General features: G+C 40.1%; 1 protein-coding gene and 1 pseudogene across 2 annotated transcripts; both read left to right on the top strand.

Annotated features, from left to right (window-relative positions):
* Positions 1-33910: 33910 nt before the first annotated feature.
* Positions 33911-34684, top strand: LOC147897582 (uncharacterized; annotated as a pseudogene).
* Positions 34685-51029: 16345 nt separating this feature from the next.
* Positions 51030-56033, top strand: LOC147897581 (adenine phosphoribosyltransferase 1-like). Of its 2 annotated transcripts, XM_087379986.1 has the most exons (6): positions 51048-52089; positions 52313-52423; positions 54427-54519; positions 54610-54759; positions 55319-55377; positions 55485-56033. In XM_087379986.1, the coding sequence occupies exons 1-6, from the start codon at positions 52008-52010 to the stop codon at positions 55536-55538; spliced, it is 549 nt and encodes a 182-aa protein (XP_087236112.1). In that variant the 5' UTR covers positions 51048-52007; the 3' UTR covers positions 55539-56033. The 2 variants fall into 2 exon arrangements, with proteins under 2 accessions (XP_087236111.1, XP_087236112.1); XM_087379985.1 differs by having other exon boundaries at positions 51030-52089; positions 54427-54759.
* Positions 56034-72089: the final 16056 nt, after the last annotated feature.

The raw sequence follows: 72089 nt of genomic DNA, 5'->3' as shown, positions 1-72089 counted from the left end.
TTCTTGTTCATGATTCAGAATGGATATCTCCTGTAGTTGTCACACCAAAGAAAGGAAATAAGTGGCGAATTTGTGTGGACTTTCGTCCTTTGAATGCATGCACTAAGAGAGATCATTTTCCTTTTCCATTCCAAGGTGAAATACTAGACCAAGTGGCAGGGCATGAGATGTATTCTATATGTAATGGGTATTCTGGGTACTTTCAAATTCATATTCAGGAGGAAGATCAAAAGAAAACATCATCTGTCATACCTTGGGGAGTTTTTGCTTACAGAGTGATGCCTTTTGGGTTGACCAATGCACCAGCTACATTTCAAAGGTTCATGATTCAAGTGCTCGAGCCTTACTTGGGAAAGTTCATAAGGGTGTTTTTGGATGATTTTTGCATTTATTCTCGGTGCATGGTAGAATGCAACCCATCTATTATGCCAGCCGACAACTTACAGAGGTGGAAACAAGGTATGAAGAAATGGAGTAGCAAGCCCTCTCTTTGGTGTTTTCAGTCAGAAAGTTTCGCTCCTATTTATTACCTCGGCCATTTTTTTTCCTTACCTCTGAGTCTGTGTATTAGCATATCTAGTTTGCAAGCCCAATCCTAGGGGAGATTTGCAAAATGGTTGTCAAAGCTTCAAGAGTTCTTTTTCTCTTTTGTCACTGAAAATACCACTAGGTCCACTATGGCAGATTTGCTCACAGAACAGCAGGATCCAAGAGAAGAAAAGAAATATAAGGAGGACATTAATGATTAAAGGGAGACACCACCAACAGCTTTTGTCTTGTATTTTGATGGTGCTTTTAGTCCTTCATGCCAACAAGGAGCCGGGGGGATAGTCTTGATGAATTCTGAAGGTCAAGAGGTGTGGGCAAGAGGACAAGAGCTTCCAGGTATCAAACTAACAATGCAGCTAGGTATAATGCTTTGATTCTTGGTTTAAGGGTTGTCTTCAAAGTCAAGTTAAAGAATTGGAAGTAAGGGGAGATTCTCAGCTTCTTATAAAGCAAATGTAAGGGCATTACAAGACAAGAAGTCCTCATTTGAAGGAGCTTAATCAAAAGGCTATGGCACTATGTAGTCAATTCGATTTTTGCAAGTTTGTTCATATAAACAGGAAGAGAAAATCAAAGGGCAGATGAGTTGGCTACTCAAGCCATTGTAGTACAAGACTGGGGGGTGGTTTCTTTGGTAGAAACTGGATGGCCAAAATTGCAAGATGTTCAACAATATGTGAAAGAAGGCATGTTTCCTTGAGGGTTAACTCCACCATAGAAGCAGAGATTGGTTACTTTTGACCACGCCTCCATAAGGATGTATATGAATGTCACCTATGGAACCTATCAACTTGAGGATGTTGGTGGCATGGTGATAGCCAAACGAACTGATGAGTATCGCCTTAAATTCTTCTATGCTCGACCACCTTGAGGGCCAACAGACCCTCTCTATCACTAGAGAGGATCTGCTGGGGGGGAAAGATGTGACGCCAAAAATTGATATTTTTTTATTTGGCATTGGTATTATTTTTCTCTATGTTTGATAAGAGTTTAAGTAACAGGTGATAGCCTAGCGGCTCTCACTTATTTCTATTTTCTAAGATATTGTATGGGATTGAGAGGATGAGTGGAATGGATCATTGTAAATACCATGTGTATGAATGATAAATACCTTGGTATGGGGTGAGAGTTATTTGTATATGGGATATTATGGGGTTTTTAGAAAATAGGAAGAGTGATTCATATAAAGAGGTGGGCTCATGTCCATGTGTTCCAATAATATAAGAAAGGTCACATGCCAAGCGTGTGGAAGGCATGTGGAGGAGTGTGGAGTCAAGAGGAATCCTTCTAGAATTCCTATGTGGAATAAGGAGGATGTGGACATATGGAAAAGAGAGGATCCCTATGGGCTCCATGTGGGGAGACTCTTGACTTTCTCAATATTTTAAAAGTCTTGAGCATCTTTTGATGGGACACATGGCAAGAGTAGCCAGAAAGGACATGGATGGTGACATATGGGCTTATGTGATTGATGGGGAAAGGAATCTACAGGCAGCAATTATAAATGGGTGAAGGAGGGTGACAAAATCTCTATAAAAGGAGCTCTCCTCTCCCTTGTTCATCACCTCTTCCACCATTATGTACAAGAGTGAGCGGAAGCTCCAATACTACTAATAGAGAGAGAATGAACTAGAGAGAGATGGACTCAAGAGTCTACATAAGAGAATATCTACAAGAGGGAGAGAAGGCTCATGGAAGAGGCTTGAGGATACTTGGGCTATAGCAACATGAGGCCTATGTAACCTCTTCTCTTCCCTTGTGTTTGTAGTATTTTGAGTTGCATTGGAGTGGAGTCTCACCCTATTGGTAATGAAGGTCACTTCAAGTCCTCTCTCTTGAGTGTCTCTTCCCTTTTTCCATTGTTTTCTCTTCCAAAGTGCTCAAATTGTTCTCTATTTGTAGTCTTTCGTTATATTAATTAATGTGTGTTTTGTTTTGTTTTGTTTTGAACTGGCACTCATCTCTCTTATGAGAGTTGTGTGCTGCAATCTTGTTTAAATTATTTAATGTTTGTTTTGTATTGTATTTTAGTATCTAGTCTGGCACTCATCTCTCTTGCGAGAGTTGTGTGTTGCAGTCTATTTTTGTTAATTAATGTTTTTTTGTAATGTAGTCTTTTAAATGTTTGTTTTGATTTATGTTTGAGACTGGCACTCATCTCTCCTACAAGAGTTGTGTGTTGCAATTTCAATTTTAGTATAAATAATTATTTTTTACCTGAGGCTGGCACTCATCTCTCTTAAGAGAGTTGGGTGTTGCAGTCTCAAATTGTATAGACATGTTTGTTTGTAGGAACTCTTGGGCTGGCACTCATCTCTCTTAAGAGATTTGTGTGTTGCAGTCTAAGCTTAGTGATGTTTTCGTAGATGCTTATTCTGGAGCTCATCTCTCCCTTGAGAGTTATGTGTTGCAGTCTAAGTTTAGAGATGTTTTCAAGCACACTTATTCTAGCACTCATCTCTCTCTTGAGAGTTGTGTGATGCAGTCTAAGTTAGATATCATGGGATTTGCTCTTAGACACTTAGTTTGGAACTCAACTGTCCCTTAATAGTTGTGTGTTGTAGTTGAAGCCTAGTGTTAGATGGTGAAGTCCACGGTAACTAGTCAAGGTTACATGCTTGTTTTTTGTGTTTTGATTTTCTGTAGTTTGTTACATGAGTTGAGCTTGAGTTGAGAGGTTATACCTAGGTCATTTTTGAAACTGCTTGCATTGTTCATTGTTATGGCTTAATTTGTTTCTTATCGCATTGGGCACTGAATTCTTTTTTGAATTCTATGTTGTAGCTTATTGCATATTAGATGGCTCGCACAGGTGAGAAGAGGAAGTTTCAACAACCTGGTCTTCGTAAGACTCAGAGAAAGGTGTTGAAAAATGAGAATGTACACTTCTTAATGAATGTCGATCAAGACATCATTGAGATAGCTTTCAACAATGGTGAAAGCGGTGTACAAAATTTGGTTAGGACAATGGGGAGTGAGGACCTTGCATGAACAATATCTAGATGTATTTCCAGTAGAATCTATAGACCAGTTCATGCACCACTTCATGTTCAGGAGTCGACGATGCCTTGGTCAAATAGATCGAGACATCACCTCCTGTGACACGAAGCGGGAGGGTCCCACTATAGAAGCCAAGGTCATGTACATCAAGAATGTGTGGCGAGGTTTCAAAGGCAAAGGAGGTGCCTCGTCCTCCCTTCTATCAATGCACCCACACCCCCAAGCACAACCAGCCACAAGCATCAATGCACCCATGCCCCTAGTCACAAGCCGCATTGCACCCACTGCAACCACAAGCACCACTACAGCCACACTATGCATATGCACCAATGCATCCACCATAGCCTGTCTTCCCCCATATCCCTTTTTCCCAAGTTCTTCCATACCCAAAAGCAGTTCCTTTACCTGGTCCACATCTCCCATCACATGCATTCCCACATCTCGCAACTTATTTTGCATCTCTGTTTGTGCCTCCTACCACACACACAAACCAATTTCCATCTCCTTCATGCTCGCCTACACCAAAAATGCACAAGTAGATAGATTTCCATCTCCTCCATTCTCGCGTTCACAAGCATCACATGGCTTGCATGAATGTGCACAAGTGGCAAGACCCATGTGACCCATATTGCTTCAATGATGAGACGTTTGATTCACACCTACTGTAGCTATGGGCACAGGCACATGGAAAAGTGTCAAGATGGCAATCTTATCATGGCTCCATTTGAACCGCACACAATTTATGCCTGTAAGGTACTGAAGCTTTCTGTGCCCACCAATCCATGATGATAATCTAATGATAATATTTCCGTTCTGGAATGGAAATCATTTGGAAAGATGGCTAACCTACCTCGGATATGATGGAAAGCGACCATCTCCGGTGGGACACAGAGATGATAAGGAAATGCCTACTAGAGCTCCGTGGGTCCGTTAGCATGTATTTGATATTTTAAGTGCACTTGTTTGCACTATTCATTACATACACCAACACAATGTCCTACTGCATATAATGATTTGCATGCGCAAAACATTATGCTACATTTCTCTGAGTCATCCGAGGAAGTGTATCTGGGTATTTGTAATTGGGGAATGATGGCACCGACAAGCACTGGCAAGCACTATTCAGCATTACCCAGTGATAGCCCCAACACTGTGTGTGAAGTTCCATTGCAAGATTCACCATGTCGCTTCAAAGTGCCTGTGCACCAATCCCCCACCTTTCAATGTTGCACAAGATGTGTTCGCTATGTCTCATCACATCTTGAAGATATAGACATTTGTGCACCATCAACTAGTACTGGACCCACAAAAGCTCTAATTGGGTGTCTACAACGATTTGCAATTCAAGGAAAGTCTGCACAACCCAACAGACATCCAAGCACTACTGATTTTTATGGGGTTTTAGATATTGCTCCTAGACATGGCATACAACTAAGTCCAAACCCAAGACTTAGACCAAAAAATGACTGAGTCTTTCTCAAACAATTTCTAATATGAATTTATGAACATAAATACTTGTAATATTGCTATTTTTGTATATCATCCAAGTCTCCACTCCATGATTCAAGTTTGTATATTTAAAATGAGATGATAAATGATGCAATAATTAATGTTTAAATATTTTTTGTATAAGTGAATGATGCGATAAAAAATGTTGGTACAATTTCATCAGATGATAAATGATGCGATAATAAATGTTTAAATATTGTTTGTATAAGTGAATGATGAGATAAGTTTCCATGTTGAATTTAATTGTTTAATATGGTTTAGGGTTATTTCTATCTTGTTGTCATTTTTTAGGTTGAGTATGAGCATGGAGGGAGAGAACGTAGAGAATGTTCTCCCACAAGATCCTCCCCAACCAAAGGAACCTCCACTTCATGAGGGTCCAGAAGCCACTTTTGTGCCTCAAGAGGCTGATTCAGTGGACCAGCTAAATCACGCCGAGGCTCAAGCTATCTTGTAGGCACAAAGAGAGATGCTGGGAAGGGAGGGGCTGGGTATTTTTACCACTGGTCCAGTGGATGACAACACCATGCAAGGTTACCCGCTCTCTCTTCGGCAAGTACAAAGGCTTTTTCCATTAGAGTTCATAAGAAGCACCTTGTTTCTTCGATCTAAAAATGCTAGAAACAAATATGCATAACCCAAGCTGTCAGACTTGTGGCACAAAACCCTTGCCCACATCCTTCTCCAGCGATTCATAGAGGTGGAAGGGAGCATCCCCAACAACCAACAGATACCCATGTTCTTCATTCGATAGATCTATGTCTGCGACGTCTTGCATCGACGTGTGGATTGGAACGACAAGCATCACTTGTCAAGAACAAGAAAGGGACCTCCTGCAAAGTGCAAGTGAGCAAGAATAGAGAATAGAGAGCCCATGTCTATGAGGCCTCGCATGCTAACTCCCTAGGCAGATAGTGACCTTGTTGACTTGGCAACATCTACCATACCTCTCTATCAATAGGCTCTTATTGTTGCTGAGGAGTTACAAGCTCATCTTGCAACTCAAGCCAAAGAGAGTGAGGACTTGCAAGCACACGTACACACGTTGGATGAGCTTGCATGCGTAGACATACTTTTGGAGACTTAGATGATGCTATGGATATTGACACATTTGATTTTGAGGACCTCACAGATTTGCAGGCTACAGGACCAAGCACTCAAGGAATGGCAGACATGGGACCTAGTGCAAAATTATGTAAACTTCATACATAACTTTGTAATATTCTTCTTCTAATATAATGATCCGGGTTAAGTGCATAATGTGGATTGATGTGGATTAAGTGGTTGGAATTGATTAAGTGGTTTAAGTGGACTAAGTGGGCTAAGTGATTTAATGTAAATTAAGTGGAGCTAATGTAAAGTTTAATGTGGATTAAGTGCATAATGTGGATTACTATAGTTTAAGTGGTTATAATTGATTAAGTGATTTAATAAGAATGAAGTGGTTTAAGTGGACTAAGTGGTTTAAGTGGTATAAGTGGGTTACCTAAATTAAGTGGAGCTAATGTAAAGTTTAATGTGGATTAAGTGCATAATGTGGATGACTATAGTTTAAGTGGTTATAATTGATTAAGTGATTTAATAAGAATTAAGTGGTTTAAGTGATATAAGTGAATGAATTGGTTTAAGTGGACTAAGTGGTTTAAGTGGTATAAGTGGGTTAACTAGACAGGGTGGTTTAAGTGGTATAAGTGAATGAAGTGGTTTAAGTGGTCTAAGTGAGCTACATGGTTTAAGTGGTTCAAGTGGACTATGTGGTTTAAGTGGTTTAAGTGGACTAAGTGGTTAAGTGATTTAAGTGGTGTCAATGGATTAGGTGGACTTGTAAAGTTAATGCAGAAATGTTGAAATATACCGACGTGAATTAGTGCACATGATAGCTAGATCAACCCTTGCGACTTGAAAATATAAACTTCGATTGCATGTATTTGATTGTTATTCCCTTTTTCTCGATCTTGCCTTGAAAGTATTTGCAAGTCACAAGGTTGGCTCTAGCTATTATGTATACCAAATCATCCACAATCTACATAATTACAACACAACAACATAACTCATAGCCCATAAGGTTCTATCTCTCAAGTAAAAAATAAGACGAGATGGATATGAGCATATGCGCTCTTCCATTTCTTGACATATTCTCCCATCCATCGCCTCACATACAACATACCATCCTACATAATATTTAGAGCTTCATCCACCGCTTCCAAGTACAAAATGAGATGAGATGAATATGGGCATATGGCTCTTCCATCACCTATCATATTCTCCTATCCATCCCCTCAAGTGTAACATACAACACTCTATATTGCATTTAACACAGGTACAATATCGTCTATCTCTTCGACTTCCCTGTTGTCACTGAGTAGCTCAAGCTCGTCTTCTTCTTCGCTAAATGCACCCTCGACAACTAATTCTATAGTCAATCGTTGCCCAGCAATTCTCATTACAGTGGCTTCACTTTTTTCCCTAGCCGCAACATTAAACCCTTTCAATAATCGTAGATTCCCAAAGCAAAATACTAAATCTATAGCTCTTGAAGGCTTTAAATTATTGTGTCTCTTAGAATGAATAAAATCGTATGCGCTCCAATTTCACTCACATGCACCTGATGATGCAACAACAGAGAGCACACGAGTTACAACATGTTGCAAGTCGAATGTCTCTCCACCATATTCCTTCCACCAAGTAGGTGCAATCATCATCTTAATAGCATCAAGATTCCAGGGATCTCCAAAAGAGCCTTCACGGTTCATATACCTGACTCATTGTTAGTAGGCCAATTTGCCTTGATCTCCCGAAAGCAAGTTATTACAAACCTCTCGAAAGTTACTTATGACTTCTGGATTCTCTGATTGAACATGCATTTGATATTGTGGATGTATTGCAAATGCAACTCCATGCAAGGAGTGAGCATTTACTTCCATCTCTTGTGGGCCAAATATACCACTTGTTGCTTTTCCCTAGGTGCAAAGTGCACAAATTCTTTAACCTGTTGTATTGCGTTGGACATCTTCCAATACAATTTACCCATAACAAAGGCATTAGCGTCGACCATCCTCAACACTATCACAAATGGCTTCATACCTTCTTTTATTCTTTCTACATTTTTCCAGAATACTGATGATTGTACAAGATGGACACATTTACTGCCTGGTATTGCGTACTGTGCCTTTTTCTCGAGCCAATTTGCCCATCGTCTATCAGCAACAATCTTGACTAAAGCTTGATGCACTTCCAACAATTTAGCAAGAACTAGAAAAGAAGTGGCAAATTTAGTTTGACAAAATTGCCTTAGTTGCTTCACGGAGTGCTCTCTAAATACTGCATGCAAGTATTCATGGCTCTTTATAAAACTCACTACAACATTAGCATCTTCTAGCACTAGTTGCACAAATGGCAATTGTCCAATATCTTTTAAGAATAAGTTGAGAGTATGAGGACCACATGCTATCACATGGCACCCATGTCAACGTGGGATACTTTGCCATGATCATCTTACCTGCGGACTTATAATTTGATGCATTATCTGTTACTAATGCAATAACATTTTCACTGCCACCAACTTTATGAATTGCTTTTTCGTATATTTTTACAATATATGCTGAAGTTTTTTCTTTTAGAGACGTATCAATACTCTCCAAAAACATTGTTCCCATGGGAGTAATGCACATTACATTTATCAAGGGTGTGGCTTGCTTTCTAGTCCATCCATCAACAGCAAGAGTGCACCCATATGTAGGAATAAAATCCAATATCTTTTTTTTAAAGCAGTCCACCACAATTTGTTTAACTCTATCAAGATGATCCATATGCATTTTATTATAATCCAGCAAAAAAAATCATGGTCTAGCACATGACTTCAAGGCATTAACAAACGTCCCATCTCTCATAACAATGAATGGTATACCATTTTTTACAAATTCTTCTGTCCATCTTAAGTGCTCTTCATGCATTTGTTGTCGAGGGTCAACGTTTGCATGGGTATAGCCAATCGTGGAACTATTTTTACGGCCATTTTGGGGCCGTGATGCGATGCGCTTCTGAGTGAATATTTGAATTTTGCATGGACCCGCGTTCTCGTCGAAAATTTTTTCGAGGTCATGAACATGCATTGGCGTAATAATGAGATGCAATCTTATCATGGTCAATAGGGAAGAGCTCAACACATGGCACTATATGCTCATGAGCATAGAGACTGTTGCTCTATCTCTAGCCTAACTACATAGCCTAACTACATCACACAGCCTTTGCCTTGCCATGTTTGCTTGTGCAGCTTCGCCATCTGTCATTAAGCAACACAATCTTTTGCTGCATTGACCACCGTGCTGGTTTGAGCACAATCCCATTGTCCTAACAACATTACAAAACTTTTGCCTTGCCACTTGTCATTACACAGCTTCGCCATCTATCACTACACAACACAATCTTTTGTTGCACTGACCATCATGCTGGTTCAAGCAATCATGTTGGCATGGAGAGACCACAATGTTGGCATGAAGACCACCATGGCAGACCACCATGGCATGTCAATCTCTAATGGGACCCCTCAAGGTCCATATCCGCAACCACTGTGCTAGATGTTGGAGCTATTTTAGTTCTAAACCAAGGAAAATAGTGTTATTTTAGAGATATTTTAGTCGTATTACTCCTTGTGCAATAATTTCTGAACCATGGCACACGTTCTTGGAGCTATTTTAGTTCCAAGCTAAGAAAAATGTAGACATTTACAATTTAGTATAGTTTCCTTGCAACCACCACGCTGGTTATTGGAGTTATCATAGTTCTAAAGCACCACGCTGGTTATTGGAACCATTTTCACTACAGTAAGAACAGTTTTTTCAACAATTTATTGTGCAATGATCCCTATGGTTGCAGTAAAATGTAAACGAGGATAGAAATATGCCATGTGTTCTTCATTAGAGCCACTTTCACTACCGAAGTAACAGCCAACAATAGCTTTGGCGATAATGGTACTACATTGAAATTGAAGCAAAAGAAATTACATCTATCAATAGTTTTTGCGATAATAGTATTACATCGAAATTGAAACAAAATAAATTACATCCAAGCATTTAACAAAACAGATTACATACAAAGATGCAAGCACTTTGTTTGTGTGACACTTCTTTAAGCACTTGTCAACACCACCACTGTGGCAAGACTAAGTGTCACTTTTTGCCCTTGTTAGCACTTTCTTACACTTTTGACCTGGTGCCTTGTATGTAGGGGACAATACAAGCACCTCGTAGTGCTATCGTAAGTAGGACTTTATTACAATTTTGACCTGGAACTCCTCATATGCAAGGGACATGGTTGGTCATGAGGTTTTTCTTTCAAGTCTTTCAAGGAATTACCTTCGTCATAGCAACTTCTTTCGAGGCACTGGCGAGGTTATCAAAGAATTGTTTCTTTCAAGGCACTACTGACAGAGATAACTCAATTTCGTGGTGGTGAGCTCGATTGAGTAGAACATTTGACAGTGCTCAGGGAACTCAATCTAGTGGTGAGCTCTAGCACACTGTGACGGATGTTCTCAGTGTGTTACAACTTATCTCACCGAGTTTATTTCTCCCTCCCTAGTGCCGAATGTTGTGCTCAATTATGAGAGTCCCATCACCAAGGTGAGTTCTTTGCCAGTGCCTGATGGAACAACGATGACCCGTTTCCCTTGGCTCCCCATCCTGTAACTCCCTTGGTCATGGCTATGGCTGGTGGAGTGTTGCAGGATGGAGAGCCAAGGTGAACAATGGATCCCATGACTTGGGCAGCATTATGAAGGGGCATCGAGTTTGCAACTTAAGATTCATAATAAGGGTAGAAGGGGGCTTGGAGAGAGCGTGGAAGGGGGTAGGAGAGAAATTTTCCTAGGTGCAGTGAATTGTTTCTCTGCCCTTAAGGCCTTTATATAGCTAGACTTGCCACCCTCCCACTCTTTCCCCCTTTGTTTCTTGTGTCATTTGTGTGACTCTAGGTGCCTATCGCTACTAAGAGAACACAAACCACTAGATGGATTTTGCTGGTAGCCCAGACTAGCATAGGCAGTCGTCTACATCATCCTCTAGCCATGACATGTGATTAGATGGTTGCCATGCTAGAATTTCTTAGTCATCGAAGCCAAGAGACTCTAGGTGCCTATCGCTACTAAGAGCACAGAATCCACTAGCTGGATTTTGCTAGTAGCCTAGCCTAGTGTAGGCAGTCATCTACATCATCATCTAGCCATGACATGCAATTGGATGGCTGCCATGCTAGAATTTCTTGGTCATCAAAACCAAGATCATGATAATTCAATAGGATGAGGGGGGAGGAGCGGTGGCACACGAACTCAGCTTTGCTAGTAGCCCAACCTAGCATAGGTGGTCATATACATCATCGTCTAGCCATAACGTGCGATTAGATGGTTGTCATGGGAGAATTTCTCGGCCATCGGAGCCAAGATCATGATAATTCAATGGAATGAGGGGGAAGGAGCAGTGGCACTTACACCCAGCTTTGCTGGTAGCCCAACCTAGCATAGGCGGTCATATACATCATCGTCTAGCCATGATGTGCGATTAGATGGTTGCCATGGGAGAATTTCTCGATCATCGTAGCCAAGATCATAATAATTCAATGGGATGAGGGGGGAGGAGCGGTGGCACATACACCCAACTTTGCTGGTAGCCCAGCCTAGCGTAGGTGGTCATATACATCATCATCTAGCCATGATGTACGATTATGGTTGCCATGGGAGAATTTCTCAGTCATCAAAAAATGCTAATCTAGGCAGCCTGTGAGCTAGATGGCCCCTCATGCAAAGTCATTGTTATTACAGTCAACTGAAGAAAGGAAAGATCAAAACAGGACATCACATTAGCATTGAGTCGGTTCATCAGGTTGTAATAACAATAGTTCTCCTTCTAAACTATTGTTATTACAACCTGATATACCGACTGAATGCTAATCTAAGCTTGTGAACTTGATGGTCCCCCATGCAAAGTCATTGTTATTACAGTCTGATTCCAGCTCAATGCTAATCTAAGCCTATGAATTAGATGGTCCCTCATGCACAATCATTGTTATTACAATCTAATTCGAACTGAATGCTAATCTGAACCTTTGAATTAGTCGGTCCCTCATGCATGATCATTGTCACTAAAACAAGCTCGGTGGCTATTTGGGATTAGTATATTGTTTGGGATTTATATTTTTCCTTTTTTGGGATTTACTGAAACAAGTGCAGTAGTTTTTTGGGATTTACTAAAGATTATATTTTGTGGGGTTTGCAATTAATCCTAAACCAACAAAAATGCATTTCGTTGCCAGTGCCTACCTCCTCTAGCTAGTTCCTACCTCCTCTAACAATGTAACATCTATTTCAGGTACGTAACATTGGTACCCGTTTTAAGATTCCCTCAAAATTTCATTAAAATTATAACTTAAAAAAAAAAACTATATTTTGCGTAGTCAAAACCTAAAAAATTATAGAATTCATACATTTTTCAAACATCATGCCTATAAATTAAGAAGAACCTCCACTATATCACAAAATATCTTTCGATTTTCTATAAATTTCTCAAAGTCTTAAAGATTTTTCCTTAACGTGTCCTTTGTATTTTTATCAAAAAATAACTTTTATTATCTTAACTTGTTGCATCTAATAGCATGTTCTATTCATTATTGTCCAAACAAGACTTTTCACCCACTTTTTAAATCACATAAAGAAAGAATGGAAAACTTTTATTCGAGTGATCCAAAACCTTTAAATTATTTAAGAAAAAAAGTAAATTTTTTTACATTCATATTTTGGTACTTTTAACATCATAAATGATCTCCAAAGGCCCCAAAACGCTAAAAACAATTGCAAACATGGATATCTTTCGATAATTTTTTGAAAATCCCAAATGGGAAAGCATACACCCAGCTCTCGATCGATGTTATCATTGACCTGGAGCGTGTTTGGTCGATGATATCATTGACCAAGAACGTTCTTGGTCGATGATATCATCGACCAAACATGCGCCAAGTCGATAATATCATCGACGTAACATGTGGGCGCATGGTTTTCCCTCTGAGCTTTTTTTAAAAATCATAAGAAAATATCCATGTTTGCAGTCATTTTTAGGGTTTTGGGGTCTTCCAAGCTCATTTCTTATGTCAAAAGTACCAAAATATGTATCTACAAAGAAATTAAAGTTCTTTTGAATAATTTACTGCTTTCAAAGGTTTTGGCTCACTCGGTCAATGATATCATTGACCAACCATATAGCTTGGTTGCATAACGCAAGCAACATAGAGCTTGGTAGATGATATCATTAACTGAGCAATTGGGTTAGATATTTTGGTATATGCATTTCAATTGAGACAAGTAGGGAAATTGCCAAAGGCGACACAATACATAACATTATCCCGAAAGATTCCAAAGACATTGATTGGATGCAGTGCACAAGTTAACATGCCATGCAACAAAGAGGGTGACATCTCAACTTGGCTAGGTTGACTCAGAGAATGTTCTAGTGGATAGTTTGGAGGAGGAAGGATCTTACAACTTTTACCCCATAAAGCTTTAACTCTAGTACATTTGAAGGTATAGGATCCAAGGATGAGTACTATTCTTTGTAGAATCAATGGCATGTATATTTGTGAAGCAATGTAATTTCTAGCATGATAGACTTTTGAAATATGCCATGCCATGACCCTTTTATTTGCATTGGATGCATAGGTCCATATTGTAATGGTTTTGAGACATTATTGCATTTTATGTGGATTTTGTATTCTAAGTAAAGATTTTCATGCCTGTTTTCTGAAATACCATTGTCAAGAATTTTTAAAAAAAAGATAGTTTTTATGTCTTTTGTCAAAAGACATTGTGCAAAATGGCCATCTTTATAAAAAATATATAAATTTCACATGAAAAGAAGAGAATCTTTGAAAGATTCCCCTAGAGTTCTCATTTTGAGGTTACAGTTCTCGAATTAGATGTTACACTGTTCTCTAGCCTTAACTATCATATTCATCAATGTAATGTGTGGGGAATCTATCGGTACATAGGTCTTCAAAGATGGCAAAGATCTCACTAGATTACATCATTAAGCATGTCAAGACGGCTTGATTTGATAGATTAGAATATGTGAACAGAGAGCAAACTAGTTTTAAAACCCGACAAGTCTCAAGTGAACAAACAGCAGAGGAATAAAGATGGAAAGCCACAGAGGCAATGCCATTTTTCCTGCCGCTTGTCCTAAGCTTAATGAAGCCATTTTGCAAGGGGTCCCTCGACAACCGTAGATGAGATTGATTGCTTGGAGGAGGAACATAGAGTTCTCAAGAGTGTTATTCACAAGATGGTCATATTGCATGAGGAATTGTGGGAAGGCCTTCAATACTATAAGAACCCACAGTTTGCGAAGTATGTTGCTGAAGACTCCCACTGTGTGAAGTGTTGAGCATGTGTCCTAAAATCTTGATACAATTGCTTCACTTAGATGGACCTTATAATTTGAAAATGTTGCATTTAGTTGGATTCAAAGGTTCTATTTTCTTATGACTGCTTCACTCATGACGTGCAATTACATGGTAATTCTAACCGTGTGATATGTTCTTACTATCTATCTTAGCTTAATGCTAGTTCTCATTCTAAACTATTGTTATTATAGCCTGATAAACTGGCTAAATGCTAATCTAAGCTTGTGAACTAGATGCAAAGTCATTATTATTACAGTGTGATTCCGGCTCAATGCTAATTTGAGCCTGTGAATTAGATGGTCCCTCATGCACAGTCATTGTAGTTACAATCTGATTTCAACTAAATGCTAATCTGAACCTATGAATTAGATGGTCCCTCACGCACAGTCATTGTCACTAAAACAAGCTCGGTGATTGTTTGGGATTTACATTTTCCCTTGTTTGGAATTTATAGATTGGGATTTACTGAAACAAGCGTGGTGGTTGTTTGGGATTTACCAAAGGTTATATTTTGTGGGGGTTGTAGGTAATCCTAAACCAACACAAATGCATTTTATTGCCAATGCCTACCTCCTCTAGCCTTAACTAGTGTTTGAGCTGACCCAATCACAAGTGCATGATGTTCCAACCACCGAGCTAGTTTAGGATAATCACATTAAGTCCAAGCTAGCTTGGGTCTGGTGTTTGAGCTGAACCAGCCACAAGGTTGCATGATATTCCAAACACCGGGCTGGTTTAGGACAATCACATAAGTGGTGTTTGAGCAGACCCGAGGCAGACCCAACCATGATTGCATGATGTTCCAACCACTGAGCTAGCTTAGGACAATCACATTAAGTCCAAGCCAGCTTGGTTCTAGTTTTTGAGCTGAACCACCCACACGGTTGCATGATATTCCAACCACCAATCAAATTAAGTCGAAGCTAGCCTAGTAAACTATCACAAAGCTTAATCACAAACAACCACCGGGCTGGTTTAGGCAACCACTGACCTGTGTTGTATCAAGAAATGAAACAAGTAAACTATCCTAAAGCTCAATCACAAGCAACCATCGGGATGGTTTAGGCAACCACTGACTTGCATTGTATCAAGCATGTATATGATGTGCTCGTCAAACATCTTGTATCCCGTCTGCTTTCTACAGATGTCCTTGTTATTTGCAAAAACTCTCGAGAGATGCACGAAGAGTGGAAGCAATTCCTGATCATCCCGATCCGAGTAGTCTATGGGCTTCAACAGAACACAAGAAAAAGAGAGACGACCTAAGTGTAAAAGTCATTGTAATAGTGATGACATTTTGGCACAAAAATACAAGGTGTTGGTAGGGTTGTCACTCTATGAACTTTAGAGTGCAAGCTAACACGTGTGAAGACTCAAGAATGGTATTTACCTGAATAGCCTGATATTGCTTCCTCGAATGCTACCACCAATCATGACATCATAGCTCGTTTTCTTCGCTCTGATGGCAATGGTCGAATGCATGCATCTGCAATAACTACTTCCTACTGCTGCTCTGCAAGGAGTCTTCTATTCCTTGTGCCCTGACCAAGCTTTTCAGCTTTTCTATCTCACAGCCTCTATTTGCTTCTCTTCTAAGCCATGGGAAGTTGCATGTTGCCATGGCAACGATCAATGAAAGATGAAAATGCCAAACCAAAATAGAGAGAAGCTAGCTGGTGAGGCAAGCAAAGAATAGAAGACAACTTACCCAAAAGAAGAAAATGGCAAACCAAAGTTTGCGCAAGGTCACGTCAAGGTGTGTGCAGGTTGCAAGTCATTTGCACGGTGGGGGTAGGTTGTAGGTACTTAATCTTCCAAGATTTGATGGGCTGGAGGTGTGAAAATTTGAAATTCACAGGAGTAGAGAAATTTTAGCCGTCGGTTTTCCCCCCTCTGGCAATACATGTCAGCAGAATTGAATATCCCAAACAATTTCAATGTGGCCTAAAATGCTTGAAAACACAAATAGGCCAAAGGGCACGCTATCGAGTTTGGTGCTGTGTATTATTAAATGCAATGATCTTTGGCGTGCTTATGAGCCATATAGAAACCAAGTGCATGGAAAAAGAAACAATTCAAAATTGTAGATAGTGTTGGATTTATTAAAATATCTTTTCACATGCACAAATTGCACTTTTTCAACTCCTTCCATTTTAGGGTGAATCTAGATACCAATACCAACAACTATCAATGTTTTAAGACCACCATGCACTAGTCCCAATAGTTTGGATTCCAAATTTTCAATCCGTTTTGGTTTTCAACAAATCAAAAAAATGTTATGGAGCATGCCCTCAAATGGGTATGCATCACTTTAGCACAATATTGGAGGCCCATTAACCCATGCATAATGATCTCATTTAGGTGTGGCCTTGGTTTGTGGAGAAGCTCACATAGTGTACTTTAGAATGATCACTTGGTTGCATGTATGTATAGATTTTGATGTTTTTGAATAAATTGCTATATCCTATAGTCTTCATAATGCATGCTTCACATGCAACATAGCACTTGTAATGCTTTAAATGTCTTGTTCTAGATCGTTATTCCATAGTTTTTTGCTCTCATATTCAAGTTTGAAATGTGTACTACAACTTGAAGACAAATTTGCCGAATTCCGTTGAGCAATGCATAAGTTATGGGTCATGCAAGATACCCATATACAAAAAAGTCCCTGAACCTCACCAAATATGGCTACACCCAAGCAAACAATGCTCAAAGAAAACCATCCTCTATAGATGATTGTTCTCCCCTTTTTCTCTTCTTTACTTGACAGACATTAGTCGCATCAAAACTCACCTCCTACGACCCGCTTGCTAGAAAATCTACATCACCTTCATATATTGATACACCCCTCACATTTATTGGTGCTTCTCCTTCAACAATCTCATCAATCTCAACGCTCACATTAGGACTTAGACAATTCCTTATCAGGATTGGATTAACCACTTTTTTCACTTTCTCTAAATATGATTTGCATAACAGAAGACCATCAAATAGAGTGCATGAGCAAGCTTCAACGTCACTGCCAATTCTGAGAAAATGTTGCTTGATGCGAGTAGAACTGCCCGTGAACTTGTGTCCATAATATTTACACTACACAAAAGAGACCGAGGCATGCACTTTTTGTATCTCCATCACATATGTCCAAATCTTGCCGTGCACCATGCTTTTAAAGTTGCCCAAAAAAATAAAATCCAAAAATATTAATTTGCGTATGCAATAGAAACATACTGCAATACACATTTTGTCGAAAGCAACACATATACTTTAAAAAACACTTTCAAGAATGCTATATTCATTCAAATATCATTCTCAAAAAACAAGATTACTTTCATTCATTAAGTTGTTATATTTCATTCACATTAGATTATATCCTCACTAGAATATGATAATTCATTTTTTAATATTTTTTTAAAAGAATATAAAATATTTTTCAAAAGAAAATGTAAATGCAAATTGTATTTCATTCATTCACAAACATGAATTCATTTCTATTGAAAGAATATACTCAAACTATAAATCATTCATTCACATTCTATTGAAAGAATATGGGAAGAATATTAAATATTTTTTCAAAAGAAATTGTAGAATGAGTAATGAAAATTGAGAGGCTTGGATTCATTTCTATTGGAAGAATATACTCAAACTGTAAATCATTCATTCACATTCTATTGAAAGAATATTAAATATTCATTCAAAAGAAAGTGTAAGAATGAGTAATGAAAATTGAGAGACATGGATTCATTTCTATTGGAAGAATATTCTCAAACTGAAAATCATTCATTCACATTCTATTGAAAGAATATTAAATATTCATTCAAAAGAAAGTGTAAGAATGAGTAATAAAAATTGAGAGACATGGATTCATTTTTATTCAAAGAATATACTCAAATTGGAAATTACTATTGAAAGAATATTAAATATTCATTCAAAAGAAAGTGTAAAAATGAGACAAGTGTTCTAATAACCTTTAAAACTTTAAATTCATAGATGCCTTTGAAACTCTTTGTATTCTTTCACATTCTATTGAAAGAATATTAAATATTCATTCAAAGAAAGTGTGAGAATGAGACTCTAGGTGTTCTATTAAATGAAGACACAAAGAAACAAATTCACTTTAACATCATAGACAAACACAAAACATAACGTATTTCTCACAAGAGATCTAAGGAACTCAACAAGGAGATCCTAGAACTCCCACAAACAAATTTCATAGACACAAAAACACCAAAAGCACATTTTTCACAAGAGATCGAAGGCACTCAACAAAGAGAACCTAGAACTCCCACAAACGAAGACACAAAGACCAAAACCATAATTCTCAGAAGAGATCTCCGGAACTCAAATAAGAGATCCTAAAGCTCTTGCAAACAAAATCCATCTTATTTCAGACCTTCTAGATTGCTGTCATAACCTTGAAGGACCTTTCTTCTTTATTTTCCTTATTTGATCTCTTATGCTCGACCGATAGCTAGGGAACCAACCATGAGATAAGAGAAACTGGCAAACTTTGAGCTTAAATACAGGAACAGAGCCACATAATCATCCTAATATAGGTTTATTCATATGAATAAGTTAGTCATACGAATACCTATTCATATATGAATAAAATCTATTCGTACGAATATGAATGGACAACGTGTCAATTTATGGAAAAAACATGATGTGTCACCACTTTTTTGCCCAATTTTTTCCTCCCTTCAAATCATTCATGCGAATTTCCTGCATTTTTTGAATCACGAATTCGAATTTTTCTACTTAGGTTGTAGGCATTCTCCATGGCCTCATTTGGAGAATGTCACTTGTGTCATTCACTCTATGGGGTTATGGATAATGGTTGTATTTTTATGGTCCTTTCTTAGTGCCATTCCCCAAGATAAGAATGGCACTAGTGCCATTATCTCTATGAGTAGAGAGAGAAAGGTTGCACTATTTTCATTCTCTATGGCATTTTAGGGAGGCAGTAGTGTCATTTTCCAAGAGGAAAATGGCATCAGTGACATTCTCTCTAGAGGTGATAGATAGTGGTTGTACTTTATGGCCCTTTCTTGGTTTCATATGCTTTGATGCTTTGACTATGTTGAATACATTCTAAAGAATGGAACTATTTCTATTATTGAGCTATTATCTTCAACGTCCATAGGGATCAATGATGCATGGAACAAGATGGAGACATCAAATGTAGAAGAGAACATATGACCCAAAACGGGAATAATCAATGATGCTATGGATACAAGAGGTGTAGAAGAAGACATAGCACCCAAAATGGGGACAATTGCAAGGAATATCATTAATCCTATACTTTTAGAAGAGAACATGAATGAGCATAATGAAATACAATGTCTTTAATTAAAACTCATAGTCTGCAAATAGCTCCTCTCCTACATGTATATCATCTACGGATTCAACACAAGTGTGCCCATATTCTACAATATCTATTTTTATCATGGAGTTATACCAAGGTGGAATGTCAGGGGAAAATACATAACAAACATTTGGCTTTGCATTGGTATTTCTATTGCTATTGATAAATCCTACCACATTGCCATATCAAACATCACCAACAATGTGTGTTGTATCCTTCATAGGGTCAGTAGGGTCCTCTTGGATGGCATACTTCATTAGCCTTAGATGAACTCCTCATAATTCTTTCCAATCTTTACAAGAGTACTTGTCACCTCCATAATGGAGAATAGTAGTCCCTCTCTTGAGAGATTCATGCATAAATAGTCCTAGGATAGCTCGTGTAATGGTTGACTCATGTACCTCTAAAGCCACATCTTTTATCTATAACACTTCACTGATAGCGATAGGAAACTTTGGTGTTCCAAGTGGATCACTTTTTGGTATGTACCCTACTCAAGCGTCATTTGAATGTATATCTCTCTACATCACAAAAGAAAAGTCTAATGAGCTCCAAAAATAGATATAATCACTTGAGATATAAACAAACAACAATTTGACTTTTGTACCTTCATGGAAAATACATATTTTGTAGTCGGTTTATGTAAGCCTTAGCAATGTGGTACCCTAGGTCTATAGCCAATTGAGAGGCTTGCATAGCATTCATTCTAGAGAGTTGTGGAGCATTCCTTAAAAGTCTTATTTGTGATGCGTTGAGTTCAGGCATCTAGCCATCACCACCATGGATTGGCCTAGGATATACACCCTTCGATTTTGTATTATCACCTATAGCCCTCTCTCTTAGTTGGTCTACAAGAGGAAGCCTTCTTGTTTTGTATTCCATTCTTGACCATTCATGATGTTCCTCTCTCCATTCATGAACTTTTTGGATGAGTTTGAAATCTTTATGCCCCTCTATCACAGGAAATTGTCCATACCAATTTGTCTTGATCATGATGTACACATCATTAGCTTCGTTGAGTTGTAGTAAGAAGGCATCAACTGTCCTAGTACAATGTTATCCTCCTTGCCTTGTACATCAAATGTCGAAGGAAATATGCAATTCAATGGAGGACTGACACAAGCCTTGTATGGAGAGTCATCAACAAGGATTGTCCTTCTAGCATCACATCCAAGTTCCTTTGAGATTTTTGCTAAGGGTTTGAATATTACCTCAAAAGCAACTTTGTCGGGCCTATTTATACTCGTCTTGCTATAAGTGTAGCATCCTTGATGAGACCATATCACAAAGAAAGGGAGGCTCTCATTTGCATAATTTTGCAACTTTCCTACCATCTCAAGTATTAGCAAGATTTTAAGGAATTCAATGCACCCAGGATGAATAACCGCATAACTATTTTGGCCATGCATAATAGATGGATGTATTTGTGACTTGAATAAGACAACGACTCAATAGCAAGCCATTTAGGTCTAATATCACAATCATCCTTGGCATATCCAAAGAAATTGAATGTGGATGTAGATCTAGATTGTCCTTGAAGCTATTGGCTTCTGACTCCTCCAAAATGCCAGGTGGTATGTTTTCATACATGTTCACAACAACAATAAGATTATTTAGTCTTGTTCCGAATAATTTCTTCCAAAATTGCCATTCTAGGAATGTGGGCAACATACTTGGAAGCCGTCCGCTGCTCCCCAATCATCTACCCTTCTTGATCCTCTTCTTATAAGCAATTCTTTTTGAATTCCCTCCATGCCTTGCCCCAAACTAAAAGAAAAATGGATACGCTACAAGCAAAACATAATACACATTATTTATTGCATTAATACTATGATGCTCAAACACAATTAAAGCCAATCTTTTCCACCACCCAATCTCATCTCCCTCCCGATCCCTTCTCAAAGTGTGCCCACAGTGTACAATCTTGCATGAGTTCACCCCCATGACCTATCGACGCAAAACCTCACGCCTCTCCCTCTCCCCCCTCTTGCTCTGCAAGAGCTTTGCAAGATCATATCCCATAAAACTCTCCCTTTCCTAACACTTACATTCCAATTTCTCTTCTCAAATGGGAACCCCAAATTTGTCTCTTTTTGAGATGACACTGCATATCCTTTTTTGCTCACAAGCATGTGTGGCATTGATGGACATATCTATAAAGGGAGCAATCGAAAAGCACGACAATGATGGTGGGAGGGACTAAAGAATGAGATTAGATCTCAAACTGGTAGAGAACACCTCATAGTCTTCGAAGGCATCCATGTTTTCTTTCTTTACTATAGCTTGTGTTTTTGAGGTTATGATTAATTTATCTTCCTTCCTTTCATCAATCTCTCTCTCTCTCTCTCTCACACACACACACACACAGATGGCCAACTAAGAGGGGCACGTTGCTTGTGGCCAATGATGACAAAGGTAGCATGTATCCTTTCCTGAGCTAAATCGAACTCAGGTAGTGGTTGAGGTGTTTGAGTGCCCAAACTGTGTGAGCTCCCCAATTATATTTAGAGCTTATGGTTAGATTTACATTGACAAAAGTTTTCACCTAGGCCACCTAGTTTTTTCCAAGAAGAAATAAAAAGTAAGGCTGGAAATTTCAAAAAGTAACATCAACTCTCCACTAAAACACTTAGTCTAGGGAGGCACTCCTACTGAAAAGACATCTGCCCATAAAAAAATAGTTTTTTCACCTAGGCCACCTAGTTTTTTCCAAGAAGAAATAAAAAATAAGGCTGGAAATTTCAAAAAGTAACATCAACTCTCCACTAGAACACTTAGTCTAGGGAGGCACTCCTACTGAAAAGACATCTGCCCATACCAAATAAATGTGAAGGTGCCCTGAACACTCAAGTGATATATAGGGTTTATAGAGCGTTGACCCCTAGAAGATTTAAGTAATATCAATTCAAGCACTCCTACGTTGCCTTAAGATCAAGCTTCTTTATTTTCTCATTGGAACATGTACGTAAACATTACTAAGGCTTAGTGCACACACACAGGCCGGAGCGCAGCCTGCACGCAGCTTGAGCTAAACCTAGAGGCGCTACCAAAGTCTCAAATGATGAGCCCTCCTTTGTCAGGTGCTCAAGATTACCACCAGTTGTTGCTAGTACAAGTGAGCTTCCCTCCACCTTCCCTCTGCTCCCCTCTCACCCTGGGCACATGAGGAGAAATTCCTCCGATTGTGAGCCCTTCCAGTGGCTTATTGCTGACGTTGGAGTCAGAATGAAAACGGAATAGCAACCCTTCCCTGACGGTGCCTATCCGACTACAGAGGCAGGTAATGAAATGTTACCAACGGATAACCAATCAAAACGCTTCCCATCACCCTTTCTTCCTATCGGATTCCTATGTGATCATGTACTCGTAAAATCCGATAAAGTTTGGCCAACTTCCAGCAGCCATGTGCCCATAACTCGGATAGCATTTCAATAGGCAGCATGGCTAACAGAATGCAATATCCGAGAGACATGTGCCCAATCTATCATCATAGGTGACATTCGAGCTACCAGCGCTACGTTATGTCAGCTTGGAGTTGAGGAGGGGTGGCACAAGTGCGAAATAGAGCTCGGCTGTGCTCCATCAATATTAAAGCATGTGATGCACTAACTCTAAGACCATTTCCAAAAGTCTTCCAAATGTCCAAATCCTTAAAGAGGAAGGATCAAAAGACAGATTTTGCAGACATGACAGAAGAGGATGATCTTCTAAAGTTCTTCACGGGTGTCACGCGCATTCACAAACTGCGAGGGGACTCGAGATGCTACACCTCCACCTTAATGGTACCTGGCACAAAGTCTCAAGCATCTCCAGTTGTGTCGACCTTTGGTGGTCCAAGAATCTTCAGCTTGCACAGACACCGAGACACCGACACATGATCTCCTTTGGATTGTCTGTCACGTTTTGTTGTCTCCTGTAAGGCGGAAGGCGAGGGCGATGTGTGTTAGTCGTGACTCCACCGTCTATAGGAATGGCCTTGAAGGCTTGAAATCCCGGGAACTAGAGGTTCTGTTTGTCCTCCACGATTGGCAGATTGCTATGGTACACTGCCTCTGGACCATCGTGGACCATCGGCAAAATCAAGCTGCTCGTGAATCATGTTTTTGTCTGTTTCCTTTTGTGGTTCAATGACTCCAATCCACTCGATTGCTTGCGTGGGCGTTCGACAAATCGATCGAGCATGGGATCACGGGACGTGGAAAGGTGGAATTTGACCGGACCCTTGAAAACTCGCAGCTGGTTCCAAATTCTGCAACTAGCGCGTTCCTGGGAAGCGAATGGACCGAACCCGCTTCCCACCGTTTCAGTGCGGCGTTCCGAACTTGCCAACCGTTGGAAGTGGAAGGAGGAAGTATACTGTGTGAATATGTGGGCAATGGGCATCAGCAAATCGGTCTAGTCTCTAATGGACCGATTGACGAGAAAGATTTGTGATCACATGGTGCTGAACTTTCTCGTCAAATGATGAGGCACTATACTATCAGGATGAGGGACCGACTTCCTAGATTGATTGTAATGAAAAGAATCAAAAGGCAGAGTTGATCTCAAACGTGGACGAATGAGAAACGCATGAGCATCAGCATGCTGCATAGTACCAAATAGTTTTGGATCGCCCAGAAGGGCAAATTTAGTGAAACACTGATTCAACAGAATCATGCTGGAAGCGATGCATCACGCAAGCGAATACAACGATTCAAAGTAATATAAGATAATTCCAAATCAAGCCGGCAGTTTCCACCCTCTTCCTCCTCTTGTTGTTTTACGACCTCAGGATTCAGCATTCCTCTACCTCCCCACTGTCCCAGGCTCCCCTCATTTAGACGATTTAGTTCCAAGGATATCTGTCTGTCGGCCCACATTGGACAGTGGACTCAAACCCTCGAGCAACTAAATCATATTAAACAGGCAGCTTTTCTTACTGTGCCAAGCAGCTTTTCTTACTGTGCCAAGCAGCTTTTCTTCTGTGCCGTTTTATTATATGGGCGGGGCAATCTTAGTCGTTGGGACAGATTGGCCCTGGAGCCTTACTACGTAGAGTGACGGTGGAGGACGCTCTTCAGCCAATGCGAGAAGAGCTATAAATTTGGGGCAATCTCTGCTGGTACGAGAGCCTGAGGCTCTGAGCATTTGGGTGGGCAGGATACTGACAAACTTTGTTGTCGGAAAGGAAATCTTAAGGGAATCCTGGTGATGTGCTCTCCTCTGCTCTCATCAGTCCTACTAAACTTGCTGCTGTATCCTGGTGCTGTGCTCTCCTCTGCTCAGTCCTCTCTTGCTCAGTCCTACCCAAACTTGGCGCTATCCCTTCCAAGTCTTCGGTTTTCGGCGCTCTCCGCCAGTCTCCAAAATTCACTCACCTCCTACAGACTGGACCACTCGAAATTACCCTCGTTCATCTTTGTCTTGCTCAATCTTTTGTGCAACCCAACACATTCCGTGAACGGTGACATGTTCCCAACACGTTGCGTGATATGTTCCCAACGCATTCAATGACATTCCCACACCAAGCTAATTTGCAATGACGTCTTTGCATCTCAAACAAGATGAATAATATAAACGACTATGCAACCCGTGCATGTTGCTCCGGGATCGAGAGAGAGAGAGAGAGAAAGCGCTCATTTTCGCACATGCATTGATCGGTTCTTAAATTGTTAATCAATTAACCTTGCATACTTGGATTGGCTAAGTCTTAACCCATGGCTTTTGAAATTTTGGCTAAGTCTTAACCCATTGATCGGTTCTTAAATTGCTAATCAATTAACTTTGCATACTTGGATTGGCTAAGTCTTAACCCATGGCTTTATCTCCTCCTTTAATTCCATTGACCTTCCATCTCCTCCTCCTTCCCAAAGGTGAACTTCCATCTCCTCCATTCCATTGACCTTTTATCTCCTCGTTCCTCCCAAAGTTGCCTCTTGTCTTTCCACCTCCTCCCCACTCAAAGCCTGCCTCTTGTCTTTCCACCTCCTCCCCTCTCCCAACCTGTATCCAAGAGCTCCTTCTTTGTGATACATGGCAAGCTCTTCTCTTCCAAGCTACCACGTGTCCTTGCTTTTTTTTTCCTTTGTCCATGGTGAATAGGATAAAGATGATGAAAATCGTTCATTAGGCCTTCCCAAGATCCAAAATAAGGGAAAAGAAGATGAATTTGATGGGCATCATGGAAAAGAGAGGGGAAAGCTGTGTGTGAAAAAGATGGAGAAATTTAAGGGATGAAAATAGCAAGTAAAACTTATGGAGAAATTTAAGGAATGAAAATAGCAAGTGAAACTTGCACCAATCATAAAAAAGGAAAAAAATAAACCTCAAAATGTTTTCCCTTTGGGAAGGAAATGATCACTCTACTAAAGCCTATCCTCACAAGGTAGGCCACAAACACCTACTTGGCTTTGCTAAAGACACATAGAAATGTTAGCTAGCTTTTTTTTATGTTGGCCATGAAACAATACACTGATAGTTTTTTAAAAGCATTTGCAAGTAAGGATACAAAGAAATAGTGGCCAATTTTTTTCATTTTTGGCCATCAAAATACACTGATAGTTTTGTAAAAGCAAATGCTTCTACCACTTCCAACAATTGTAGCTTTATATGCCAATAATAATATGGGGGAAAATCAATTCCACCTCAATACTTCATTGTTACAAGGAAAAATGATAACATTATTTGACAAAAACACATGCACCTAGTGTAAACTCATCCCAACCCAAGAATAGCCACCGCCTAACTTAGACTAACATAATCTAACCCGATTCAACTATATCATAAAAATAGTATATACATAATGTTGGCCAATAACTGCAAACATCAAACACAACAACAAAAGCGAGAAACAATTATGAAGACCAAAATCAAAAGGTACAATGGAGAGAAATAGGTTATTAGGCTAAAACAAAGGCTGCAAGATGCCAAGAGGATAAGCATGGCAAAGAAGGAGAAAGGGAGGAGGACTAGTAAGGTGGGGAAGGGGGGGGCATCATGGATGTACAAGGGGGATGAGGTAGAGAGAGAGAGAGAGAGAGAGAGGGGGGGGGGGCAATGAGGGTTTACTCTTTCAAAATGTATTCAAATTTTTTACTTTTTCATCCCTGTCATATGTCATTCTTCCTCCATTTAAAGTCGTTATTATATTTCATGATTTCAATTGGGGAAAGACTTCATACTTGACCATCCTTTTTTTTTTTAAATAAAGGCCGAGTTTATTAGATAGAAAGGCGTCGGGGATTTGTAATTTTTGAGCAAAACCATCTGAGCATTTGAGCAAATTGGATTAGAATGTAGTTTCTTTGTGTCAAAGTTTATGAAAACAATCCAAGTGTATGGACCCCTTTTGTGAATAAAGGGGTCATGTTGCTTAAGAAAAGAAATGGATATCCTCATTTCTAACTAAACAAGTTTTCTAACTCTTGAAGTTCATGAAATGAGGCCATGATTATGAAACCGTTTTGTAAATGAAGGGTCCATATTGCTCAATAAAAGAAGTGGTTATCCTTGTAAACTAATAAACCACAACAACCAATAACTAAAAAGCAAATCTTGAAGTTGCTAGACCCCTTTTTTGATTAAAAGGGATGTATAGTCCACAAAAAAAAAAAAAGATTACATTCGACCTTAGCAAAATCTAGTATTCTACATCTTTGTTACACTAGCTTAATTTTAAGTCAAAATATTTTCCACTCATAGTTTTCTAATTATTCTATATTGATAATTTTAATATGTTTCCAACCTACATCACTACAAATGAAGATATTATTTATCACGTAAAAGACACGTTCAAAGGTTTGTGATTGTAAAATCATCCTACAAGGCGTCCCATCACAATTATCACGAGAGTCACGTCGACCCTCCTCAATCCATCTTGATAATTTATACACAGACATAAAGTTGGTCAATATTCATTGTCAATAACATAACTTAATAAACCAATGCAATAACAAATATTATGGTAATTACCTTCTTTTGTCGAGCAAAGGTTCACATTGTTTTAGCAAATCTTGTAGCTCAACATCCAATATCTTAATCCCATCTTGCACTTTTTTTTAGACAATAAAGTTTCCAGAATAATGTCTTAAACAATTATATTTTGTATCCCTTTAGGGCATACAGCACCACCAGCCCTCACCGTTTCAGAAACTTTGGTTTTAATGGCATCCTTTGTTCTTCTAGTCAAACCATCTCCAACGGGATGATTATGACGGCCATGGTGTATGACTGCATGAGTAAGATTCACACCATCTCTACATTCTGGCATGCAAAAGTAGAAGGCAACTCATCCACAGTGACGTGCATTTCAACCTTCTCATAGGCCTCACGCAATCTGTTCTTTATAGGTAGTTGCATAATAATCTCAATGACACTATGTTGTTTGTCATTCTCAATGTTGCTAGCTGAATCATGTTTCCTTGCCTCATCATTTTTGTTGCAAACAGAGTAGAAATCCTTTTTGTTTTAACTAGAGTCTTCTGAAGTTCATTGTCATCAAGATTAAATCTTTCTCCCTTCACGGTGAAAATATCACCAAATTGCGCATTAAGGTGAAACATTTTGTATCCATCGTCATGGACTTCGTATTGCAGCTCCATTGTCAAATCAGACCCATTATCACCAAAGTGCTAATGGACAGATATGGACCCAAGTGTGAATTGAAAATGGCTAGCAAGCACCATCTCTGACAACACTCCTCTACCTATGGAAGTGGGAACAAACATATGCAAAGATCTATCCTCATTCTAAATTGTGACAGATTCCATAAGAACGGATTGGTTGAGCTGTGCAGCTCAATGAGATGAAGTCCAAAGGGTGAGATCAAGAGCAGAGTGTTCGTTTCAAGAAGTCATTTGAAACAAGAGTTTGCCACAAGAAAAGTTGCTCACAAATGCTTTGCACACACTGTCCATTGTTTATACTCACAACTTTGTAAGATAAGTCTTGTGAAAGTCGGCACAAGTGTGGCAATGGTACTGAACCATGATGTAAATTTTAGCCATCATTTGTTAACAACAATACTATAATACCATGGACTCTTAGACATTTTGATCCCCAACCTTTCTTTGACACATATGGGAGTTATTGCAAGCCATTCTCGCTAGCAATGACATTTCATTATTGCTACATATTCATTCCAACAATTTGATATAAGTATTTTAAAGTTGATAGATAGATATAAATTATAATTGTGGTGAACAAGAAATGGTTGGTCAGCACATCTCTAACCTTTTGAATATAAATTATAATGTTAAAAATATGCCAAAAGACTGTTTCATCGATGAAAGGGGTCTATTGGACTCTATTTTTCATCAATTATTAGTGAAAGGTAGAGGCCAATAGACCCCTTTCATCGACTAAAGGGGTCTATGGGCCTCTATCTTTCATGAACCATTAATTAAATATAGAGGCTAATAGACCCCTTTCGTTGACGAAAGGGGTCTATTGGCCTCTATATTTAATTATTTTCTCCAAAAGGGGTCTATTGGCCTCTATATTCCATTAACAATAAATAAAAATTATTTTCTCCAAAAGGGGTCTATTGGCCTCTATCATTAATTGAATATTAATTAAAAAGATATTTAATTGTATGTCGATAAAAGGGATCTATTGGGCTCTATTTTTTTTAATTTTCAAAAACAATTATGAAAAATTATCAACCTCACACAGTAATGATGTTTAATTAAATGATCACTCATCATTGCTGCATTCTCATTGGCAATCCAATTCGTATGATAATCATTATAAGTCATGGTTCCTATTAACATCATAGTTTGGTAGCATTTCTATAGCCAGTATGTCATCCCGTCATGGTGAATAAAATAAATGCATTGATTGTGATGATTTGAAATAATAAAAACGAGTGCTAGCTAATAAAGAGGCAACGTTAAGTACTTGGGTCGGTCGAGGACATGTGGTGCTCCCTTGCTAGCAAAGGTGTTCTTTATTATGGAAGAGGGATGATTATTTCTACAAATATCAATGTGAACTTTAATTTTTATGAGAGCCCTTAAGAAAATTAAGCCCAATAGACCCCTTTCGTCGATGAAAGGGGTCTATTGGCCTTTAATTTTCATGAGAGCCCTTAAGAAAATGAATGGCCAATAGACCCCTTTCGTCGACGAAAGGGGTCTATTGGCCTTTCATTTTCATGAGAGCTTAAGAAAATTAAAGGCCAATAGACCCCTTTCGTCGACGAAAGGGGTCTATTGGCCTTTCATTTTCTTAAGCTCTCATGAAAATGAAAGGCCAATAGACCCCTTTCATCGATGAAATGGGTCTATTGGCCTTTCATTTTCTTCAGGGCTTTCATTTTCTTAAGGCCCCTCCCTCCCTTGCTCCCTCGCTCTGCCTCCCTCCCTCCCTCCTGCTCTGCCTCCCTCACTATGCCGCCCTCGCTCCCTCGCTCTGCCTCCCTCCCTCCCTCCTGCTCTGCCTCTCTCGCTCCCTGGCTCTCCCTCCCTCGCTCCCTCACCCTCGCTCTGCCTCACTCCCTCGCTCCCTCGCTCGCTCGCTCTGCCTTGCTCCCTCGCTCTCCCTCCCTCGCTCCCTTGCTCTGCCTCACTCCCTCACTCTCCCTCCCTCGCTCCCTCGCTCTCCCTCGCTCCCTCGCTCTGCCTCACTCCCTCACTCCTTCTCTCCCTCTCTCACTCTGCCTCGCTCCCTCTCTCCCTCCCTCGCTCTGCCTCTCTCCCTCTCTCCCTCCCTCCCTCCCTCGCTCTGCCTCTCTCCCTCGCTAGGCCTCCCTCCCTCCCTCGCTAGGCCTCCCTCCCTCCCTCGCTCCCTCACTCTGCCACCCTCCCTCAGTTCCGGTAGCATCGGATCGGCTTCTTCAATCCGGTTGCCTTCGACTAGACCTTAGGTAGCAGCAGAGAAGCTGTCTTTGTTCAAAGTTCAGCCCACAAACCCATCGCGTCAGAGTCCTCTCACACTGACGGTTGTTGCCGAAGCTGGTAGAGAGAAGGCTCACAAGGAAGTAGAGAGAGCGGGTTTAGGGCTTGCTCTTGGTATGCTTTTGACCACCGTTAACTTGCCTGAGCTGTCACTGCACAAGACATCACGACTGCACTCTTGAAGGTAGGATCTTCCACCTCGTCTTGATGTTTCCAATTGCCTTCATTTCTCTTCAAGCCGGTTTGGATATTGCTTCTGTGCCATTCGCGTCCCTCCCTCGATAAATACAAAGATGGCTGGCAAGGAAGCAATGGAGCTTCAATAAATACACAGATCCAATAGGTCTATGATTTTCTACTTTAAGTTTCAGGTCGCTCACGAGAAGCCATTACTTGTGTTGCAAAACCACTAAAGTTTACAAGCATATATACCATTCAAGTGCAAGGCAAGGTTAGGATTCCGGAAGGCCTGTAGATTAATTCTCTGTGGAAGACTTCCTGAGAATTTATTGTCGGAAAGATGAAGCACTTGGAGTAGCGGAGAAAAATTGAAAGCTATGTGTCCAGTTAGGGAGTTGTTTTGCATCATGAGGATGGGGAGGGATGGCAGTTTACTAAGGACCACTAGCAATGTCCCTGATAGGGTGTTGCTGGCTAGGTTGAGAAGGCCAAATTCCATGCCAAATCATTTAGAAATTTCATTGACTAGGTATGATTATAAGTATGATGGGATGTGCTATTCTTTAGCGAATTGTCATTCAATGACTGGGCCTAAGACGTGAGACATTGGAACAATGTTAAGGTTATCAACTTCATTGCTTTTAAACACTTACATTTCTTTACCCTTGTAGTCTAATACTGAAGGCTTCACAGTGGATAAAGTAGGACATGTCCAATCTACTAGCTTGTAAAGTCATGTAGCCTTGGCATTGTAGCTAGGTTCATTTAGAAAGCAATTATTACATGATATAGGATCCTACGATTCATCATCCTTCACAAGAAATTTGAATGTCAAGGACACTTCTAGCTCACTGATGGTGGTGATTTTCTTTTCTTTGGCTTGGAAGTTTTTTTGTAGCAACATAAGTATTGGCAGGCTCAATCACCATTGCATGGTCAAGTGCCAAGCTGCATGGAAACTCTTTGAGTTTGTGGGGTCCTATGAAATGAATCCAATCAAGTACCACCAATGGGTAGCTTCATTTTCTGGTACTGGGGCTAGAGGTCGATTTCCTTTGTTTTATAGATCTTTTCCTTCTTCAACATTAGCACTTCATCCTTTGTCTCAAACATTGTGAGTTTTCAAAACGCAACAACTTGCGAGTATTAGAGGGGAGGCTTGGCCTTTGTGATGGGTGCTAGACTAAACAAGGGAGAGGATTGGAATTGTGAAAGAGTGCTAAAGTGAAGAGGGGGGGGGAGAGAGAGAGAGAGAGAGAGAGAGAGAGAGAGAGAGAGAGAGAGAGAGACACAGAGAGAGAGAGAGAGAGAGAGAGAGAGAGAGAGAGAGAGAGAGAGATCAAATCATGGAATTGTTCAATAATTTGTTATTTGTATATAAATACATCGCTTTCTTTTCTTATTTGCAAAAGTTTGAGTATGATGGTACCATGGATATATTTGTACGTGTTTCAATTACAATCACTACTTGAATTGGTGGCTTTTTGAGCAAGAATTTTTATTGCAAGAGGTTGAAACTTCTCACAACTTGACCCATTTATATACCATTAGTTGTTTATGGCATGTCCTTGGCCATTTTCTTCACATAGTTAAAGTTAAAATATCCTTGTTCAATGCAATACTTATCAAATTCCTACATGGCACATGCATGTTCAAATCATGGGGTTTTGGGTTACATGTGTGTACTATGTCATAAATGAAAGGTTGACTCACAACAACTTTCATCTTCCACTCCTTTCCAAAATATTGTGTTTGTAATCATAGCCTTCACATCCCAAAGATTTATTTCGTTCTCTTGTTCTCTAAATTTAAACCTCTTTCCCAAGTTATACAATCTTGTGAGTGGGATGTATCCATGATAGCATCTCGATTCTCTAAGATGGATTCCATTGTATAGAAATCAATAACTCTGCAGTGTATTTGCCAATTTGGATCTCACCACTTTTTTTGTAAGACATCTAGAGGGCTTCTCCTTTGGGAGAGACAATCATCACATTGGTGAGAGAGCAATGAGCTATATCCATCCATCCTTTAGAAACAAATGTATAGCCTATTGAAGCTAGATCATTAATTATGGATTCCTTCAATTTGTTTTGCATATCCTTATACATGACCTCCAACAATGTGGTGCACATGGCATAATAGAATGGAATTATAGAGTTTTCACCATGATTGCAAGGATCTATGCCATGAAGGATAATGAAGAATATTAAATGATAACCTAGAGTAGCATACTATGTTTGCAGCATCAACTTGGATATTTTGAAGTTCGGTACCTCTCAAGGCTTCTATGATTGTTGGTTGCCTATTTTGAGTAGTAGAAGTGACTCAGTAGGAGTTTAATGATCAAGATTCTTGGTGCTTTCCCCTAATATCTCCCTTGTGATATTAGGGAGGTTTTTAGTACGTATTTTTTGAATTAAAGATGTTTAAAATGCAAAAAAACAAGTCAGTCATTGCAAATTGTTGACTAGAACATTATTGCACAATGAACATATATACCAAGCTATATAAACAAAATACACTGTGTGGTTTAAGGGCATGTCACGTGGTTTTCCTATACACCACATAATATTTTGACATATGTATGCATAGCACTTGGAGATTTTTTGTTTCCCTTTTAAACACATGCACTATTATGAAAATAAGGCAAGGAGGGGGAGGCAAGGAGACGAGGAGGCCTTAAGGGACACAACATAGTATATTCAAGATATTGTACGCTTTTGTGGTTAATAACTTGTTCTTGTATGCCTAATAACTTTTCTTTGTATGCTTTTGTTGTCCAGCTACTCTCCTCAAGCCCCATCATCTTGTCAAGTGCAGCTTCAATTAGTAGCATCACGATCAAGCTTCAAGTATTTTTTATTTTGAAGCCTCTTGGGCTTTCTTTGTATGCTATTGAAGTAATGTTGGGACTTAATTGACCTTGTAAGTCTATTCTATGCCATGCGATGACTTCTTTTTTTAAATGCATTTGTGTCACATTAGCAGGATGGTAAAAATAAAAACTTCTGAGAGGAGGGGTAGAGGTGGAAGAGGAGAACGAGGAGGTAGGAGAGGTGGAAGGACAAATAGCAAGAGACGTTTGCAAGTGGAATCTACGCCAAATTTAAAGTTTCAAAAAGAGGTTGAAATTGGAGTTAAAGAGGATAAGGAGATGGAAGACTTTGAAGACACTACTATAACTGTGGAGGAATCTTCTAAGAAGAGAAAGAAAGAGGATAAACAACTAGATGAGGAGTTTGAGCAAGAGTTTCCTGCTACACTTGATATTGGCCAGGGGAAGGATGTTATTGAATCTCTTGCAATCAATCCTGGAAAGATTGCTCCCTTGATCCCATTATGTCATTGTGTTGTAAACACAAGAGTGAGAGGCCTACGAACTGATATGGATAGCCTAAAGCAAGCCCTAGAGGCAGAAAAATATATTCAACAGAAAGGAATGTTTATTTTATCTACAACACTTCTAGATGGTGTTTCATAAGAGGTGACAGATGAAATTGAACAATCATGGGATTCTTGTTGGAGGGATGTAAATGCAGAATTTGAGGCACAGATTGTTGATGATGCTGATTAGTCATTTTTGTCTCGAAAGATGTTTTTTGTGTGGGAGGGGAATCACCGTACTGTTGCATGGATGTCTCCAATTGAAGAGAAATTCAAGGCATCAAAGGCATGGCATATTCGAGTTTTAGCAAGTTTTATTACTCCAGAGAAAGAAACAGAAATGAAGCTAATAGCTGCTCTTCAAAGGTTCAATCTGTAAGTGCGAGTTCTTGCTTATATGTGTTACCTTTTTTTGAGCTTTTAAGGGTTTTGTGAACAATTCTTAATATGTTTGAAGCTATATATTTTTTATTGTTCAGCCTTAATGAAACAGCGATTATTAAAATAAATCTCAAGGATTATTTGTACAACACGAAGACAATGTGTTCATGTGATGAGAATGAGTACTTATCACTTTTTTCTGAGGAAGAAAAACAGACACTTGAAAAGCATAGGGCAAATGAAAGCAGTAAAGGATCAAGTACTTGGTATCCTTTGACATCTCTGATGCTACGGAGAATGGTATTTGCAGTAAGTTTCATACCATTTGTCATGGATGTCTTTTGAATCAAAACTAACTAATTCATTATACTCATTCGTTTCTTTGGAATATATTTTAGCCACTATACAAGCAAGATTATGAGGCAAAGCTAAAGGAACTTCAGCCAAATTTGAGTGTTGCTGATATGGAGAAAGCACTTAAAAGTATTCGAAAGGATGTGAATCTCAAGTATGGTCGAAAAATGAGCAAGGTATGGTTAATTTAATGATTCTTAATATAAAGTTAATTTTTTAAAGTGTTCAAAGTGTTTTTTGAGATTGAGAAAGAACTCATAATATTAAAAAAGGATGTAAATATGATGTTTGTTTAAACCTCCGTAGAATTCAACCACACCCACCTAATAAAACTATAGAAGTTTTTAGAAGGCAGCAACTTGGATTAAATTTGAAGGGAATATCTTAGGCTCTGTCCATCTTGCATGGCAGAGAGAAGCTCTAGTATATCGGCACATGGCCTCTGAGCCACCATCCTTCATGCGATGCATAAAATCTAGCTAGCTTTTTGGCCTAGAAGTCTGCTCCCTTTCTATGGTTGCACCAAATAAACTCAAGTGAGCCTTTTGTGGCCAATTCACTAGCACTGTGTAATATTCATTTTGTAGCAAACCACAATTTTAAAAGACAATCTACAATGCCTTCGCACACTATTTCTAGTATGCAAAGCTCAAAATGGTTGCTACAATAGCCTCAGCTCCTGTTCCCTTGCATTTTGCAATGCATCTCTGCACATCACCCAAGACATGCAACCTTGTTTTTTGCATGCCCACTATATTCTTGATGAAAGATGCTACATCTCCATCGCTTGCCAGCTAGAATTGTAATTTAATGGTCCACTCTTGCGACAGCTTCACCAATGCTGTAGGCTATGCTGTTGCATCAGCATCATTGTTACGAGCTCTGACAAGATGGCAATCACTCTCTCAACACCTTGCCCTCTATATTTTATGATTATTCCATTGGGATCACCCAAGAATGGCCATAACATTCTTGTAGATGAGCCCCTATATTCTTCATGGCAGATGTCGCATCTCCAACGATTGCCAACTAACATCATAACATAGTTGCATGCCACTCTTGCATCTCGGGTTCTTTTTGGATCCATTGTATGCTATCAAAGCAAGGAAAACATAACCTAGTTACTTAAAAGATATTTCGTAATCATTGAAATGAATTTAGAGCTTCCAAGCATCTAGCTCGCAACATATAAGTAGTACTTGTAAGCTTGCTAGACCTCAAGAGAGAGAAATCATCCAATTGTCTTGCCCCCTCCCGATGTGATTGGATGATTATGAACATAGTAATCTACCTATTGAAATAGGCATGGGATGGCATATCACCTTTTCCCACGTCCCTCCCTCTCTCTCTCTCTCTCTCCCTCTCTCTCTCTCTCTCTCTCTCTCTCTCTCTCTCTCTCTCTCTCTCTTAAGCATCTATTTGCACCATGATCATTCGCAACATTATGCTTTGTTGGTGAATGTTAGTATTTCACACACACACTAGTGCAGTAGCTAGCATTACTTACACAAGTACTTATAGTCTGCACACCATCTTAATTCTTACCAAGGTAAAAACACATTTGCCAACTGTTAAAATTTAATTGCACAACTTTTCATGGATCATAATGCAACCACAAACAAGAGTATCAATCTTATTCCAAGTGGCATGGAATTAATCGGCAAAATTTAAGTGGCAAAAGTTCTCATGGATCATAATGCAACCACTAATGAGTGTTAAAGCTATTCCAATTGGCATAAAATTATACATCACACGGTCTCTTCATCTTCATCGTCTTGCTAGAGCTTGCTTTGGCTTTAGCTTTACACTTGCACAATGAGAGGAGGGTCATGTAATGGACCTGGGAGATAACAATGTACCCACTTTGCTAGACCTCCATCACTATGCTCTCCCTTAACGGTGTCCAACACTCTACCATTTTCATAAACATATACTAGTTTCTCTGCTCTTTTTGACTTCAAATGATATCTTATGACCAATTGTACAAACGTATAATAATATTCCAATTTCATTCACTAGAGGAATCACTACAAGGCTAGTATAGTACTTTCAAGGCCAAGGTCTGCAAATGCTGTGTCAATGCCCCGCACTCTTTCCACCACCTCCATGCAAGCATCTCTTTTGCAAGGTCTTGTTTTCTTGAATATGCAAACGATCCTTTTCTATTTGGAAATGTGGATAATTCCCTGACAGCGGCAGCATATTCAACTTTATCCTCAAAAAATCATCCCAAGAGATTATGCCAAGGCTGAATTATCTACTACAATGTTTTCAGACGATACTCCCACCATTGGGGATCTAAAATATGGCTAGCATAGTGTAGGTTGTGGGCATGGTTCCATCTCTTTCAAAAGCTCTTATGCAGAATTGTGAGACAATTGGCACTGTAGCCAACCACTATCACCAGCTCTAGTATATTTCTTCAACAATTCTCGCTCATCAGTCCACCAAGCCATGCAGGTGCTGCCCAAACCTGAACCTTTCACTTTTAGTCTTCATCAAATGGTAAACTATGTCAGTCTCATTGCATCAGCCGCATCAGCTATTTTCTTCCAAAAGCTGGCATTTTGACTGAGATGCTTCATCTTAGTGAACTCGGTGTGGGCGTTTTGTGAAATTGACTCAACTATCCACTTGTGAGCTTCTACATGAACAATGTTTTGGTTACAACTCCTTGTAGCTTCAGCAAATGCTCCAACATAATGTCTCCATTACAAAGTTTGTTTCGAAACATGTTTTGCCAGGCTTTAGAAACTCAACTGGCTTATAAGTGGGTTGGTGATTCTGAATATGCCCAATAGACTCTCGTGGCTAACAAACTATAATATCATTCTTCGACCTTCATCCACATCTACTTTGAAACGGGTCTCCATTGACTTATACCAATCTTCAAGGATAAGGTCAAGACACTGGCAAAAGCATGACGATGCCCAAATAGTCTAATATTTTCTTTTATAATTCCTCCAGCTTTTGGATAGTTCCTTGCAGTATTGGTGATTATCTGAACAATGTTAAGTTGCCCAACTTCTAGAATTACTCTCTCCAGCTGTTTAGTGATGTATTCACCTGTCTTGGCATGTCCACTTGTGTTGATGGACTCACAAAAGTCCTCTCCCTTAAATGTTACAACTATGATATTAATCAAAGGCCTCTTGGTGATGTTTTTCCATCCATCATTGACAATGCTACAACCTATTCTGTTGATACCATTGTATACTACTTGTCATAATTCCTATTTCATTTTTTCATAATATCCATCTAAGTTGTTGTTGTGAGTAACATTATAACTCGACATCATAAAGCCTAGACTAGCGGTGCCCTTACTATAGATGCCATGGCTCTTTTCCAATGCAGGTTTTGCACCATGCTTAGTGGATACCCGGTGCGACAAATGGCCTCAAAAACATCATGTTGCACTTTCTCTATATGTTGTTGTTTGAATGACTCTTCCTACAACCTTTGTTGCAAGCATGCATGCGATTGTGAGCGAGCCACATTGCTACCTTGTCCATTCTCCATATGCATCATGGAGCAAATTATTGTATGTGTCATCGGACACATGCCACTACAATGAGCTACCACATTTTGTGTTGAACTACCTATAGCAGCTTGAGATTCTTGAGGTGTGTCTCTGATAAGATATGAGTTCACAGGGATGGGATTGCTGACAAGCTACTATGTCATCCACTTGGGTGTCTGTACTTCTAGGTATTTGTCCACCTAGAATGGCTATAACTCTCTCCACTCATGGGCCCTTGCATCTTCCAATTTTATTTTGAGGATCACCCAAGAAGTGCCTTTGCATTGTTGTGCCACAGCTTGAGTATTCTTTGCACGGAAAATGTTGCATCTCCACTTCTTACTAAACATCGTAACATAATCTCAAGCCTTTTTGGGTTTCGTCCTCTTTTCTCCAGAGCCATGGTTGCTATCAAGGCTATAAGAGAAACAGAAGCAATTTTATATAAGTGAAATGTTCATTTTGAAACATTTCCATGTTTATATTTCAAGACATTTCTTCCATGAAATTTACAACAACTTACAATGTTTGGCTTCATTCGTAGTTCTACATCCAAAAATTGTTGTGGTTATTTGGCACATCTAACTTAGAATATTTCATGTAAGCTTGCTAAACCTCAAGAGAGAGAAATCATCCAATTTTCTTGTCTTCTCCTCTTGATGTGATTGGATGATTATGAACGTGGTAATATGCCGTTAAATTAGGCATGGAATGGCATGTTGCCTTTTCCCACATCTCTCTCTCTCTCTCTCTCTCTCTCTCTCTCTCTCTCTCTCTCTCTCTCTCTCTCTCTCTCTCTCGTTAGCATCTATCTGCACCATGATCATTCTCAACATTATTCCTATTAACGAATGTTAGTTTTTCACACACACTGGTGCAGTAGCCAGCATTACCTACACAAGCACATATAAACACTTTTCTATGAGACTCTAATTTAGGGTACTTTGTAGACCTCAAGATATCTTTTCTACATAAGTGGGGCTCCATGGGCTACAAATTGTAATGTATACAACATAATCATATCTATATATTTTCCTACCTCATAACACATAAAAGAAAGATCGTAAACCTATGTATCCTATGATCTATCCACACATATGTGTTATAATTTTGCCAGTTGCTAGAGAGTTGCTACGAGCTGGCAATTGCTAGCTCCACAATAGGCTCAAAGTCAATTATTCTCTCTACACTCTTGGGTCCTACCTTCTACAGTACTACTAGTTTATAATATAACATTTATATCCATGTGTGAGATGTTATAGGTTTGCCTAAGCGAACCCCCAATTGGAACAAGGACGTCTACTATTCTTCATCAATGAGTGAGTTGTTACAAGTCAACTTATGTGAACCTCCAACTGGCCCATTGACTTTTTCTTAAATAAAGTTGTAGCTATATATTTATAAATAAATGAATATGCTAAAAAATACACATAAAATATTTTATGCAACTAACATTACAATTTTATGCAACTAAATTTAAAATCTTAGGTCTTTCCAAAGTCACCTAAAATATTACATGCATGATGCAACTAAAATCTAAATTCTACATTTTTCCAAAAGAAAGTCTCCAAAGTAAAGTATTTCATGAAAATAGCAAATTAAAATTCTAAGTCTTTTCCAAAAACACCTACAATATTACATGCAATAGCAACTAAAATTAAAATCCTAAGTCTTTCCAAAGACACCTAAAATGTTTCATGCAACTAACAAACTTCTCTTCTTACTAGTATCTAAGTGCTAACTATCCAATTAGTATCTAATTCTAGCCGGCATACATGAGCCCACAATCGGTACCAAAATACTTTTTCATAGGATCAACAAACCTTACAAATTCATTTTGTAGCTTTGTTTATCCTTCTTGTTTTTCTCGAGACTCCACGCAAATAGTAGGAATCTTGATAATGTGAGCAGTACAAATGTGGCAGGCTATTTATATAAGCAATATACACTATGTAGTGCTACTAAATACTATGCGGTAACTACATACACCATGTGGTATACATGACACTGAGCGATATATTGATATCGTGTGGTGGTTCAATCTATCACTGCATGGTATACAAACTTAGCACACAATGATCGTTTGTAAGCCGGTCTCGATCAAAAATTGCTACTAGCCCGTTTTAAAATGCCCCTAGCTGATGAAAAAACGTTAAAAATGTTTTAATGCCATGATTTAAAATGAACATTTTAATACCACCGCAGACCCCTAGAGCCTTCTAGGGATGTAGAGATATCATGCTTGGAACTAGACAAGGGAAAGGATCTCGAGGACACATGAGCCAAACAAAGGAGACTTAACACACACAACATTGCTTGCTTGTTATAAAAAATGAAGGGTTGGAAAACATGATGGATGAAATCTTTTGGGGGCATGATTTGGAATGCACATCATGCCTAGATTTGAGAGAATGCTGAGGGATTGAATCAACGTCTTATATCATGGTGCCCCTATGTTAGCGCTATGGACTTGCCCTTTCAATCATAAATTTACAAGCAACATATGGGTGGTTAGACACCAATTTCTCATATTTAGTAAGGCCAATGCATCCCATAAGGTTGCTGATGTTTTAGGACTAAACTTTAGTAGCTATTCTCATCATATTACTAGCATTGAGCACAATTATGATTTGGAATACATAGCACTAGAAGATGTTGCTAGAACAAAACTCCATGCCTGCATCAAGGGACAAAGTAAAGAATATGCTTGGTGAGTGTTGGCATGGACTATGAAGCTTATATGCATACTTGTACTAATGATTGCATTCTCTTTTGGCATGAGTATGAGGATTCGATTGGCTATTTAGAATGGTGGGAAATTTTATTTATAGATGGGAGTTGTAGGCCAAGACCATCGACTAAAGATATTGAGACTCTTTTTTATCATTAAGTCACATACAATGTATGCATAGGTGTAAGTCCATCATAAATAAAATTTTGAGGACTTTTGTGGATTTGATGCATGTAATCTCATAAAGAATATATAGGTATACCTTTAAGAAGAGCCATGTAACTTGCTTATTACTTGCATCTGGGGCTCATCATGGATATAGTGTGAAGCATTTTGGATTATGCTTGACATATTTGTCAACATGGTTGTCAACTTTGGTGAGCTATTAAATCCCCCCATTGACTACAAAGGACATTTTATTCTTGCTCATCTTATCCTATGGAATTACAAGGCAAATAATATGTATGTGTACACAACATTAGTAATAGAGGAGCTCTAAACCCTATAGAGAGAAATTTGTGTCTTTTATGACTCTAGAGTTATAAGGCAAAGTCATGATGTTTTACTCAAGGGAATATTAACGCCTAAAAAACTGTCTTTTTGCTAGTGATATTAAAGTCCTACCAAATGATGGTAATGCAATCATTAAAAAATTGTCAAGTAATAGCCATAGCTATGAGTGCTATAGAATTTGGAAAATCACTATGGGCATTACCAATTTGAGGTGGACCATGCATGACTTCCTTGAATATGGAGAGTGCTCAAGTGAGACTAGTCTCCACTTTGTATGCACTTATTTGCATGGACTAGACCTAACATTCACTTTTAAGCATGTTAGTGTTCAAACAAGTGGGTATCTTGGCTATCATATTCATGGTGATCAATTGGATGAGAACATGAGTCCCAAACAACCTACCTCTTGAAGGCAAGTGCTTGGCTACAAGCATGGAGAGCTAATGGAGAGCATTCCCCCATCTAAGATGAAGAGGCTATTGATCTTGTATGAGCTCTAATATTGAAACTAATTTTAGATCAATCACCTCTTAGATCCCATCCATCATTTGGGATGCTCATTTAATTGGTGAGAAGATAGAAAGGGAGGAAAAGATTACTTGAGAGAGAAATTGACAAGATGAGGGAGGATGAGAGGACCTGTAAAAATGGACAAGATGAGGGAGTTGTGTCCACAAAGTCATGGTAAGTACTAGAGTTGCACTACTAAACGCACCATGGGTCCTCACTATGGGTCCTAGTTGAGCATGTAATGGATGTGTAGTGATGTACTGGATGAGCTAGCCATTTTGGGAATAGTCCATAGTCATCGAACTAATTGTCCTAGTTGTGCATGTAGTGGATGAGCTAGCCATTTTGGGAATAGTCCATAGCAATTGGATTTTTCTCCTAAAACACATTATGAAAATCTTGTGGGGATTTGTAAAACTAAAAAGAAAGCCTTAAAGGAAGCATGGCAAAGTGTTAATTGGTACAAGTCATTTATATTACAGAGTTCCTTGCATGCATGGTATCGTGGTACTTTGGTATAGTGAGGATGATGGTGATATGGTGGATGAGGTCTCAATAGAAATAGTTATTACAAGAAATATGAGTGGATATATCCTCAATAGTAGTGAGATACAGAAGTGGATTCAGAGATATGAAGAGGCCAAAATAGAGCGAGTACTTATAAGGAATGGAGACTTAGGACGTAGCCATATCCAATAGACCTTGCTCTTCTTAGATTGAGTCAAGCTACTTGTATTTGTCTTGGACATGACTTTTCATCCTTTTCCCTTTAACTTGTACTTGGATTATGACAATTCATTCTTAATTTTACCATCAATATCTGACAGTTATCTGAATATATTACAGTATTTCAACCCATGCTTGGTTTGGAAGTGCTCACTATTTTTTTCAAATCATTTTTTTTCAGATCTAGTAAATCTACTTTTTGTGAATTTGCTCTGACTCTTAATGCAAGAATAGAGACTACCATAGATTTCATAATTTTCATTCATTATATACCTTAATATCTATCAAACATATCAACTATAATATCGACATCAATATCGATAACATTATTGTCAAGCAATGACAGTTATATAGATGACATTGTTGATACAAATGACTATATTGCTGAACTTTTAGTAGGCAACATTTTTCAGCACTACTTTTTTCAAGAGTCCATCTTTTCTTAATGCAAAAGAATTTGCAAAAAAATGACAAAAATAGGCCCATGTGTATAATGATAGTCTCTTATGGTGGTTGGAAGTGGTATGAATTGCCTAGAGAGCCAAATTGGATATTGTAGCTAATTATACATGCATACTAATTATGCCTTGATAATTTGCTATTCTGCCACCTCAATCATTGACAACAAATGGAGCTGCACAAGCGATTGAGGTGCTTCAAGGGAAATAAATTCATCCATATAGACAAATGTTACATGACTCCTAAGAGCAAATTACCATGCTTTCAAATTGCCAAAACAAGAACTCCATTGAATGGCTAATGGAACCAAACCACTTGCATATATAAGCTTTTTCTTTAGCCACAAGTTTGTGACCATAGCTTAAGTCATAGCCCCCAATCCGAATGGTAATTCTTATCATGCAAGCAAAAATGAATAAGCATAAAATCCAGTCAAGTGAGCACAAGTGAGATGGGGGGGTCACTATCTATAAATCCTATATATCACATGCATTCAAGGCCAAGTCAAAGCCTATTTGTAACACCACTTAAATCTCTATATATATATATATTATCAATAAAACACACACTTTTTCTATTCAATTTGGCAATGCACCCTTTATATGGTAAACTTTTGTATATGAAAAATGCGTTAAAAAATGAATTTTTAGAAATCCTTCTATTGAACCCAGGTGCTATACTTACATATTTATGAGTCACGAACCCCATTGAGTAAGTGAGCTACTTATTTAGATCATGAGTTGTGACCATAGCTCAAGTACTAGACCAATCCAGACTAGGATTCTTATCAAGTGAGCACAAATGAGCAAGGTCATCGTCATTGGATAGCACAAGTACAATTGAGTAATCACATGTAAATGAGCTCAAGTCTTGCTAACTAAATCTTGTCAAAATGAGATTCTTATCAAGTAAGCACTAATGAGCAATGATAAATCTAGTTGGGTGGCATAAATCAAATTGGGTGAGCTTGCAAAGGAAATAAGCACAAAGTTTGCTAATTAAATCCAAGCAAGTAGGTGAAAGACGAAAATATCAATTATCATGTATCACTCAAGTCAATAAAATAAATGTGTTATAATCAAAATAAGCTTTTTATGTAAAAAGTATACTTTTCATCTCAACCAAACATAATCAGAATGCCACTGTGCATCCAATTGATAGCTAGAAAATGTTCTTTAGGTCACTTTGTGTATGACAAATGGAATGACTATCAATGTCCTTTTGTCTATGACAAATGGAATGGAATTGATGAAAATTCCTACAATGTGGTGCATTAAGGATGTGGTGAAGTATTCTATGGCATCACAATACATGTAGCATCTACAAGATGGAGTTTACTATACACCTCATGCTTCACCTACTTTGGGAGTTTGTTTTATGATGAGAAAACCCTTGAGTCCACACTCTCTAAAATGTGTCCATAACTTGAAATTTCCTTTATTAGTGTTTTAGTATGGTCAAATTTACACTCAAAATGATTGGAGTATACATCATTTGGACAAGGTTTTGTGAATGAAATCTTAAGATATTGGCTATTTTAATTAGAATCAATGATCTAAAGCAAATCATGTATTTGTATGCATGATTTCTTAATATGCAATATATATATATCTCTATATTGATCAGGAGTCCTTTTAAATCCATTGCATCTTACAGTTCTCATTAAAAGAATGTTTGGAATTACATGTAAAAAATAGTTTAATTTGTAAGTACTTATCATTAGAATATACATTTGATGAATATTGTGTTTAGTTCTAATTTCAAACTAATAATTTTATCATATAAACAAAATTCTTATTCAAGCACTTTGCAAATTTTGTCAAGAATGGGAGATTGTCGCCCCATTGTCACCTATATAATAATGAATTTAGTTTTAAATTTGTATAATTAATTTTAAAACTATAATCATGCTAAATTGTCTAAATTAAAGCCATGTTTGCACTCTATAGGTTATCACCACTCCATCATGCCCAATAATTTGTGCTCACTTTATTTAAATAAACCCAACCAAAATAGACACCACATTAGTGGATCCCAAGTGCTCATTTGCAATCCAAACTAGTCACCACATTAATTGATCCAAATGATCATTTAATCAATTATCCTCTCCTAATAATGCAAAAACAAAAAAAGTACACACCTATTCAAGTGCTAACTAGCGATAATATAAGAGACCAAACTAAAGAAATATATTAAAATCATGTTGATAGGGTAAAGTGGGAAAGAATAATCCTACATACCAGACTCTTCCCTCCCTTGACTGATTGCTCACCATAGTGACCCAACTAAACTTTTGCAACCATCTTTATTGGATCTATAAATATCAATTCAAGTATCTCTCATTGAGTGGCCTCCTTCAATTCAAGTAGCTTTCCATCAGTAGCCTTGAACTACGTCTCAAGTAGAATTCTTTCAATAGCCTTGAACTGAGTCTCAAGTAGCTCTTCTTCAATAGCCTTGAGCTAATTCAAGTAGATCTCCTTCACTGAGGCTTGAACTAAGTCCCTCTGTATGTATCAATTCCAAAAGCTCTCCTTGAGTAGCCTTGAACCAAGTCTCTCCTTGTTTATAAATATCGATTCAAGTAGATATTGAGGTCTTGGTCAAGCAAAGATTCATCATTGAACTGGTTCATGGATAAGATCAAGGGTAAGATGAAGGCTTAGCATGGTCTCCAATTGAGTTGGGAATGCAAGAGTGTTTGTCATTCAACATGTCCTTCCTACCACATCGATCTACTTAATGACCATATTAAAATTATCCAAATCCAATTGGGATGAGCTCAAATGCTTGCTACAGGCCTTTTTATGGGTCGAATATGGAGGGAAGATGAAACTCCATCACATTCCATGGGAGCCCCTCAAGTCTCCAAGGCTTCAAGGTGGGCTTGGAATTCTAGATGTAAGGCCGTGAAACCAAGCTCTAATCTATAAAATACTATCTCGTCTATTTTGTGGCCACTCTCCATGGCTTGATTTGCTGAAAGACCTGATTGAAAAGGGCCTAGGGCAAGGTGTTGGTTCTTGAAATCAACTGTCTTGGTATGATCGGATGATCTCAGGTTTCCCCGCTAAGGTAGTGGGCTGGATGCTGGTCTAGTAGCAGCATGGAAAGAAGGTATAAAGCTCCTCTAGTGGAGAGGTCAAAATGAGCTCAGGGGCGACACAAGTCTTCTTGAATCAATTTGGTGAAGCCTGGCCTTTCAAGATAAGCACTTTGTCTTTCATGATGTCATAAGAGCCCGGAGCTTATTCCGTAAAGGTCTGAGAAGGTGGATTGACCTTTGGGATGCAAATATAGTAGACTGGCTTCCTACTTCAGCTTGTGTTAGATTGCATTCTAGAGGGTTGGCCAACCAACACGATCGCCTTGCCGTATTGGAGGGAGGATCAATGGGTGTTGGGCAAGATGCATCTCATAAAGCTTTTAGTCAAGGTGTCTTATAGCTCGATGCTGCAGAATGCTATGACATAGGTGGACCTAAACAAGAGAGGGGGCCTTTCTAGGGGCCAGGCATGGTGGTCCCAAAGGCTAAGGACAATCTGGAAGCCTTTGAGTTACGGGCAAGGCTAGGTTTCTGCTATGGAAGGCAACTCATCAATGGCTCCAAATTTGGGATAAATTGGCCAAACACTTACATGTTTTGCCGGTGTGCCCGCTATGCAACAAATCACTTAAGTTTGTGAGTCATTTATTTTGGCACTAGCCGATCACTTATGAAGTCTAGTTCAAAATCGAATGCTAGTGCGTGAATTTGGTATCATGGCTAAGTTTTTTCTAGGTGCTTATTGGAGGATGGTCCTGCTTGGTGAGGATGCCAGATCCCATCAATGCTGGTAGCTTGCTAGCCGTACATGTGGGTGAGGGTGCTGATGGTGGTAGTGTGGGAGTTCCACAATAGCTTAGTCTTCAATCATGGTAAGGGTGGTGACAACAAGGTGGCTATGATCATGATGTAGGTAAAGGGTATTTTCAAAGACTTTGGTTGTGGCTGGTGGGTATTGTCTCACAAGGCTCCTTTTGTCAATAGAAATCTTTGTGTCCTTGAAGGTGTAATACGTGCAACGTAGGAAGAGGGCATTTGACAATGACTTTTTTGAAGAGGCAAGCAAGGCTAATGAGTATTGAGCATAACTACAAAGAGGACCCAGTTGACCAAAGAAAGACATGATTTCCATTGAGGTGTATTTCAAGATTTAATGTACAAGAGCTCATCGTGACAACTGTGATTGGTAGAGATGAAATTGATTTGGAAGTTCTAACTTGCAAAAAACATGGATAGCAAAAGTGGGCAGTACACTATCCCATTTTCATTTACAAACAATTGATATATTAAATACAAATAAAAACTAGTCAACTTGTCACAAAGTTCTTTAAAAAATATATAGGTTGGGATGAAGATCAACTTGTTGGTGGATTAGTAATATGTATAGGTCTTAAATACAAAAGCATGCATATGTCCCATGGGATGATTGGATATTGCTTGAAGGATTTTGATTTGGGTGTAAAGACATAGAAAGTGGTACAGATATCTATTTGCAACATCATGCAATGGATATGAAGAATACAATATACTTTGACACAAATAAACATATTTCATTACACAATGGTACAAGAAGGGATGCCTAGACATGCTTCCTATGAAGCATGGTTGGTTGTTCGAAAGGTACGTGGTGGGTGGGTTTGAGTTCATAAATTTAGTTGCACCTTTAATTTTGAAGGTACATGTTCGAGCAATAAAGCATATCTCGATTTGCAACCAATACTTGGGTTAGAGAGTCTACACTTTTCCCATAAGTCAATATGTATTGAGATAGGAAACAAATCATAACCATCCACACACCTCTATGCAACCACCAAGGTCCAACTCTATGGAGGACAAAATAAAATCTCTTATATTTGTATATGAAAAAGCACTTCTGAAGTAGTAATTTTTGAAGCACTTTTGAGTGGTCAATGCAATGAATTGAGTCTAGACTTGGTGCTTTAAAAGTACGAAGTTTGGGCTCGAGGCTTGTTTTCAAGTGGTTGAATGGTGAAATTAGTGTGTACTAACCAAGTCATTCAAGGTGTCTTTTCTTGGCTCTGTTAATGCTTCTTAGTGCTTCTTAATTCCTTGTAGACATCAAGGCTCCCAACTGATCATTAAGTTTATGATTCTTGGAGCTTCCACAAGGGCAGATCTTGTTGATTGGTTGCATAGCTCAAGCTTGGCTCCTAGCTCATTAATTCAGACTGCATTTTCATATAATGAAATTATAAGCAAGTAGGGAGCTTCACTTCAATGCTCAAAATGCACATTCAAAACTATACCTATGATTGAGTGCACCACTTCTAAAATATGTCCCCCTAGCAAAGAAAAAGTCAAAAGTCAAATTAATTAGCTTTCCCCACCTCTAATCCGATGAAAAATCAAAGCTGCATCTTACACTGCTTCAAAACAATTATCTACTCATTTTGTTTACCACTGCTCTTAACAGCCGCTCTACTCTCTCCCCTCCCCTTCATCTCCCATGCCATCTCTCTCCTACTACGGCTTCCTCCCAGCTTAATGTCTCCCCATCTGCATCCCACCTACTATCTCTCCTTTCTGTCTACCCTCCATTCCCACCTACCATCTCTCCCTCCTGCCTGCCCTTCTTATGCTTCTATTCATTCCTCCTCTCACCCTCTTGCCCCCACCTTCTCTTAGCTGCCTAGGCATCCCCCTTATGAGTTTTAATCAAGGTTTTGGAAGGTTTTTTCGGTCGTGGAATACTAGTCATCATTTTTGCAAGACTTTGCCAATCATGGGACATATCAAGGTTTTTGAACGATTATTTGACTTATAAGGGAGTTGTAAAGGTTTGCCATGCGGTAGTTTTTCTTGTGCCAAAATTGTCAATGACAGCCTTGATTTAGTAGCTTAATGCATCAACAGAATTAGTTCCCTAGAATTTGATTGTTTCAGTGCAACGGCTTTCAAAAAGAGAAGGTTCACGGGAATTCATCGCAAGGATCGGATCTAGCAACTATTGGGTCAAGCTAAAGCCACATTCAAGCGTAGAATTCATTGGAATGCAGCAACTGTGAGGCCAAGGCAGGGAGGAGGTTGCATTCGATGCATGCCTTGGTGGCAGCAACCCTTGCTCAGGCAAGCCTAGCTCCTCCCTGCGTGAGAGCCAAAATCTTTGTAATAGAGAGGCACACTCAAGCGACATCAAGTAGAGAGGCTATAATGAGAGTTTTGCGGGTCCACCCAGAAATATGTAAGTATCGTATGAGAGTTTTCAATTCAAAAATTTAAGGCAAATTTACATAAATATATTAACATATGGGGGTTTTTATTGAAATTTGAAAAACACATAAGTTTGTATAGAAAAAAGGGGTCTTTGAATCCATGTGAAATTTACAAATAAGGGGTTTATAAATACCCCTTGAATGCACGTCATATCTAGGGTTTCTTAATAGTGCACCCCTTAGGGAGTTTTGTCATCATCAAGTGATAGGGTTGTGGGGATGATTGATCCCATGTGCTTAAAGAGAGCATGAGAGGTTTTTCTAAAATTATATTCTCCCCACGAGCTCCCCACCTACATGTGCGACCACTGTGAGAGGCATATGGTTGTGTTTCCTAGCAAAGAGAGCTCTCTCTACATTCTCCACCCAACCACAGTCTCTAGAGTTCTTCCAACTGAGTTGTAAGTGAACTGGGCCCTCTCATGTTCTTCTCTTTAGCCTTTTCCATAATGAAGTTCTCTTGCTAGAAACCTCCTTTGGTCCCCACACTTGCCAATTGGCTCCCTCTCTTGGTGCCATGAGTCACTTAAGGAACCTTAACATAAATGCGCTCCCATAAGCTCCCTCTTTACACCTCTTTCTTAATGCCTGGGCCTATGAGTAAACCTAGATGCAAGTGCAATTTTGAGCCCTTTGATTTCTTGCCTCACCATAACTAGGCCGCATGCCCAATGATTATGGTTAACATAATATTCATTGATTGTGGCCTATGTTAACAAGCAACATGTGCCTCGCCAAGGGGTTAAATGTGTGCAACAAGCTCAAGTGAGCAAATGCCTATACTGTTAAATGCGGGGAATCACCTGAGATGGATAACGCTTAAAGCTCCCTTGCTCCCACCCTGGGCACATGCGATTCATGATTTAGAGGTCGAATAGGCAAAGATTTCGAGGACTTCACGTATGCTCGTCCTCGTCCTATGGCGTCCCCTAACTATGCAGTGATGGGGTGAGAACTGTTCACGATTGTTGAGGGTGAAACTGGGTGGCACACCCATGCTACAATCTCGAGCCCGAAATTTTTAGGTTGCTAAGTAGCACACATCAATGCGCCCTTTGTATTAAAGAGTGTGGGCTGAAAAATGCGCACCTAGAGTCGCTTTTCCGTGAGCGTGTGCACAGGCCCTTAAAGCAAGAGAACTACAACTATAAACCATGTGAGGTTAATACAAAGTCAAATAAGAGCACAGTCCATGTCACAAGACACTGAAATCCAAAGTTTGCAGCCACTGACGACAACAAGCAAAAAGATCAACCTCTATGCCGTCGCGCAGGAGGAGCCTCGACCGTGCAGGCAAGCTACGCTACATAGACTTCTCTCACCGGGACGTCCGATCAGGCAGAATGTGACAAGCACGCGATCTGTTGTAGGAGAGAGGAGTTAGAGCGACGCCATAGCCAGATCAGTCGAACTACAGCGAAATCATAGCCCGAGAGCTCTAGGGTAGCCTGGAAAAAGAGAGAGAGAGAGAGAGAGAGAGAGAGAGATGATCCATTATAATTCTCGGCAGTAGCACCCCAAGCGACGCTTCAGCCAGAGCTTGAGAGAGCGACAAACAGAGAGACGCCATAGCCAGAGCTGGATAAAGAGAAGACGAGAGAAAAGAGAGAGAGAGAGAGAGAGAGAGGAGACGAAGCGAGTTTGGAGAAGCGCACGCGCGCGTGCGCACAAGAGAGAGCGACAAAGGGAGGGAGCGGCCATGGCCAAAGCTTGATAAAGAGAGGCAGAGAGAGCGACAAATAGAGGGAGACGGCATAGCGAAAGCTTGATAAAGAGAGAGCGAGAAAGAGAGGGAGACGACATACCGAAAGCTTGATAAAGAGAGACATATAGAGGACGAGAGAGAGAGAGAGAGAGAGAGAGAGTAGAGATAGTCAGAGCGTGCAGAGTAGACGAAGGACGCCATAGCGAGAGCTTGAAGGAGAGACATTGAGAGAGAGAGACAGAGACGACATAGCCAGAGCTTGAGGAAGAGACGACCTTGCGAGAGTACTACGTCTACCTCAAATCTGAGAGAAAGAGAAGCCATAGCCAGAGCTTCAAGAGAGGGACCCTGTAGTACTTCCTGCACGCGGAATCCTGCAAATCCATACGGTGAATCGCCTACCCTTATCACTCCGGCGCTCTTGTCTCTCTCGTTGCTTCCTTTCCGTTTATCAGCTGCTCCCTCTCAGCTCCCTCTCGCCGACCACAATCCTTTCTTCTTTCCCTCCCAGCTCTTCCATCATCATGTCCGCTTACCGCGATGGAGACCCTCGCGTCAAGCGCATCGGTGGCTCCATCCGTGTCATTCCTAACTTCCCCAAGCCAGGTATCATCAGCTCCCTCTTGTCCCTTGGCTTCCTTCGCTTTCCGTTCCATCGCAGGCCCGTTTACGTGTAGGTAGCTCTTTAGAATTCGAGAATGCACGTTCTCCTGTAACCGCACAGTAACGGTCTTTGTTCATGGTCGCAGTTGGTGCAACGTTCATTACGTGAAATTGTGTTGCACTAATAGTGAGCACCCGCCCTGCTCCATTTATCTCGTCTATACAGGAATCATGTTCCAGGACATAACCACATTGCTTCTGGACCCCAAAGCTTTCAAGGACTGCATCGACATTTTTGTGGAAAGATACAAGAATAAAGATATCTCCGTTGTCGCAGGTATACCGTCCGCGTTTTCTCTACGCCCTTGTGTCTCAGCACCCAACAGGTCCCGATATTATCGTTCCTTAACGGTGTCGTTGCGCTTTGGAATTTGAAAGGGTGGAATTTCAAACTACGGCAAGAAAAGATCATGCAATAGAAGACTTATTTCGAAGAGTTTTTTGAGCTGACATCTCACGATGAATGTTCACGTAGACTACATCCTTGACGTTCAAGTTTCAACCTACGCATCGTATATAGCTGTACCCTTATATTTAGTAAACTTTCCCTCGTGATCGTCATAGAACTTTAGCATCCGTGTCTTATAATCTTGTTTTCGATTTCTTGAACATATATGATGGAAAGGTAGTTGCCGCCACGAGACCAACGTAAACTGTGTATGTTGTTGAGATCATGATCACTTTGTTGATAAAGGAATACGGCAGTGTTTTGCATCGTTCGCGAATTTTACTACGTTCGAGAAGCTGTGGCTGGTACTCAAGGTCCAGTGTTTTCCAAAGGCTCAAACAACACGGCCTATATCGAAATGCAAATGTCTGCATCCATATAATCTGCACAGTAATTTGTATGCCCACTGAAAATTCACAGGTCAAGCAACTTATTCACTCGCTTATTCATACGACTCTTCGTTGCTTGTGATTTGTATCAGGAAAGCAACTTACTCATAAGACTCTTCGTTATTTTCTAAAGCAGTGCAGTTATAGGGCGTAAAGTGACCTGACGTACGTTTTTGTATATGGCTTTATGCTTCTGCGACATAAAGATAGGTTGCATTGTTAGAGCCAGTGCATACGCGACTACGATTGCGAGTGTAGCTGCGGTCTATTTAGTGCACGTGGTGCAACTAGTGCAGAATGAAGAGAATGTGCACTGTGGAGCGAAGTGATCGCTTCATTAAAGTCGCCAGCTTCGTTTTCGACGATGCATCATGCATCTGCTCGAGCCTCGCACAGTCGTACAGAGCGCAAGCTGCGCAACATCAAAACGAGCCTGAAGATCGGCATGAGCCTCTGACAACCTTTTTCGTCCATGTCCGAACACTTCCGTGCTACATGACTATTCCTTGCAGGCATTGAACAGGCACTGCGTCTGACAACTTTGGCTCAACAAGTGAATCATCAGGCCATACTACTTATGGCTCTATGAAAGCTATCTGTAAGCTGGGTCCTGTACCGTTGACAGTTTTCCTTGAGGCCTCGCCTGAACTTTTTTTTTGAGATGCGGATCGTCCTTAGACATACAAGGTCATTTTAGTTTAGCACTGTGAACCCATGCAAAAAGATTCTTTAGTACCCAAACATAGCTTCGCATCCTTGCGCATGATTGAGACGTAAACACTTCTATCGAATCTGGAGTCTGTTTTAGAGAGTTTTGTAAATAAATCTACAAGGCGAATGCATCCGTTGTGCTGCATGCACAACATGATTTAGAGGTTTGAATCATGTGAATGCTTTCATTTTGAGCCATTAGAACGCTTTTAAGTTTATGTGCTCATTGACAGTGGGTTGAGGAGGTTTTATGCTGGCAAAATCCGTGTTTGTATGTGAAATGTCGAGGAAATGTCCCATCCTTCAATTTCCTAATGTGGAATTCTGTTGTCAAAAATTACAAACCCGCAAAGCCATCCAGAAATTAGCACCTTGCCCTGACCCATTCATTGGTTTTTGACGGTTATTTCAATAAATTAAATTGCTTTCTTTGAACACATGAAACCTTTTTGTGCATAGAAGAAAAAAAAGCTGACAAATTCCTGTAAACGTAAACGCGTGTAGATGCGTGCACATGCATGAAACTATTGTCCTTGCAAATGCCGGAAACTTTTTCTCGAAGAGAAAACGCTTACTATTCAAAGTGATTCAAGATGCAACTTTGCGCAAGTGCAGAATTAGTCTTTCTATCGACACATGGGGGGATGTGTATGTGTATGTGTTTGTGTGTGTGTATGTAGAGAGAGAGAGAGAGAGAAAGAGCCCTCAGAAGGGAGTATGAGCTTTTTGCAGGAATAGAAGCACGGGGGTTTATTTTTGGTCCACCCATCGCTCTGGCAATTGGTGCCAAATTTGTGCCCATGAGGAAACCCAAAAAACTACCAGGTATGCAGTTCGGCTGCAAGACGTTTATTAACATTCTCATTCACGCTGATTTACAGCCTCTCATAGAAACTGTGCCGCTTGTTTTCGCAGGTGAAGTGATTGCAGAGGAGTACACTCTTGAATATGGAACAGATCGCATCGAGATGCACATTGGAGCTGTAGAGCCAGATGATCGAGCCCTTGTGGTTGACGATCTTATTGCCACCGGAGGCACTCTTTGTGCAGCTATCAAGCTACTCGGTTAGTTTATACGTTTTCCGAGCCAAGGAATTATGATTTTCCTTTTCATAGATATTTCTGTTGTCTTGGAAGTTTGGCCGCTATTGTTGTTATATCTGCTTGTATGCTGTTTACCTTTTCATGATACTGTGGATTTTGGAGTCTCAATTTGTTGGTTGTGAATTCGCCACACTACGTAGATGACTAATATCATAGACGAGTATCCTGTGCAGAAGGTGTAAAGTGTTCAACAAGGAACAAGTGGAAGCTTAGATGTATCTTTAACTTTTTTTGGGACAATGTGGTAAAATTATATCAGAGGGAGCTAATCTTCTGGCAAGCAACAGTGCAACTGTGTAGTCTCACTACTTTGAGACACCACAAAACTTGATCTCGTTCACATCTTAATTGTTGGATGCTTAAGCAAGAACATTGTGGATGATAAACCTAGTCTGTACGTCTCATGATGTATGGTGAAAGAGTGCTATGAGTCGCAAGACCAAGACTAGCTGGAGCTTATTGCTTTAGCCGTCCTAGTTCTTCTAACATTTTTGTAATTCTGATTTGTATTTTGATGCAGAGCGGGTGGGAGCTAAAGTTGTCGAATGTGCATGCGTTATTGAAATTCCTGACTTGAAGGTAAGCTGCAAGAGCAAATTTTTTATCTAGTATTTGATACTCTTATTTGCTTGAAGTTAATGAGGTACCGTTCTTCCATTCTGAGGCATTCGATGTTTCTGTTTCAGGGAAGGGACAAGCTAGGAGGAAAACCTCTCTACATCTTAGTGGAAAAAGAGTGACTGCCATTTGACAACTACCTTACTCTCATTTTGTCTTTTTGTCTAACTATGAGCTTCCATGGGCATGACATTCGGATGAAATTATTCGTTTCAAATGTCATCTCCTCGCTTATGTGATTACCTGAGGCATAGTATATTCAAAAATGCACTGTAAAGGTTTGGGCATCACATTTGTCTGGGTTAGCAGCCTTCAAATCTTGAATCGCAATTGAGGTCCATGACTCTGGGTTTACTTCTTACGAGTGGTTGGCAGAAGATGATTTGACCCGGACTTCTGAGCGTTTGTAGCTAAAATATGGTGGGTCTCGTTCATGAAGCTCATTGATGGGGAATTTGATAATTAGGAATGGCATTATGAAGCAAAAGCTGAAATTCGTAGGTGGACCATCCATGCCGCCGTCATTGTTGTAAAGGGACTGCCAATGATTGTCTTTTGATAACTTGGAATTTTGGTGTGACATTCCCTTCTTCTGTGAATGACGTTTGCTTTTCGCACTTACTCATTGTAATGAAGTACCCTCCTTTCCATAGAAATTGCGTCCTGGTTCTCGATGGCTTATTTCTACATTCTTTCATGTTTTCAAATGTGAACTACCAGATAGATATATTTTGCATGCCATTGGTTCAGAGAATTTTCCTTAGGGCAATATAAGTTGTAATCTGGACCCTAGATCCCTATACAAATTAAATTTGACATCTCTCGGCTCTAAACTTGGAAACGCCCTATGAATATTTTGATGAGGTTTTCAGCCTTCAGTTGTGGGTCGTTAGTAAATACAGCTATTAAAATTTGTAATGAGATTTTAATCAGGGTAATGCGTCTCTGGAAATGGGTCTATTGTTTATTTGTGCGCCTGCTTGATTATCTGAGGCTACTTCACAACTCGTTTCAAAGACGTGCTTACAATGAAGGATGCACTATGTCCCCACAATGTTGAAAAACTGGAAATTCCTATTATGGGGAAAAGAGGAGGGATGAAATGGAAAAGGGCAAGGCCATGAGTAAACTAAGGGATAAAAGGGGGAGGGGAGGAGCTTCACTTAAAGAATAATGGAGGATAGGGGCATTAAAGGAGCCACTTGAGATTGGGGATGGGGAGAGGGACGAGTTATGAAGGGGGGCATTAAAGAGGAAGGCAAGTATGAAAGGGGGAGGGGGAGGGGGAGGAGGGACCATTTATAATATTATAATCGTCGTTAGAGATGTTATACTTCGTTATAGCTTAGTGGTAGAGCTCACGAGTGAAATTAAAGATATCCCCTCTTGAATTCAAATATAATGTGCATTTCTCTTAGACATAGGCTTAAAAGATTAACCTATGCATAACATAAACTAGTGCTCCAACCACAAAAAACCTGCTTCAGTCACTCTTTGAATCGTTTGTAGAGGCTTCTTGCACCATCAGGGTCTTCTGGCTCATTGCCTTTGGCTGCCTTAGCGCCAGGTGCAATTAGTAGTAACCTCGACAGCTCAATGCTCATCTTACTTCCTCATGTTTGCATGTACTCTTGCTCTTTCGCTTCTCCCTCCCCATTTGAACTGGGTCCATCTCGCTAGGTAGCAGATCCATCTTGAACATTATTGTTGCCAAATGCAAATTCAACGGAGGATTAACCAATCCCCATGTCTCAAGCCTTTGTAGTTTATCGTATTCATGATCTCCTTTAGTGAGCGATTTAGAGGCCTCATCGTGTTGTACTTAGGTGTAGGATGATTAAGTATTCCTACAAATTAGGCACTCTCACCTCGCTGAGATTGTGAATTATGAGCTGCGTCTCTCTCACTTAAACATGCATTGAATCTCAAACCGCAAAGACATGCATAATGAGAAGACGTGGCGTTCAAACACTCCAATTGATGAATAGCTTCTCTATCTTGAAATTCCACTCTGCCAGCGTGAGGGAATGAGTTAGCCCGATCATGATTCCAATGGTTGAACCGTGCTAGTGCTATCTCAATGCAAATGCCTTGAGTTAACATCTAGCTAGGAGGTGCATGGCAGTCACAAACAACAACACAACGCTCACAAGCTGACTTTCTACCCAAACTCCTTGATACATAGTCCTCCTGCTCCTTTGCTAAATACTCCATCAAAGATGAAGCTCAATATGATCCATACCTTGCCCATTGCTTCGGCCACCACGCTGGCAACCTACATACTCTCTGCTCCCCCTTCCAATTTGCAGTGATAAGTCATTGCTCATCACCTTGCCACCCATCCTTAGCACATCATGAGACCAGTACTCCCAAGACAGCCCTTCCGGATCGAATGCCTTTCCTTACTTGAGGAGCAGCTCAATCTTTGCATACTTGTCGTCAAGCGTTTTAGAACACTAGCGGCATGTTCCTACTCCAATGCCGCAAGGCTCGATTCATACTGGGATAGCCATCTGGTCGATCTCTTCTATCAAGTCTTCTGGAGCAAGCAAACCTAAGAGGAGGGAGGCAGGTGGTGGCAAGGAGGCGAAGATATGGGAAGGAGATGGGAACTTGGAACGGCTATTGGACATTGGAACTACTAGCACGCAAGAAATGTATCCAATGGCCGATATTTAGTAGATCTAATCCAACGATCTATATTTTTTCAACAGTCCTCTCTTCAATAATGAAAACTAGAGATAAGAGATTAACCTACATGGGCCGAGGGGCCAAAACAAATAGGAGGAATAAAGTTGAGTTGAGAGAATATGTTCCCATAACATTGATAAATGTATATATATAAATGTATTGTTTTTGTTTCTCTTATGTGGGAAGGAGGGAGAAACACCCTTTAAAACTTTTACTGGGATGGGAAATAGGTTTGATTGGTTGAGAAGTCTGAGGTTGGCTTGATATGGTATGTGGTGGTAGACATAGAGGCATTAGTGGTGTGTGTCTTCTAAAAACGAAAAAAGAAAAGTGAAGCACTTTAACAAGCTAGGGTAAGGGGGCCAGTACTATGGAGGGTTAACTTTTCAGCACTAATCCATGGCGGGAGTGGCCTTCCTAAAATCAGAATTCATACTATCGCAGTCATCAGGTCATAATAGGGAGCCAATTTTTATTTTCAAACTTTTTAAAAATTTGTGGAAGATAGAAATCTCTGAGTGCTAGTCCTTAGGTCAGGTGAGGTACTAAGGCACTATGTGTGCAAAAAATGGTGAAAGGAGGGCTTGACACATCATCTTTTTCTATGAAGAGCATTGGTGGCACCTGCCTCCTTATTGGGGGGTGATGACATTTTAAAGGTACCCGCCTCTTTACTAGCCCCTTTACCCGAACAAAAGTTGGGTGAGACCCCATTTGATCTTACCTCACAACTAGGCATGAATACATATAGATATCAATAGTACTATCACCACTTTGAATATTCTCTTATTTTGGTTATCACAATTGAACCATTGACACCAAAGAGAGACATACTTTTACTAGACGAGCATTGCATACTTATCATTATTTTTTAATTCCTAAGCTAGTAAAATACCCCTCATGATTGTTAACAAGTTGAAGGACCCCATATAAGGTAGTGACAATTCTAGCCGATAAGCTTCGGCCCCACAAACAAGCCTAGAATAGTGATATGGTATAGGGCACAATGTAGCCATAGCTTTTAATGACCGATCCTACCCTTGATCACTACATATTGTTTAACAAGGTAACATCTCTTATGCACCTACCCATGCTCAATGATGTAGCACCTTTCCATGCTTGCACTAGTCTTTTGCCAATTTTGAGCCTTAAATCTTTACTTCAAGCAATTGTTCATTAAATTAGTAGGGGAGTAATTTAGCTAGCCTTTGTGTTGAGATCAACGTGGAAATGGTCCCATAGGTTTCGGGACTGGGTCAACATTTGCTTGGGTGTAGCCAATTGCGAAAGTATTTTCAGGGCCATTTTGGAGTCGCGACGCGATGCACTCCTAGGGGAATATTTGAATTTTGCACGGACCCACGCTCTTGTTGAAAATTTTCCCAACGTCATGAAGGCGCACTAACGTAATAATGAGACAATCTATTTGTTCAGAACATCGCATAGCTTGACACATGGCATCTTTGCATTGGTTCACGCAGCACAGTCTCTAGCCTACACTGCCTGATCACTTATCATCACGTAGCCTTTTGCTATTGCAACTTTGCCACCTATCATTGGGCATGCACCCATCCAGATCATTAAAATTGAGGTTGGCTTGGAGAGACCACCGCGCTGGTTCTTGGCGTAATAATTAGATGCAATCTATCATTCTAAACACTGCCCAACGCAGTCTCTGGCCTAACCACCTATCATCACGCAGCCTTTTGCCACATCTTTGCCTGCAGCCCATGCAAATCATAGGTTGGCTTGGAGAGACCACCGCATTGGTTTTTGGCATAATAATGAGACCCAATCTATCATTCTAAGCATCACCTCAGCGCAGTCTCTTATCATCACCTAGAATTCAAGGTTGTCTTGGAGAGACCACCACGCTGGATCTTGGAGTTATAGCTACATTACCTACTTTTACGTATTATAGGAGGAGGTCTATGATGACTAGCGCACTGGCAAACAAAAGGAGATCTATGAAAGCCACCACGCTAGTTCTTGGAGTTATATATTTGTGTACCAAGAAAAATGTATTCCATTGTGCAACCAAGTTAAATGCAATTGGCAATATGGCCCTTGAGGGATCCCCTTTAGGGGCAAGGGCCATATCGACATGCCATTTCTGTCTAGTGGCATCCTGGATATTGTATAATGCACATCGATATGACCCGTGCCCCTAGAGGGGACCCCTCAAGGGCCATATCCTCAATTGCATTTTCAAAAAGTTTAATTGTATTTTTCTAGATGTATCTCCATGCAACCACAATGGTGGTTTTAGCGCTATTTTGGTCATAAACCAAGGAAATTGTAGTCCTTTCTTGGTATTTTAGTCCTTGTTATAGTAAATATAAATGAGGGCAAAAGTACAATTTATCGAGTGAAAATTGAGCAAAAGAGATTACAATGTACATCTACATCCAATAACAGATTATATAAAAATTATCAACTTATACTGAGTAAAAATTAAACAGAGGATCTTACATTTATAAAAACTCGGCAATTGCTGAGAGCCTTAAAGGCCAAAAGATTACAAGTAGCGGCCATAACCATTCAAATACAAATATAAAAGTTAACAACAGTGCATACTAAAAGCCTCAAATTGAACAAAAAGAGATTACATAAATGCCTTAGAGACTAAAACATTACATCTAGTGAGCCAAAAGATCATTGAGAGCCCAAAAGATCACATCTAGCCATTGCTGAGAGCCTCGTCTGAGCAAGAGGGAATTTGTACAACTCAGTTTTCTGCTAGTCTAGCTTGTTGCATTAAACTTTTTTAGGGAGCCAAAGGAGGATACGATGGAGAGGCCAAAGACCATGCACATTGCTAGGACTTGGATTACGAACCCCCCAACAAGTCGAGAGTACTCTGCTCTGAAAATACTGAGGCCTTCGTCGACATCTAGGGAAAACCCATACAGCACAGCCATAAAGAGACCCTCTGTGAGCATGTCATCTAAGGTGATGACATTCACATGCGTGGGGAATCGCCTGTGGAAACAAAGGGTCTCCACTAGTGCTAGCATTTCTACTCCAAGTGAGTGCAACGCAATCACCTTATATGAGAAGGCAAATATTATTGGGATCACAAAGCATCAAGGGGGGTGGTAGTAGGCATGCTGAAGATGAGTGGGTGAGCAGCAGATGAGCAAGGGAGCAAACGCAGTGACGAGAGTTGGAGGAGGGAGCGTGGAGCAAAGTAGAGCAGGGGCAGAAAAGAGCTAGAGGAGGGGTGTGGAGCAAAGTAGCAGAGAGTGTGACGCAAAGTAGCAGAGCATGGGCGGATCAGAGCAACGTAGTAAAATGCCAAATGCCACGGATCTTATATATATTATAAAGTTCGAGCCACCATGGTGGCTGGAGCCTAGGGTTCCATCCATACTAATTGCAAGCCACCACGGTGGAATCCCCTAGATGGGCTAGTAATCATGAAGAAGATTCCATGTGGTGCCACTCTGGTGGCTGGTAATTAACTGCCAGCCCGGTGGAATCTTAGCCATGACAGATGTGGCTGATGAGAGCCACCACCACCGGGCAATAATTCCCACAAAGGTAAATCATGAAGCTTTAATCACTCATTACCATGCACTCTAGTTCTCTACTGATGAGCATGCGAGCCCGGTGACTAGTAATTTTTACTGCACTCGTAGTGATTATGCATGCTAAAGCATGGTGGCGAGTGAGCGGTGGCACGGTGGAATCGTAGCCACGTTAGATGTGGCTGATGATAGCCACCACCATCAGGCAGTAATTCCCACAAAAGTGAATCATGAAGCCTAATCACCTCTAATCCCTCATTACCATGCACTCTAGTACTCTCCTGAGCATGCAAGCCCAGTGACTGGTAATTTACTACACTCGTAATCATGCATGCAAGCCCAGTGGTGATAATTGGAAGCTAAGTAATTGTGGGCCACTGCGGTGGCTGGTAATTAACTGCTAGCCCGGTGGGTCTTAGTCGCCACCACAGATGTGGCTAGGAATCTTAGATACCACCACCTCTAATCATTCATTACTATGCAACACTACTACACACGGATCCTATTGCGACATTTACGTACCGATGTTTAGCGTGCGTGGGGCGCTAATCGTCGGTATGAAATGCTCGTCCCGTAAAGCGTCACTATATAGCGACGTTAGGCAAATGTCACTATATACGACTATTAGAAAGGTCGCTATATAGCGACTTTTAAGGGTCGCTATATAGCGACACTGAGATACTATTTTATAGCGACGTTTTCCAGAAAGGTTTTTTACTCATATAGGCCTTAAAAGTTAGTTTTTTCCAACGACGAATTTTTTTAAATTTTCATACATGTTTGATCTCATAGAGAATAAAAATATGAGAGCATGTACATCAAGCCTTTGAAGCTCATATATTCATGTCCAAGTTTGAGATGAAAAAAATCAATTAAGAGCATTTACATCAACTGTTTCATCTTGAGCCAAGTCTAAGGCGCCAAACAAGTCTATCTCCAACTCTATACCGAGTTGATCTCCTATATCATCATCGTACTCTAGCATCGTACGTTCACCTAAAAGTACTTGATCATCTTCTTCAATAAAGTGTGGTGATTCTTGATGATTGTTGTCTTCTTCCTCAATATCGTGATCTCCATCTTCCTCCCGTGCAATGTCATTACGCGCATCTTCCTCTTGGCTCATATTGTGATCTTCATCTTCTTCGCTAGATTCATCAATTGGATCCGGCATTGGTAGTGGCATCTCCATATCCACATCTCTATCTTCAAAAATTTGCTTACTTCGTGGTGCAACTTGGATCACATACCACCATCTTGGATCAGAACGATCCGGATGAAAAACCACCTATATTGAAGATGGGTGCCAAATGTCATCAATTATATATATGAAATTATGCTCAAGTACATGTATCAATGGATCTTTAAAAACGAAAGCTTCGATTAATTAAATCATTAGTATGCACCTGCTCACAGTGCTCGAGAAGAACAAAAGTATCACTTTCATCGGTCCAATGTTTGGTGGAGTCTATTGCAAAGAAATCGCTACTATCTTTTCTCACTGTCGCATGAGGACCGTTGTAAATAGTTCTAAACCATTTTACATCAAGAATGAAAATACTAAATCGTCTGAAATCAACTTCATAGATTTCGCATATGGTTCCACAATAATCCAACTGTGAGGAGAGAAGATTGGTATCTGAAGCACTTGCTCGGCTATCTTGTGTGAAGTTAGCCATGACTCCACAATGATACGTGACTCTCTTTGAATCGATGCATTCCATGCAAAAATGTCCTCAAAATGTCGTCCATATGACCATAATGCACTGTACTTTTTGTACTGTAAAAGAGCATCATTAAAACAATGAAGATGCATTTATTTTATAGTGTATATTGCCACAAATAATTACGTAATTACGTCAAGAGGTAAGAAACTTACATGCACCATACATCCAGATGATAACTCTCGCTTGCGCTCGTTTATTGTCTCTCCATCGCGTTCGGCTTTACGTAGATCCAGTTGTAGCCAATCAAGTGACATGTGAGTGGGGAGAAGAGCCAGATCCCGTGGATATGGTTGTGATCGCCTGTACATTACTCTGAATCTTGTCCTTGCATTTATTCTTTCTGCTTTGGCCACTTCATATCTCTCAATCCACTTCTACATCTCAGGGCTATTGAGGATACAAAACTTATTGAATTTCTCCATTTGCTCTTCGCTCATCTTTCTTTCAATCCCTTTTCCTTGGGGAACCTCGCCAATGATGCGATCATCATCCTTGTTATGCCAAGCTTGCGGCATATCAGGATCTGTGGATGCAAGAAACTCTGTGATATATACTAATGACTCTTGCACAAGCCATCCCTCTGCCATGCTTGCTTCTGGTCTTGCTCTTTGTCTTACAAATCCCTTTAAAGTTTTCATAAACCGCTCGAGAAAAAACATCCATCGACTATGAACGGTACCTGCAATAGCCACCTCATCAACTATGTACACAGGAAAGTGGACTTGAGTTGTCATAATGCTCAAGGGAAAGTGCTTCTCAAGCAAGCATACGGCTTCGATGGATTCCACCCTAGCCTTCTCGATGCTTGATATGGAGATCTCTTTTTGAGATATCCACCTATTTCACATGTCCATGTAAGATATTTTCATAATCAGTCTACAGATTAATCAGCTTAAATTGAAGAAAATGCAATCAATGCGATTTGATAGTAAGCATACCTCACAATACCACAGATCTTGAATATAGCATTTCTAACATCTTCTTGTAAGCACCCTTTTATGAACTATCAAAGCAACAAAGAAGTCATGTCAACAATATAACATAATCATAATTACGCTAATGCATCACGATTATCAGTACACTAATTCTACTTAGAATACCTATAAGACCTTGTGCCAATCATGGAACTTGAGTCCACTAAGCTTATTGTCTTTTGAAAATGCTCCTTTCAAGCAACGCATGTACCCTATCGGTGTTTGAAAAGAGGCAATGTCTGCCCTGATTGCTGCCTCCTCCCTCATAGAGAGGATCCACGTTGCTTTCAAGAGGACAACTTTTCCCGAAGCATGCACTTGGGGCCACAAACGAGACATCCTATTTATAGCACGCAAGTCTTCTCGCACTCCTCTCGAGTCTTTGGAACCAACCAAGTGTGCCCAAATAGTAGCCCCCACATTCTTGAAGATATGCATGGGATCCAAGAGATGATTGATTTGTAACTCACCCCAATAAGGAAGCTCGTGAAAGATCGATAGCCTCTTCATACCAGGAGGAGGTTCCTCTCCATTTGCCCTCCAAGCTTGAATCCAGTCACTTGCCTTCAAATATGATGGTGGTGGATCAAGCTGACCTCCACGTGCGAGATGGTCAAGCGGAAGGTATCGAGCATGACCTTCATAAACATTTTTCCTCATATGTTTGGAGTAGCGTGCAAGTGATTTCAAACCCGGTCCACAAATAGGACAAGCATGGTACCCACTTGTAATAAGTCCTGCACGCGTGGATGAATGTGTTAGTATAAGACATGCATGCGAAAGAGAGTCATAAAAGCATAATCCCTCATTATACATGTAGAGACACAACCACGTACTTGCGCACTCTCCATATCCTGGGTAGTCATGCATGGTCCACATCAAGATACCCCTGACCAAAATATCATTCTTATGTCTAGGAGCTCTGGAAATATCAAAGACCTACACTCCTCTCCATAATATCTGTAACTCCTCTATCAAAGGTGCCATGTACACGTCCATATTTTTTGCCTTGTACTTTCCTGGCACAAGTAGTGCAAGCATGAGGTGTCCCTTTTTTATTATTAGCCATGGTGGGATATTGTAATTCACCATGACTATGGGCCATGTCGACCAAGATGTCGAGCATAACCCGAAAGGATTCAACGAGCCCAAGATGTAAGTTGCGTGGCTCCCTCGCAAAGTCCGGCCACTGATTATCTATGTGCTTCCAAGCTACACAATCTGTGGGAATCCTCAATGTGTCATTGTTGGACCGATGATATGCATGCCATGTCATCAACTCCTCTATGGATTTGCATCGGAACATGTGTTGTATTCTTGCAATGATGGGAAAGTGTCTCAAGACCTTTACCAGTATCCGCTCACCCTGCAAGTCATCTCTATATCATTGTTCCCCACACTTTGGACAACTAGCCAAATCTCCATGCTCACGATGAAAGAGAATACAATCATTACGGTAAGCATGGATGGTATTATAATCCATACCCACCATTGTTAGCATCTTTTTCGCTTCATCTCTTGATGCGCGCATGGTATTTCTTTCTCATTTTTCAATATCTCTTTCCTTTCCCTCTTCTTCTCTCTTTTCCTCTTTTTCCCTCTTTCCTTTCCCTCTTCTTCTCTCTTTCCCCCTTCTCTTATGCTCATGCATAAGCATAAGCATGAGCATATGTCTCCTTCTCTTACTCCTCATGCATAAGCATAAGCATGAGCATAAGAGAAGGAGACATATGCTCATGCTTATGCTTATGCATGAGCATAAGAGAAGTAGACATATGCTCATGCATAAGCATGAGCATATGTCTCTTTTTCCTCTTTACTTTCCCTCTTCTTCTCTCTTTCTTTTCCTCTTTTCTCTTTTCCAATCTCTCTTTCCTTTCCCTCTTCTTCTCTCTTCTCCTCTTTTCCCCCTCTTTTCCCTCTTTCATGCTCATATTCTTATGCTCATGCATAAGCATAAGCATGAGCATAAGATAAGAAGACATATGCTCATGCTTATGCTTAAGCATGAGCATAAGAGAAGCAAACATATGCTCCTCTTTTCCCTCCTCTTCTCCTCTTTTCCCTCCTCTTTTCCTCTTCTTCCTCTTTTCTTCTTCCTCTTCTTTCTCTCTTCTTCCTCTTCTCTCCCTCTTCTTCCTCTTCTTTCCCTCTTTCCTTTCCCTCTTCTTCCTCTTCTCCTCCACTTTCTCTTTTCCCTCTTCTTCCTCTTCTTTCCCTCTTTCCTTTCCCTCTTCTTTCTCTTCTCCTCCACTTTCTCTTTTCCCTCTTCTCTCCCTCTTCTTCCTCTTCTTTCCCTCTTTCCTTTCCCTCTTCTTCCTCTTCTCCTCTACTTTCTTCCTCTTCTCTATCTCTTATGCTTATGCTTATGCTTATGCATAAGACTCCTCTTATGCATAAGCATAAGCATGAGCATAAGAGAAGTAGACATATGCTCATGCATAAGCATGAGCATATGTCTCTTTTTCCCTCTTTCCTTTCCCTCTTCTTCTCTCTTTCTTTCCCTCTTTCCCCTTTTCCAATCTCTTTTTCCTTTCCCCCTTCTCTTATGCTCATGCATAAGCATAAGCATGAGCATATGTCTCCGTCTCTTATGCTTATGCTTATCATGCATATGTCTTTCCTTTCCCTCTTCTTTCTCTTTTCCTTTGCCTATGCTTATGCTTGTTTTTTGTTTTTTGTTTTCATGTTTGTGTCTATGTTAGACATGGGATCACGTCGCACATCCGACGAGTACGGACAGCCTCGCAAGAGGAGAGCTCACGATCTATATGCTCCAGAGGACTTTGATTCCTCTTAGGCGACTACCCCGAGGACTACCCCTAGTCCGACTCCTCTTGGACCTAGCACTGTGACTGCCCCTGGTCTGACTCCTCTCGGACGTAGCACTGCGACTACCCCTTGGGGAACCCCTTTACTAGCTGTGCATGGCTTTGTCGGGAGTCCCGATGAGTTTGTAGCACATATGAGCGATGAGGAGGCAGCGAGATTCTTCTCTCTGCTATCTTAGAGGACCTCAACAATTCCCTCCCCTACAGTGACGGCTGGACGTACTGCCCAGCCATCCCCTCGTGCCCCTTTGACCGAGGGGTCATCATCTGTGCATGCCTCTTGTAAGGGAAGGAAGAGTAGGAAGGGCAGCTTATGTTGTGCTGACTCGGGAGATGTAGATGAGTCAGCACACTCACATTCCTACAGGTCTCCACTTGGTCCGGAGACACAATATCAGTCATGTCCCTTGCCCTCTCCTACTCCCACTGTTACTCCTCGCTCTGGAAGCGCTCGCACACCTTCCACTCCTTCTGACTCTGCTACCATCAGTCCTCCTTACTCATCAGGGGATCTCTCCTATCAAATCACGGCTGCTGGAGAGATAATAGAAGATAGAAAGGGCAAAGCAGTGATGGCCACCATGAGGCGGTTGATGAGCCATCACTTCAAGAGCGGCATTGCTACCAATTGGCGGTATCAAGATGACCAAAAGAAGCAAGCGGTCATCAATGAATTAAAACAAAAATACCCTAACCCGCCAAATTGGGAGTTTAATGAGGATTATATGCGAGAGCGCATAGGTTTGGTCTTGAAGCATCGTAGATCAACCTTGAGTACTTCCATCACAAAGGGGTTGGCTAAACCCAGCTAGGCAGACAAAGCTGATTGGAAGTTCTTCAAGAAGCAGAATAGGGACCATCCCAAAATGTTCGAGGGTCAGAGGAGGGCTGCGAAGAGATGATTGGACATGGTAGGTACTTCGCACTTTGGTACAGGCGGATGGTTGGCGTTTGAGGCAACCGTGGTAAGTCTACTTCTTCTCATTTAATGTATTGTTCTATTTGTTTTACTACATATTACATGCACTTTAGCTAACTCTAACTCTCGTAAATTGGATCCACAACAAGTTGCGATGGGTCGTCTTCCTATAAATGGAGAGACGCGATGCGTATTTCGCATAGGAACAAAGCCGTGGTTTATTGAGCAAGAGGCAATGGGAGCGATGATCGATTGGGCTGAGGTGGCTTCTCGCACGGTATAAGTCTACTCCTACTTGTAATCTCACTTTTTAAATTGTTTTATTCTTTAAGTTCCAATCTAATTTTCAATTTATATGGTTCACTCTTAGGGTCAAAGCTCAAGCGTCCCATCATCGGAGGCGAGCGATCACCAGGGCCAGGGATCAGACGCACGTGATGAGGATCAAGAAGAAGGCGCAGCTCACGAGGACCAAGGATTAGGCCAACAAGACAAGGACGAGGACAAGGACGATTCGGATGAGTAGAAGTAGAAGTAGTAGTAGTAGTAGTAGTAGTAGTAGTAGCAGTTTGCATTTTCTTCGCCATGTATGTCATTTTGTATATATGCTCGTTTGAGCAATTTTGTATCACCCTTTCGAAAGGGTAATTTTGTAACAAACAATGTTGTATATGTTCGACATGTATATGCTTTTGTTGCTCGATCATTTCATTTGAGCGATTTTGTATCACCCTTTTCGCAAGGGAAATTTTGTTATAAAAAACTTTTTTTTATCATTACAAAAAAAAAAAGGATTAGTGGGAATAAACAGGGCCATAGCAAGCCCTGTTTAGCCCCACTAATCCTTTTTTTTAAGTTTTGTTAATCGTCGCTATATAGCGACGTTTACCAGTGTCGTTATATAGCGACGATCATCAGTGTCGCTATATAGCGATGTTTATCATCGTCGCTATATAGCGATGCTTTATAGCGATGGTTCTTTTCCGACGCTTTTAACGACTTTAATAACGACGTTTGCGCCTGTGAAAAAAAAAATTAATGTAAAAAGCGTCGGTATTTTCGTCGGAAAAGGGCCTATGCCTTATAGTGCAAGTCAGTAGTACTACCTTGAATTATTCAAAATTTGGGCCAAACACCATGATGGCTCTCACCTTAACAGAAGTCGAGCTACAACCACCGCGGTGGCTCTCACCTTGACAGTGTAGTCGGGCTACAAACCACTATATCATTTCCTTCATTGCTTCATCTTCTATCCTTCTCGACCATTTCTTTCTTCCTTGTAATTAGACTGCCACCTCAAGCCTCCACTATTCCATTTCCTTCAATGTTTCATCTTCTATCCCTCTCGACCATTTCTATCTCCCTTGCACTCTTCCTACAACTTCTATCCCCTCTCGTAATAGACTCTGCACAGTCCAAGAGCTCCTCACACAATCTTTCCTCCCCCTCTATAGCACAGTGTGAGAACCCCTCCTTCCCTGATCTTGAAATCATGACATATGGGAGCTCCTCTCTCGCTCTTCAAAAGCCCAATTTGGATGCTCTCCAAAACTTCACCAGGTTGGTACAAGAGGTGAACATGAAGGGGGGGCAACTAGTCTATCAAGGTTAGAAGATTACCATCAATGAGAGCGTGATTGAAAATGCTCTAGGAATTTCTGGAGGTAGTGGAAAGACAAGATATTCTAGACGTATATTCCAACGCTCAGATAAGTAAAGATGGTAGAGTCAATATTTCAAGCTTGCCAACAAACCTCCAAGATGTGCTAAAGAAGACCATTCACTTCTTTCCTAATACGAGAGGAACTTGCAAGTTCTGGCAGGTTCAAGCAATAGTAGAGCAACTGAAAGGACGTGATGTATCTTTCTCAACGGCGATCTCCAAGAGCATGTTAACCAACCTAAAGAATTGTGTGGATGGAAAATACCAATTGTTATCTCAATCCGCTAGAGTTGCAATGCAGCTGATGGCATCTACCCTCAGGGATTTTTGAGCAAAATGATAAGCAGATTCTTAGAAGGTGACTTTTCATTTCGATTAGTGAACTAATGTGAGACAAAATATTTCGATTAGACAGCTAATGTGAGACGAAAGATTTTGATTAGACAACTAATGTGAGACAAAAGATTTAGATTAGACAACTAACATGAGACTGAAGAATGAGAAGGTCGGGCTCAATGAACTCTCTTCCTATTTAAGTGTAGTGCAGACACAACTAAGAGCCCATTACAAAATCTAGCCCCAAAAATCTGAACACCGATCCAAACTTTGTGCATCGATCCACCTACTACAAATCTATGGCACACCCAAAAGACTTTGGAATGCTTTTTTTCTATCTGAAAATGATGTTGGATGGCATCCTCGTGTAGAAACAAACTCGGAAAAGAAGGAGGAAAAAAGTTGCAAGGAGGATATGCTTCAGTGGTGGGTGTATTACTTGGAGTCAGCACAGACGGTGAATATTAATTTCCCTGGCTATTTTTTGTTCTATTCCTTTAAGGTACTTGTCAAGCTCATGATGTAGGTTTTTTTTTGTAGGACATGATAGAGGCGCGAAGATGTATAGACTACAAAGACTAGGATGAAGACCCCAATGAAAGGAGGAGTTACTATGGGCATCAAAGTCGGTAGAGTCAAGCAAGCAGTGTGTAATCCGAGTGTGTGAAGAGGTCTACCATTGTGCAGTAGACTGGCCTCAAGAGCCGGGAGATGCTTGCTATAGAGAGGTTGATAAGATAGTTGGGAGTCTGGAATTTCCTTGAAAAAGCAAAATGTCATTGTGTTTTGAAATAATAAAAATCTTGCAAACATTTCTTAAACTTGTGGATATTCTCATGGTGCTAGTAATACATGATTTTGTATCGACCTGCTTCCATGTTAGTACTTAAATGTTTTAAGTAGCCCGGTGGTTGAAATCTGATGGTTAACTATAACCATTCTGAAGAGCAATAGCACTGTGCAACAAATTTTAAGATAGCATGGCAGTAGTGTAGGGATAGCAAGGTACTAGTGCAAGATTAGTGCAGGATAAGTTATATCTAGCACGGTGGTTGGTTGCATGAGGATATGAACAGCCCCACCAGCACAGTGGTTTGCTTCTATTATTACAAGATGAATGGACTCGTTATGGGAAACCAGCACAGTGGTTGTTAGGATATACTAAAAGCAAGCATGGGATGAAATCTGAGAGTTAACGAAACGATAAGCAGTCTAAAGGGCACTATTTTAGTATAGCACTATGCAACAAATTTTAGAATAACACAGCAGTAGTGTAGGGATAGCAGGATTGTAGGATAAGTTATTGCCAGCATGGTGGTTGGTTTCCACTAGGATATTAATAGCCAGCAGTGCAGTGGTTTGCTTCTATTATTACAAGATGAATGGATTTGCAGGATGTGTGAATTGATTATGGGAAACCAGTGAGGTGGTGGTTGGGATATATACTAAAAAGTAGCAGTCTCAATACAGATTCCATTTTGTAGGACAAGTGGACATATTGTTTCCCTGCAATGAGACTACATACACTTTCTTAGCACTATCTCAATCGTCCTCGTCCACCACTCCAAGACACCTCACGATGTGCTCATGCTTGTCTAAATCCAAATTGAAGACACTCTTGCCCTTCTTTCATTGTGGCACAGGTTGCATCTGGAACTTAATAGCTCTTGCTAGATGAGAGTACACACATGTTTGTGGACTGTTATGACAACTTTGGCATAGGGGAGGTTTTGGTAAATCTGAGCATGGAGAATGCCATTATTCCTTAGGGTGCCAACTCCCTTTAGTAAGAAAACCTATGAAAATTTTGAGTATGAGGTGAGCTTAACAATATGCCATGAGTAAAAGCTAGTTGTGTTTTACACTTAAATAGCTTCATATATGTGTTTACATCTTCAAATAGCTTCAAATATGTTTTACACTTAAATATGTCTTTAAAATTTGGGTAATACATGAAAAAGCTACATGATTTTGACAGGAGTTGGGTTTTTATATTTTTTGT

The sequence above is a fragment of the Dipteris shenzhenensis genome, chromosome 10 (assembly GCF_047967505.1).
Source record: "Dipteris shenzhenensis isolate YYH24624 ecotype China chromosome 10, Dip_SZ_1.0, whole genome shotgun sequence".
NCBI classification, from domain to species: Eukaryota; Viridiplantae; Streptophyta; class Polypodiopsida; order Gleicheniales; family Dipteridaceae; genus Dipteris; species Dipteris shenzhenensis.
This window is presented reverse-complemented; position numbering and strand designations above follow the sequence as displayed.

Coding starts and splice junctions, on each gene's coding strand:
- LOC147897581 (XM_087379985.1), top strand. CDS start 52,008: ATGTCCGCTTACCGCGATGGAGACCCTCGCGTCAAGCGCATCGGTGGC. Junction 54,760..55,318: donor TGCAGCTATCAAGCTACTCG/GTTAGTTTATAC, acceptor ATTTTGATGCAG/AGCGGGTGGGAGCTAAAGTT. Junction 55,378..55,484: donor TTGAAATTCCTGACTTGAAG/GTAAGCTGCAAG, acceptor TTTCTGTTTCAG/GGAAGGGACAAGCTAGGAGG.